At 36.7% G+C, this 70,759-nt stretch overlaps 6 protein-coding genes across 15 annotated transcripts in view; 3 read left to right on the forward strand and 3 right to left on the reverse strand.

Annotated features, from left to right (window-relative positions):
• Positions 1–5,981: 5,981 nt before the first annotated feature.
• Positions 5,982–8,968, forward strand: LOC110824192 (peptidase M1 family protein). Its single transcript, XM_088213008.1, has 4 exons — positions 5,982–7,113; positions 7,599–7,832; positions 7,920–8,246; positions 8,470–8,968. Exons 1-4 carry the CDS (start codon positions 6,100–6,102, stop codon positions 8,764–8,766), a joined length of 1,872 nt encoding a protein of 623 aa, XP_088069134.1. The 5' UTR covers positions 5,982–6,099; the 3' UTR covers positions 8,767–8,968.
• Positions 8,969–9,511: 543 nt separating this feature from the next.
• Positions 9,512–10,474, reverse strand: EMB3136 (Ribosomal protein L10 family protein). Its single transcript, XM_022054763.2, has one exon. The coding sequence runs from the start codon at positions 10,405–10,407 to the stop codon at positions 9,706–9,708; it is 702 nt and encodes a 233-aa protein (XP_021910455.1). The 5' UTR covers positions 10,408–10,474; the 3' UTR covers positions 9,512–9,705.
• Positions 10,475–23,641: 13,167 nt separating this feature from the next.
• Positions 23,642–28,080, reverse strand: LOC110807736 (mitochondrial hydrolase YKR070W-like). 10 transcript variants are annotated; one of them, XR_015816904.1, is made up of 13 exons: positions 27,866–28,077; positions 27,652–27,761; positions 27,433–27,468; positions 26,833–26,906; positions 26,670–26,732; positions 25,990–26,126; positions 25,703–25,880; positions 25,387–25,482; positions 25,168–25,235; positions 24,696–24,900; positions 24,425–24,508; positions 24,199–24,333; positions 23,642–23,929 (listed from the first exon to the last, which is right to left on the reverse strand). XR_015816904.1 is itself a non-coding variant. In XM_088213010.1 (12 exons), exons 1-12 carry the CDS (start codon positions 27,991–27,993, stop codon positions 24,274–24,276), a joined length of 1,236 nt encoding a protein of 411 aa, XP_088069136.1. In that variant the 5' UTR covers positions 27,994–28,077; the 3' UTR covers positions 23,642–24,273. The 10 variants fall into 10 exon arrangements, 6 of the variants coding, with proteins under 6 accessions (XP_088069136.1, XP_088069135.1, XP_088069138.1 ...); XR_015816903.1 differs by having other exon boundaries at positions 23,642–23,940; XR_015816902.1 differs by having other exon boundaries at positions 23,642–24,016.
• Positions 28,081–28,584: 504 nt separating this feature from the next.
• On the forward strand, positions 28,585–35,327 carry LOC110807745 (Zinc finger C-x8-C-x5-C-x3-H type family protein). Its single transcript, XM_022032969.2, has 8 exons — positions 28,585–28,946; positions 29,365–29,449; positions 29,539–29,679; positions 29,809–29,903; positions 32,826–33,014; positions 33,168–33,298; positions 33,369–33,471; positions 34,861–35,327. The coding sequence occupies exons 1-8, from the start codon at positions 28,776–28,778 to the stop codon at positions 35,047–35,049; spliced, it is 1,104 nt and encodes a 367-aa protein (XP_021888661.1). The 5' UTR covers positions 28,585–28,775; the 3' UTR covers positions 35,050–35,327.
• A 6,985-nt stretch (positions 35,328–42,312) lies between these two features.
• LOC148268712 (uncharacterized) lies at positions 42,313–45,856 on the reverse strand. The gene is made up of 2 exons (XM_088214639.1): positions 43,731–45,856; positions 42,313–43,295 (listed from the first exon to the last, which is right to left on the reverse strand). The coding sequence occupies exons 1-2, from the start codon at positions 44,977–44,979 to the stop codon at positions 42,313–42,315; spliced, it is 2,232 nt and encodes a 743-aa protein (XP_088070765.1). The 5' UTR covers positions 44,980–45,856.
• Positions 45,857–53,053: 7,197 nt separating this feature from the next.
• The window catches only part of LOC110824017 (regulator of nonsense transcripts UPF2), a 20,579-nt gene continuing 2,873 nt past the window's right edge, over positions 53,054–70,759 (forward strand). The window contains exons 1-16 of the mRNA XM_088213016.1: positions 53,054–53,212; positions 54,684–54,773; positions 55,038–55,125; positions 55,940–56,142; positions 56,975–57,313; positions 57,580–57,684; positions 57,876–58,003; positions 58,405–58,581; positions 58,851–58,932; positions 59,214–59,495; positions 59,623–59,820; positions 59,949–60,050; positions 60,437–60,688; positions 60,768–60,986; positions 62,480–62,650; positions 63,299–63,484. Of these exons, the coding sequence (XP_088069142.1) occupies positions 54,711–54,773; positions 55,038–55,125; positions 55,940–56,142; positions 56,975–57,313; positions 57,580–57,684; positions 57,876–58,003; positions 58,405–58,581; positions 58,851–58,932; positions 59,214–59,495; positions 59,623–59,820; positions 59,949–60,050; positions 60,437–60,688; positions 60,768–60,986; positions 62,480–62,650; positions 63,299–63,484 (2,595 nt within the window). The 5' untranslated portion in view covers positions 53,054–53,212; positions 54,684–54,710. The remainder of the gene's footprint in view (positions 53,213–54,683; positions 54,774–55,037; positions 55,126–55,939; positions 56,143–56,974; positions 57,314–57,579; positions 57,685–57,875; positions 58,004–58,404; positions 58,582–58,850; positions 58,933–59,213; positions 59,496–59,622; positions 59,821–59,948; positions 60,051–60,436; positions 60,689–60,767; positions 60,987–62,479; positions 62,651–63,298; positions 63,485–70,759) is intronic.

Raw genomic sequence — 70,759 nt, forward strand, 5'->3', positions numbered from 1 at the left:
TAACATAAACAGAAAAAAAAAAAAAAACTAAAATCCTATAAGGTTAACCTCCGTTAGACAACTCTGATGGGATGCAGTAGATAATTTTTAGTTGCAATCTTCTTACAGTTCAGGATCCAAATCTTAGTCTTCATAATCTGAAATAGTTAAATAAGATGGATGAGTTATATTATACTAGTAAGAATGTCAACACTTAACATCGATACGAAAAATTAAAGGTTGGTAAAAATCGTAAAACAATAAATAGAACAATTATCTTTTTTAAATAAATTCATTTAATATAAAAAAAATCGTTAGTTTCATACTCACCTTTTTAAGTTTTTAAAATAGGCATACGAAGGCAATAATTAGGATAGTAATTTATTACACATTTGAACGAACAGTAATAATAAATGTTACCTTTACCGGTACCTTTGAAGGTCCATAAGAGTTCCCCCCCTACGCGTGGGCCAAAATTTAATTTATCAATTAACCGATCGTCCCCATATCTCGTCTGGTAATGGGTACCAAATATACCACAGCCTCAATACCCCGTTTGGTGTGATGGTGAACTATACCCCACAACTCATTCTGGTATGGGACTTCTCATCCCCGTTCGACTAAGTCAATATCCATAGTAGGGTTTGCTCTATGTAGCAGGTCCGTACATCCTTTTTCATGATACCCGATAAACATTTTATGCACATATTTACATCATTAAACTAGTCACCAATTATATACAATTATTTTATATTTACATATCAATAGTACAACATGTAAATAGACAATACAAATAATTAAAAAAAAAGGGATTATGACATTTACTTCAAATCAATCAACAGGTGAGAAAAATAAATTAAATAATCAATAAGTGAGAAAATAATTAAAATCAATAAATAATAGCAATTTAGGCAGTATAGTAATAGATAGACAACACAGTTAGTGTAACGGCCCCGGAAATTCAAAGAAAATGTATATATATTTATTTCAAGTGCGGAAGCGAAATAAAATAGATTATGATTAACATCCCTTACACAATAACCAAAACGAATTAAAGTATGAAAGAATAAACTAACTTAAATGAAATATTATGAATGAATGCTGTAAGGAAAACTAATAAATTCTTTGGCTTCTGCTCGCCGTCTTCCTGCAGAACGGGTTTGGGAACCAAGTCCTCCTGATCTGAAGTGGTTAAGTAAGTAATGAGCTACACTAGCTCATTAAAGACATCACACTATCTCACTGTCACAGGAGTAAAGCTTGGTAGAAAACAAAAACGACCAATGGAGCATAATTTATAACAAACTCATTTATCAATAATAAAACCCTTTACAGTCCACCTGCCTCGGTAAGATTCATGAAAACAATTTATGAAAACAATTACATCATAAATATCATAATATCACGCATACTCTGCAACATAACACATATCATGCTTTTATATTTCAATCATCAGGCAACAATTACCCTTTTTTTTATCAGCCTACTAGTATCCATGGGTAATCCATAGGGGTTCCCGCTACACGTGAACCATCCATATTAATAACTTAATTCCAGAGCTGTCCCCATACCCCGTCCGGTATAGGCACCAAAATCATAAACCTCAATACCCCGTCCAGTATGAGGGTGAAACGGGTTATCCCCATACCCCGTCCGGTATAGGCGCCAAAACACATAAAGTCTCTATACCCCGTCCGATATGAGAGACCACGTTCCTGGTAGGGTTCCTTATGGACCCGATCCGTCCACCATCTCCCAGGATATCTAGTGAGGCTGTCGACATTATCCATTATCAATTCACATATATTTTTACCATTTTTCTTAATCTCAATTATCCAATCAAATACAAACACGTAAACCGGTAATTGACACCAAACAAAGTAACACAACATCGGGTTCACAATAATTCAAAGCATAATAAATGAAACCGTGATTCATGCATATGAAATCATAGAATAAACACATCAGGCGCCATACTGCATTCAAAACTGCAAAATACATCAAACAGGAACAGACCGACAAATACATCAGATTCAGGCTCCATTAGCAACCTTAATCAATTATACATATCTATTAATTCATAAAATACCGTTTTATCATTTATTAGCCTTTAATGTCGTGATAGAAAATAGGGTGAGAGATCCTTACTTATTTTCGAAATCCGAAATCAGGTCCTCACTACACCTACGGGCAGTCCCTATATTCCCTGAATTATTCTCCGAAAACTGAAACACACTTCCGGTACCTGCACATGTCCCCAAAAAATCCCAAATCACCTTTCGCCCAATTTCAGAATTCCAGCACGGTGTTGCCGCCCACGGCGACGATCCGCCTCGGGTTGGTTGTTTTCGGCCGAATTCGGCCAAACTTGCATTGGTTCCGGTGATAAAACACCCCTAGGGCCCTCGGTGGGCCAAAAAATTTTAGAAAATCGAAACTTACCGGCGGCGAAGATCTCGTGTACGACAGCTCCTCTGGTGCGAGTTGCGATTTGGTGTTTTGCTCCAGTCAACATGTAGAGAAAAGGACGGTGGTCATAGTGGTATAAAAATTACATCGAACGAGAAAAGGGAAGGGCCTCATTGGAGGCAAAAACTGAGGAAACCCGCAGCGGTGCCGCTGGACTTCAGCGGTGTTTTTCGGTCAATCGGCTGGTGGTTTGGCTCCGATTTAGCCACAGGGAGGTTCGACATCAAAAAATGAGCCAATAGGAAAAATTGTACCTCGTTTGGCGGCCGAAAAGTCATCCTGTTCAGCGGCGGGTGGCGACGGCCGGTTCCTCCGATGGTTGGATCGTCTTCTCCAGCGAGGGTTCTAGCAGCTAGGGTGTGGATGCGATTATTTATAATCATCCTCTTTTAATCTGAGCCGTCCATCATGATTTAATCTTAGTCGTCTGATCGCGATTAAATTAGAAATAAATCTGAGCCGTCTATCGCGATGCGATCTGGGCCGTCCGTGCGTGATCAAATCTGAACCGTCCGCACACGTGAGATCTGAGGCGTCCACGCGCGCCTTTGATCTGGGCCGTCGGTGCACGCGGGAACAGATCTGGGCCGTCCGATCGCGCGCACGCGGATCGCCAATGTGTCTCCGTCCCGCGTGGCTTCCCGCGTCAGCGTCCCTGCCACGCGGCGTGTCCTGGTTGGCTGGGGCTGCTGACCCGTACTGCTGTGGCTGCTGACGAGGCACTATTTTTCTAAATTACGTTTTGACCCCCGGTTTTCGATTTTTTTTTCAAAAACACCACAGAATCAAAATTTTCACTCTTTTTTTTTTAAATCAATTTCAGTTAAATTCAAAAAATAATTTTATCATATTTTATTATTATTTTTATTTTTATTTCTTTTAAATTAAATTAAATTAAATTAAAACCTTATAAATTAAAAATTAAAATAGAATAAAATTAAACAAAAATTCTAATAAAAATAAATAACAAAATAATAAAGGAAAATTTTGGGTGTTACAGTTAGGGCAATTACACATTGGTTGGTTACCAGCTCCCCTGGTGACCTGTATTCAATTAATTAGAGATTTTTAATAGTTTCAAAATACACTGTTATTAATTATTAAACTTTAATTTAATGTAATGAAAGAAAAATGTAAGAGATTCTTATCCTAGGTCGATGTTCGAAACACCGCATTTTTGACTGCATGTTTTGATGGTTCTCGGGTTTTCTGATTTTTTCTGCGAAAATAAAAAACACACATCACTTATTTTAAAATATCCCAAAAGACAAAAAATAAGCATTTTTAAATTTTTCGACCGATTTAAGGTTTCGGCACGGTGGCACCGCCAATCTCTAGCGCTGGCTCCACCGCCCACGGTGATGTCCCCTCTCAGTCTGACCGTTTTCAATTGGTTTTAGCCTGTTTTGCATGAAAACCTGCAAAAGAACGGGGTTAGGCAGTCTCTGTTTGCCGAAAAAGGAAAAATCACAACTTTACCGACTTGGAGTTTTTCAGGTACGGTGGCTCCATTGTTTCTCTCCCACGGTTGGGGGTTCTCTTTGGTTGACCTGCACCAGAAAAAAGATTAGGAACACAAGGGTCAAAACATCAAAGGGAACGAAAAATGGGAAAAGGTTCACTAGAGCGGTTTTTAGGTTGTGGTCCTGGCGCTCGGTTGAGCTCCGTTCTTATTTTTCGGCTTATCTTTTGGCTTTCTGGCTCCGATATGAATGTGATGAGGTTTGAAATCAAATTTCGAACGAAAGGGGAAAAAAAATTTACCTTTCCAGCATCGGCAGTGGCTCCGGTGTGGCGGTGATGACGGTCGATTTTCTTTCTGACCGTCCTTTTTCTTCTTCTCCAGCGAGGTCAGGTGCTGTTAGGGTTAGAATTTTGGGGATGTGATGCTTATATACCTTCTCTGCGTCGATCTAGACACGTCCGTACAGGGACACGTGGCCCACTCACCGTCGTTGGATCGCTCTCATTTAAGAAATTAATCTAGACCGCACGACATGATCAAATCTAGCCATTCGATTACGTCTGAAGAGAAAACATATCAGGGTCGTCCATGCGTGTGAGAGGAGATCTGGGTCATTGGTCAAAGTTTTGTTATTTTTATTTTTACTCTAATTTTTTAGATTTTTTTTCCAATTAAGTTCTCATTTATTTCTATTTTAACAATGATTTTTGAAAATATTTTCAAATACATGTAAAACACAATTTTCTTAAAAAATTCAACAAAAAGTTGAACTTCAAATTGTTTAAATTTATTTCATTATTATGATTAAATAATCTCATACCTAAATTTTCGAATTCGGATGTTATATTTTTTATAAGGTATGTATATTGCAGTGGTTGAAAAATAACAATACTTTCTTTGCCAATAAGGGATGGACATCTAATTATTATTTTTTGCTTTATATCACAAACAAGAAAGATTATGTGAAGAAGACAATTAGAATAGAGGAGAGGGAAGGGAATTTTTTCGTGATGGGCTCAAAGTAAAGTTTATATAGTACGGTAAAAAGCTTTTAAATGATGAATTCAAAAAATTTGACATGACATCTATGGGGATACTAACGCGAATGATTAATTAGTAAACCGAAAAATAATTTAATGTGACATGTCCATGACATATTTTATTTTAGTGCAATCAAACACCACTAAAAAAACTTAACATGAAATGAAAATTCTATTACCATTTTGAAAAGTACATAAATAATTTTGAAAAAAATGATATATAGTTAAAGAGATTTTGAATATTTTTGTATAATTCAATGATGCTTTAGTATCTTAGGTGTTTTTTATTTTTTATTTTTTTTTTAAAAAAAAGAAAAATCAAACTAGGAGGTTTTGGTGTAAATTATTATGATATATATATATATAAGTAGTTAATAAATATTTTATTTTAAATATACGAAATTTATTTTAATTATTTAGTATCTTTTATGAATAATTTATTTATTCATTACGTGTAAATTATTAAATTTTCTTTTATTAATTATTAAAAAGAGTATTTTTTCCATGTCCTAATAGTTCCGATTGATAGAGAGAACAAATAATTAGTAATACGAGGTAATTTAATAATTAAATATAATATAATATAAAATATTTTATTTTATTTTATTTTACTACGTACCAAGCATGCAATTATTTATACTTTGAACATATTCAAAAATAAAATAAAATTATTAAACAAACATATTAAAATATTAAAAAAACCGAGTGTGTGTGTATATATATATATATATAATTTCGTATAAACTCAAAATTTACTACGTTAAGCACGCAAGATTGCCATAATTTTATAATTTAAAAAGAAATATAAAATTACAAATAAAATTTACATAACTTTTGAATTATTCAAGAAATAGTCAAGACTTGTAAAATTCTCATCCAATATAATAACTTTTGACTTAGATAATGAAAAATTATGTGCTGATTTTATCCTTCAATTATATAATCTTTGATAATGTATGTATATATATATATATAATTCTCCCTCCAAATTTAAAACAATACCCAAACAGAACCAAATCCCTCATCTTAGATTCCTCAAATCCCCATCAAGATTTTCTTATTTATATCTCACTCACTCTCTTTCTATATATTTATATCACCTTCACTCCTCCATTTCTGCAACTCCAAAACCCTAGTCTACCTCCAATGGCACCCGTTGATCCCCATTCGTTTACCGATTCCGATCATCCCCTCACCAATCACATCGCGCTTTCCCTCTATTTGGACTTCCCGTCGTCTACCATCCATGGCTCTGCTCTCCTCACTCTTTCCTCACCTTTCACTGGTAATCTATCCCTCGACTCCCGCTCTCTTTTGATTCACAACGTTCTCGACCCCCAAACCCGGAATCCTATCCCTTTCTCCGTATCTTCTTCGCCTCCGGACCCAATCAGGGGTTCTCATATCACCGTCTCACTCTCTAACCAATCTTCCTTCATCATCGTCTATTCTACCTCTCCGTCTTCATCTGCTCTCCAGTGGCTCTCCCCTATCCAGACATTCTCCAAAACGCAGCCGTTCGTCTACACACAATGTCAGTCCATCCATGCTCGCTCGGTCTTTCCTTGCCAGGACACTCCGGCGGCGAGGATCAGATACGATGTTCTCATGAACGTTCCGCGCTCACTCTCCGCCGTGATGTCCGCTCGCCACGTGGAAAGGCGGCCCCCGATCCCTGGGGAGGTAAAGCTGCTTTCTCTTCCCGAGGGAAATGCGTTCTCCGATCTCGATTCGCTGTGGTGCGCGGATGGGCGGATGGTGGAGGTTTTCACGATGGACCAGCCCGTGCCGCCATACCTATTCGCGTTCGCCGTCGGGGAGCTTGGGTTTCGGGAGGTGGGTCCCAGGACGAAAGTGTTCGGGGAGGCTGCAGCCAGGGAGTTGCTGGACGCGGCGGCGTGTGAGTTTGCGGGGACAGAGGATATGATCAAACAAGGGGAGAAGTTGTTCGGGGAGTACGATTGGGAACGGTTCGATCTGCTGGTTTTGCCTCCGAGCTTTCCGTACGGAGGGATGGAGAATCCGAGGATGGTGTTCTTGACTCCCACTGTGATCAAGGGGGATGCTAGTGGAGCTCAGGTTGTGGCACACGAGCTAGCACATAGCTGGACTGGTAATTTAATCACCAACAAGAACAATGAGCATTTCTGGTTGAATGAGGTATGATCAGATTATGCAGAAACTGAAATTATGTGAAATTTCAGGTGACGTTATGAAATCTGGAATTCTTTATTTAAAAAAAAAATAAAAAGAGAAGTATTATTATGGAAAATGGTATCAAGGGGTGCCACCCTATACAAAATAGCTTTACATCTGGAATTCATTGTTTTAACTCCATATAGTCCTACAATGTTAATTTTTGTAAGAATTTTCCCAACGTTCTTGCTGAACCAAGTGTTTATTTGTTTGTTTTCTGGACACCTTTTTTCTAGGTGTCTTTAAGCCAAATGAATGTAACTATCAACCACGTATTTTCTGGGACCAAGGGCTGATGGAGGATTTGTGTTGACCGTCTTTTTCCTGTATTTTATGATCTAGGAAGCAGAGATTATTTTGGATGCGCGTATTGTTCGTGTAGAGACATGTTTGTCTGCTCTCTTTTATTGCGTTTGAAAGGTAGTTTAATTATTGTTGTACTATTCTAGGGTTTTACAACATATGCCGAGAGGAGGATTGTTGAAGCTGTGCAAGGGGAAGACAGAGCTGCATTGAATATTGGAATTGGTTGGAGGGGCTTAAATGATGAAATGGAGAGGTTTAAGGACAACATGGAGTTTACAAAACTCAAAACTAACCAGGAAGGAATAGACCCTGATGCTGTATATTCCCAAGTTCCATACGAAAAGGGTTTTCAATTCCTTTGGCGCATTGAGCGCGAGGTAGTGGAATTTTTCTTGGGTCCCTTTCGAGATAATCATTTTCTAACATGAGCTCTGATTTTCAGTGTTTCTCTTTGGACATTTTAGATCGGGAGGCCTGCTTTTGATGAATTCATCAAGAAATACATTGCCACTTTCAAGTTTAAATCAATTGATACTGACACATTTCTGGACTTTCTGAAATCTAATGTTCCCGGGATAGAGAAAGATATCGACTTGAAGTTGTGGACTGAGGGTACTGGTATTCCTCTGGATGCCCATGAGCCAGTTTCGAATTTATATACAAAAATTGTGTCACTAGCAAATGAGTTTAAGATCGGGAGGATGCCAAGGGAGGAAGAAGTTTCTGATTGGCAAGGACAAGAATGGGAGCTCTACTTGGAGAACCTGCCAAAATCGGTTGAAGCTTCTCAGGTAGCTTTATTTTCTTTGAGTTTCAAGCATATTTCTTTCAGGCATTTTCAAGATAAATTGGCATTGATTGTGGAGTGGACCTTTCATAAAACAAGATTTCACAAGATCAGTAGTAGAGATCAGTTAATCGAGCTGATAATTTAAGAAAAGATTTCCAATGTCAAAATAGTAGCTGGTGTCTAATGACCCGATGTCGCATTCTAAAATTTGATTTATTATACAGGTCTTAGCTTTGGATGCACGGTACAGGCTGTCGGAATCCAAGGATTATGAGGTTAAAGTAGGGTTTCTCCAACTAGCAATTTCATCGAAGTGCAGAGATTACTATGGTGAAGTGGAGAAGACACTAAAGGAAGTTGGGAGGATGAAGTATCTCCGCCCGCTCTACACTGCTCTTGCACAAGGAACCGAACGGGAAGAAGAGAAAATTCTTGCCAAACAAGTGTTTTCAGAGGCTTGCGAGTGTTACCACCCTATAGCGCAAGGTGTTGTCGAGTCAATCCTTGCCAAGCACCTGTAGTTACATAACAACATAAAATAATATGTAAAACCTAACCCTGATCTTTGCCATCGACAATTCTGGTCTTAGAAACCTTGTAGAATGATACGGTTGAATGGTAATTTGTGGATGGATGCGCCCCGCATATGCCATGTTACAATGGCATATGCTTATGTGATGCTTGTTGAAATATCTTAGTTGCATACCCCTGGCTTTCTGCTAACTAATCATCTCTCTTTCCATTTCCTAGCATGATGGGAGAATATAGTTATGGCCTATGATGTCTCACCCTTAAATTTATCCTGTCCCGGTTTCATCACACCAAAATCTTCAGGTACTTTTAGCTCTCTTGTTTCTGCTCTGGTGGCATTTTTTCAAATCTTTAGAATTCCTACTTAAGACTGATGCCTTAGGGGTTGACAAGAAGTTAAACTTGCTTTTAGTGCCTGGTATAGTGAATGGCACCAATATCAATGCGTTATATATGGTTCCATGCTGTCTGTCTTTTCAGTTTCAAGCAAGTTATATATGGTTTCATGGTATATAGGGAGAATTATATATCTTAATACCCATAACTCATTACCCTGCAATTCCACGACTGTTGTTGTTTCTGAGGAAAATACTTCCAATATCCAATTTAAGAAGAATTTGTTCCATATAGTTGAACAAAGGCTCTCCATATCATCAACTGTATAATTAAAGACAATTTATTGTGTTTAAGTCAAGAATTTTACAGAGTGAAGAAATTTAGGGAGATGAGGCATAGTTCAAATCCAACAAATTATGTTCTTCTAATGCATATTAAGAATCAATTTTCAACTTTACAACAATTCTACACCGTCCAAATCTCCCTCAACCTCAAAACCCCGCCTAAGAAAAAGGAAAAAACCCAGCTGCCAGAAGAACCAAAATCATTAAACAAAAAGGAAAATCAAGGCGGTTTTGAAATTACACTTACAGCTATTGCCCACCACCACTCTCCTCCTCCAGCTTCTTCACATACGCCTTCAACACCATCACCACTTCCCTCGCCGGCGCCTGTAAAGTCCCCACTAACCCAATCGCCGGCGACTGTAAAGCCCCCAACAGCTTGGCGTAAATCTCCGCTCTCGTTGGCATATTCTCCAGCTCCTTAAAATCACCCGGCTCGTAAAACTTGCCTTCGAAAACAGCACCGGTGAAGTCATTGTCCTCCAGCTTATTCTCCTTCTGGAAAGTCCTGTAGGGTTTGATTGCCGCCGGGATCTCCTCGCTGTGCACGAAGAGCCACGCATTCATACCCTTCATACACGGCTTTAGTGACTCCCATTGGGTTCCCTCAATAGCTTTGTAGACAAGCGTGTTCTTGGCGATTAACAGCTTGGAAGAATCGGGCAGCGATCTTCTCAGTTCTTGGAGTTGCTTGACTGTGAGTCCTTTGTACTTGATTGCTGCGAGAAGGAAGCAATCTTCGAGCTGGGCCTTGACAGTCTCGACTGTTTCTTCCTTCTTGGTGCGGGAAATGGCTGCTTTGATAGTGGGGAAGTGTGGGTGTCTGCGGGGATTTGGAGTGGTGGATTTGGTAGAGAAGGTGAGAGGGTTTGGAGGTTTTAGGGTTAGGGTTTGATGATGAGAGGGTGGAGGCTTGGAGGAAGGGAAGGAGGAGAGGAGGGTAGCTTTCATTGCTGAATTCTTTCTCTTTGGCTTTGAGGGATGGAGAGGTTCCGATGAAAGAAGATAATTGGCTTATCTCATTCGAATTGTCTTTTTATTTATTTATTTAAAAAATAGCTTCTTTTTTTTTTTTTTTTTTTTCCTTTATATTTCAGAAGTTTTTTAAGAGAAAATCCCCCTAATTTTCAAAGATAAGAGGAAAACAAGACTTCTTCTGTTTTTTTTTTTTTTTGAAAAAAAAAAAGAAAAAATTCTTCTATTTTTTAATATAAAAAAATAAAATAATCATATTCTGTTAATGATTAATATTTTATTTTTAAATATTTTAAATGATAAATAAATATATTTTAAATATTAATAATAAATATTATGAAACAATGAGAAAAATTAATAAAATCGTTAACAGAAACAAATTGTATAATATTTTGTAGACTAAAATATTTATATCTGATTTAAGAAAATAAATTTTCTATAATAGACTAGACCAAAAGATTTGCCCTTAAGAAAACCGTCATACATGATATATGAAATTATATTTTTTTCTCTTTCTTTTAATAAAAACTTACCTTACATTCCTCATTATTTCATTAAAAGTATATATATATATATGTATATTCGTTTTTTAGTTCGCCTAAATACCATAATTTTTTTCTTTATTTGGATTAAATAAATTCTAATAATCATGGTTTTTTAGCTTGATATTTGGTACCTTCATCAATACTCATAAGGATGTCGATTCAAAGAGGTTTATATTTTATTATGAAACTAATTGTATTATTATTAGTGTGTAAATTATGTTTTAGTCCAAGTAATGTCGATATTAATACAAAAAATTTCATTTTGCTAACTAATATATGTAAATTCATATAAAATAAAAATTCAAAACGAGTTCTTATTAACTATAATTTTATTTCTTTAGATCGTCATACACCAAAAATTAAATGAACTAAAAATTATTTAGAACAAGAAAATGAATATCTTTCACTTAATTTTCATTAAATTTCTTATTTTTAATCACTGAATTTATTAAAACGGAAGACTATCTTGAAAGTTAATGTCTGAATAAACAATTATGATGCTAACAATATTTTGATGCCTATACTTCTTAAAGCTTCAAACTCAACTATAAAACTCCATGTAAATTCTTGATATTAGAGGTTAAGTACTTTCACTGCCAGAGTTGTTCATTCATGATCAAAGATTCTTTTATATACAAATTTAAACTATATAAGTTGTTGGAAATGTTTGTGCATTGACTTTGACTACATTTGCAGTTGATTGATAAAAGTACATGTATTTTTCCTCCAAATTTAGTATGTAGTGAGAGGATCCCGAGCCACCCCGGTATGACCCTGCTCTTCACCAGTACCACCCGGCACCACCACAGTATGATCCGGTGACTCAGCCACAGTACCACCCGGCACCACCATAGTACAATCCGGTGCCCCCACCGTATCATCAAGTACCACCACAGGGCCATCCAGTCAATCCTCAATACAATCCAATCCCTCATTCACAGGACCCAACTCCTCCAATGATTGACCCAGGCTACATAGAAAGGTATAAAAGACTAAATCTATTTACTTTTGCAGGGGGATTCTCCTTTGAAGAGGCCGAGTACTGGTTAGCTGAAACAGAGAAGACCTTCAAGACCCTTGGGGTGATTCCCGAACAGAAAGTCATCCTTACTACCCACAATGTTAGTGGAAGAAGTAGACTGCTGGTGGCAACTCAAGCATGCCACCTTGCCCGTTATTGTCACTTAGTAACAGTTCCTGATGGCCTTTCATGCAAATTACCTTCCAAAGCATCTTTAACATCTGAAGGATATAGATTTTGCATACTTGGTCTAGGAGAACATAAATGTATCAGAATATACTCGCAAGTTCCTAGAGTCGGGTCGATATTCCCCTGAGAGCATGATGGATGAAGGCAGGAAGGCTAGAAGGTTCGGGTAGGGTCTTCGTCCTGAGATCAGACAGTAGTTGTTTGTGCTCGAACTCAGTACTTATTCGACTGTTCTGGCCAAGACACAGTTAGTGGAGAGAAGCCTTCACACCTTCTCTTAAGCAGTAGGGAACCTTAGGCCCTCAGCTCCACACCGCAGACTTGCACCTACTGCACTTGTTCAACAGAACAAGAAACCCAGACCGATGACTCAGGCTCCCCCTCAGGTTCCAGCAGCAGGACACGGTAAGATCTATCAGCATTATGGTAAGGATCATGTGGACTGACCATATTATCATCTCAACAACACCTGCTATATATGTGGTAGCACCCAACATTATGTAAGGGAGTGCCCGAGGAACCAGAACCAGGCTAGACCTCCTATCCAGGGCAGGACTTAAAATCTCACTCAGTAGGATGCAAAAGCCAACCTGGACGTGGTACAAAGTATGTACACTATCTGTAACCATTTTGCTCATGTTTTGATTGATACTAGTGCATCGCATTCATTTGTTTCACATATTTTTGCATTAAAATTAAATGTATTACCTGAAAATTTTAATTCTGTGTTGTTTGTGTCTACTCCTAGGAGTAGAACACTACTGGAGGAGGTTGTATACAGAGCTTATGTCATAGATATAACAGATAAAAAATTAAGTGTGGACTTAATAGAAATTGATACAGAGGACTTTGATGTAATTTTAGAAATGAACTGGTTAGCGGCGTATCACGCTGCCGTAGATTGTTTTAGTAAGAAAGTTGTATTCAATCCTCATAATGAGGAGTCTTTTATAAATTAATAAAATCGTTTAACATTTGTTCTCTCATGGCAAATTTTCTTATTATCAAGTACGTTAACCCAACTGTTGTCTCTAATTAGGCAAAACCAAGAAAAAAAATTGTATTCAAGAGATTCCGTAGTCCAAGACTTTCTAGATGTGTTTTCGGATGAACTACCTAGACTGTTAGTGGACAGAGAAGTCGAATTCACCATAGACCTTCAATTAGGCACCCAGCCTATTTCAGTTGCTCTTTACCGCATAAGTCGTATTGAGATGGAAGAACTAAGAAAACAAATCACTGAATTGCAGGACAATGAATTTATCCGACATAGTGTGTCTCCTTAGGCTGCCGAAGTCACATTTGCAAGAAAGAGAGATGGGATGTTGAGATTATATATTAACTACATAGGTCTGAACAGGGTCACGATTAAGAACAAGTACCCCCCCTTCCCAGGATCGATGACCTCTTTGATTAGTTACAGGGTGCCCAGATCTTCTCCAAGGTAGACCTGCGTTCAGGTTACCATCAAGTAAAGATTAGGGTAAAGGACATTCCCAAAACAGCCTTTTGAACTAGGTACGGACACTATGAGTTTCTGGTCATGCCATGTGAACTAACCAACGCCCCAGCCATCTTCATGGACTTGATGAACATGATTTTCAAACAATTCTTGGATCCGTTTGTCATTGTATTCATCGATAATATATTGGTTTATTTAAAAAACATAGGGAAACACGCTCACAATCTGACTCAGGTTTTGCAGGTTCTCAGAGAGAAGAAGCTGTATACAAAGTTGAGTAAGTGTGAGTTCTAACTTGAGCAGACTACCTTCATAGGGCACATGGTGTGTTAGTAAACCCCAAAAAAGTTAAAGTAGTGCTCAGCTGGAAAAAATTAACATCGGTTAAGGAGATTCGTAGCTTTCTGGGGATGACAGATTATTACCGCAGGTTTGTAGAAGGGTTTTCCAGTCTAGCTACTCCTCTGACTCGACTAATAAATAAGAACATCAAGTTTGAGTGGAATGAGAACTGTGAGAGAAATCTTTTAGAACTAAAGAAACGGTTGACTACCGTACATGTGTTGACCTTACCGAGCGGATCGGGTGGATATACAGTTTACAATGATGCCTCTTACCTAGGGTTGGGTTGTGCTTTGATGCAGCATGGGAAGGTCATAGCCTTTGGGTCCATACAGTTGAAGAGTCATGAGAAAAACTACCCCATTCATGACTTAGAACTTATCGTAATTATCCACGCTTTGAAGACTTGGCGCTATTATTTGTATGGAGAGACCTTTCAGATCTATACCGATCATAAGAACTTAAAACACATATTCACTCAAAAGGATCTCAACATGAGTCAAAAAATATAGATAGAACTCCTCAAGGATTATGATTGCGATATCTTGTATCACCCGGGTAAGGGTAACGTGGTAGCCGTCGCACTCAGCAAAAAAAGTGCAGATACATTAGCTCATTTGATGGTTTCAAAATGTAGAGATAGGGGCCGCACAACAGATACGACTTTAGGACCTGAAGAGAGTCACATGTTTGGACCACCTGATTGTTCAACCTGAGTTAATCCAGAGAATAAAGGAAGCTCAGTCTGCCGATTCCACCCTAGCAGCCCTCAAGAAAGATGCAGAACAGGAAGTTAACTCAGAATTTTGAGTATCTACCGATGGATTGCTCAGATTCCAGGATAGAGTGTGTGTTCTAGATAACAATGAGTTGAAAAGAAACATCATGACAGAGGCTTATAGCTCAAAGTTTGTCATGCATCTCGGAAGCACTAAGATGTATTAAAGCATACGACCCCGACTTTGGTAGAAGGGGATGAAAACAAATGTAGCTAACTTTGCTTCTAAGTATTTGGTATGTCAGTAGGTCAAGACAGAGTATTAACGCTCAGGTGGGCTACTTCAGCCATTACCAATTCTGAAGTGGAAGTGGGAACATATCACCATGGACTTCGTGACAAGATTGCCTAGGGCACGCTTAGGACATGATGCCCTCTAGGTAATTGTTGACCAGCTTACCAAGTCTTATAACTTCTTGGCCATCAGGATGACCGATCTCTCGGACAAGTTAGCAAGAATGTATATCTAAGAGATAGTCAGATTACATAGAGTGTCAGTGACAGTAGTATCCGACAGGGACACTAGGTTCACTTCTCAGTTCTTGTCTATCTTTCAGCAAGCCATGGGAATGAAATTGTCCCTTAGTACTGCATTCCACCCTCAGACCGATGGACAATTAGAAAAGATAATCCGCACACTTGAGGATATGCTTCGAGCTTGTGTTCTTGACTTTAGGGGCTATTAGGATGACCGTCTACCCCTGATAGAGTTTATCTACAATAATAACTACCAAACAAGTATTGACATGACTCTGTACGAGGTATTGTATGACCACCTATGTAGATCGTCGATCTGTTGGGAAGAAGTGGATGATAGAAAATTTTTTGACCCAGACCTTGTAGAGGAGACTACAGCCAAAATAGTTAAGATCAGGAAGAACATTCAGACGGCTCAGAGTAGGAAGAAGAGTTATGCAGACACCCGGAGGAGAAATTTAGAATTTGAGAAAGACGATCGGGTGTTTCTTAAGGTCACTCATTTTAAGAGAATCAATAGGTTTGACAAGAGAGAGAAACTAAATTTCCGCTTTATTGAGCCATTTAAAATCTTAGACAAAATTGGTACCGCCACCTACAAACTGGCATTGCCTTCAGAACTTTTTAAGATCCATAATATGTTTCATATGTCTATGCTACGCAAGTACAATACAGACCTCTCTCACATTTTGGCCCACGAGCCTCTTTCACTCAAGGAGAATCTGTCCTACGAGGAAGTACCGGTCGGTATTGTGGACTAAAAGAGCATATTACTCCATAATTAGCAAATTTTCTTTGTTAAGGTCATATGACAGAATCACACACCGAGAGAAGCCACATGGGAGCTAGAATCAGACTTCAGAGCCCAATATCCCCAATTATTTGATTGAAAGTGAGAGAGACAAATTTGAGAGACCAAATTTTTTTTGGGGAGGGGGGGAGAGAGTTGTAATGCCCAAATTAAATTTAATGTAAATTAAATTAATTTATAAATATATTTTTTAATTTTTTAATTTTAATTTAGTGTAAAAATAAATAAAAAAATTGATGGAGATGAAATTGAAAATAATTTTGAAAAAAATAGGTGAAAATTTAGGTTTTGAGGATATTTTTGAAAGAAAAATCAGAAATCGATGGTCAAAATACAATTTTAAAAAAATTTACCATGTACGATGCCCGGTAAGTAGCCCTAACGAACCAGAACGTACCGCATGATAATGGACACTAACGTAGTACCAAGTGGGAGGCCACACGGGTGATTAGCGTACCCGCGATCGAACAGTCCAGATTCGTTCCCGCGTGCACAGACGGCCCAAATGAATTCTCTCCCCAAACACGATCGGACAATCAGATTTAAACACGATTAACGGTACAGATCCACTTCATATTTAAATATGATCAGATGGTCCAGATTAGATCGCGATGGACGGTCCAGATCAAACATGATGGACGGTCCAGATTAAATGGGACGGATATAAATAACCCTCTTCACACCAAACCTTAACCCTAGCCGCCAGACTCCCCTCCACTGGAGAAGAAGACTCACCCGTCAGGAAGGAAGTCGTCGCTACCCGCCGCCACGTCGGAGCTACTTCCGACCGCCAAAAGAGATATAAAATTTTTTTTTGCTCAGAATTCAATTTTAAACACATCCATGACCAAATTAGAGCAAAAAAACCGGCGAATTGGCCGAAAACTGCGGGAAAAGCCCAGCAACGCTGCTGCAAAAAATTTAAAAAATCGCATCCGATGAGGCCCTTCTCGATTCCTGTTCTGTGAAATTTTTCCACCGTTGTAACCACTATTTCATTCTCTACAGGTTGACCGAAGTAAAATACCTAACCGCAAAAGTGAGCTGGCGGAGCCGCCGCACCAAAGAGCTCCGCCACCGGTGAGTTTCAGTTTTTTATTTTTTTTGGCCAACCAAGTCCCCTTAACGTGTTTTATCATAGAGATTGATGCAAAACTGGTCGAATTTGGCTGAAAATTATCGAAAACAACCAACCCGAGGTGGATCGTCGCCGCGGACGGCGATATTGTCGCCGGAGCAGGATGGAGCCGCCGTGACAGAATTTTAAAATTGGCCAAAACGGGGTCCTGACACTGTTTTTGAGTTTTTTGGGATATTTGTAGGTGCTTATATCGTATTTTAATCCCTAAAGAAATATTTAGGGAACCCGATGACCGCTAGTAGATGCAGTCAACAAGTATAGCTTTTCGGACATCTAATTCAATGAGAATCTGTCACCCTATTCTCTGTTATGGAATTGAAGTCTAAATAAATAATAATACGATATTTTGTGTAATTTAAAAAATATTCATAATTAATTACGGAGTACTAATAGAGCAAAAATCGAAAATTATCTACTTTTGTTTCAGTTGATTTATTTTATAGTTTAAATGCATAATAGTATTTGATTGATCGATTTTATAGTTTGGAATACATGTATTGTTTGTTTTGTGTGGTTATAGTTGAATTGGAAAACTAGAGGTTAAAGGTAAACGAAAAATTGTGTGATTAAGTGAATGAATGAAATGGCGGCCTTACTGGATATTTTGGGAGTTGGTGGACGGATCGGGTACAATAGAAAACTCTACCGTGAACGTTGTCTCATACTTGACAGGGTATTGAGATTTGGTAATTTGGCACTCATACCGAACGAGGTATAGGGACGACCCGTTTCACCCTCATACTGGACAAGGTATTGAGGTTTACTAATTTGACACTAATACCGGATGGGGTATGTGGACAACTCGTTAATTGAGAATGTTAAAGGAAAGGGTTCACACATAGTGGGGACATCCCTATGAACCCTCATAGATACCAGCAGGCTGATGAAAAGAGATAGTTGTTGTTTGATTTATTGAATTTGAAATTATAATATGTGCATGTTATTGATTGTATATGAAATCATGATAAGTGCTATGTTATTGTCTCTGGAGGATGTTTTTATAAATATCGCTACGGTAAGTGGACGGTAAATGGTTTTATTATTGATAAATGAATTTGCTTAATTAAGTGCTCCATTAGTTATTTTAATTTTTTTCAACCTTCATTTATGTATCGGTGAGTAGTGTGATATCCTTATTGGGCTAGTGTAGTTCATCCCTTATTTAACCATTTTAGATCAAGAGGAACAAGATCCAGAACCCGATTCATAAAAGGGTTGCCAGTAGGATGCTAGTTTTATTTATTTTGCATTTATTTCCTTAATTTTTTTGTATTTCTTCCAAAAGGGTATTTCTCGTAGTACTATTTGGTACTTTAAGTTATTGTGTAAGGAACATAAATCCTAACTATTTATTTCGCTTCCACACTTAATTTATAATTTATTTCTTTTGGAATTCCGGGGTCGTAACATAGTATGTTCATAAGGGTAGTGGATTTAACTACAATTGCAAACAGTTAATTTGTGTATCTAACTATTTTCATAAACACAGATTATAAGGTAGTCAATTTTTTACCTGAAACTATATCATGGTTAAATGATTTTCTTCCTTTTTTCTTGATTTCTCTGTTTTTTTAGAACATTATTAGTGTAGATAACAATATATGTAACCATTTAAACTTGAATATATTGATTTTAAAAGCAAATTCAAATGCATACAGAAAATTAGATTATTGCTATGACAACATAAATAAAACCATGAAAATTAGACAAGAAAATAGATATTAAATGATAATTTCATTTAAAACATTCCTTCAACTGAGCAATCTCCTTCCTCAAAATCTCCCTCTCCTCCTTTAAAATTCTAACTTCATCTCTCAACTGGCCAACAATGTCTTCCTTTGATTACAATTTTGTGGATTTTAGCAGAGATTCTACCTTTGATTACATCGAGTAGGGATTCGAGGAGGAGGATGAGAGAAAAAGCCTTGAAGATGAAGACTCTGATACAAGGAAGAAGCGAGAAAGTGTGAAATGTTTACCTTGAAGAATGAGTTGTATGAGTATCCAAGCCATAACACAACAAAAAGATTAATAGAAAAGCATCCATAAATGAGCAAAGAAGATATTATGCTTTTATTGACGAGTTTATAGTTACTACATACATATATATATATATATCTTGTGTAAAATATATGGGCTTGGAACCCAGCACAAGATTACGAGAAAAACATCAATAAACCGACGAAGAAGACAAATTAAATTAAGGAAATGTGTGTTGCTATTGCTGAATGTTTAGCTATACACACATACTTATCTTATATAATATAGATGAATCTTGTATCTTTTTACTGTTCCCCAAAAGCTCTACTGCGTATTTTGATATTATTAAGCACTAGATACCTAATATATTTTTCTATATACAAAATACAGTTTTTATAATTATACAAAGAATAATATATAATTTACTTTAATTTTTGGTAAAAGATCTGTAAGATAAATAAAATGTATGAAAAAAATAGATAATAAAAAGTTTATATAGTGCATTATGTAAACAAAAATTGTAATACCCTTGATTTATTAATTTTAATGTAATTAAAATTAGTGTATAAATATAGTTTTTTAATTTTTTAATTCTTATTTAATGTAAAAATGAAGAAAATTAAAAGGAGAATGAAACTGAAAATAATTTTAGAAAGAAGGGGTGAAAATTTGGGTTCTGAAAGTATTTTTAAAAGAAAATTCGAAAACTGAGGGATCAAAACGTAATTTAAAAAAATTGTGCCATGTAGGACGCCCAGTCAGCAGCCCCAATGAACTAGAGTGCGTTGCATGGGAAGGGACACTGATGCGAGAGGCCACACTGGCGATCCGCGTGCCCGCGATCGAACGGTTCAGATTTGTTCCTGCACGCACGGACGTTCCGGATCCGTTCCCTCCTTAGACGCGATCGGACGGTCAGATTTAAACGTAATGAACAGTCCAAATCCACTTCCTATTTAAACACGATCGGACGGTTCATATCAAATCGCGATGAACGGTCCAGATTTACTCCTATTTAATCGTGATCGGACAGTTCAGATAAAACGCGATAGAGGACCTAGATTAAAAAGGAACATATATAAATAACCATCTTCACATCAAACCCTAACCTAGCCAGAGAAGAAGACCTAGTCACCGGGAAGGAAGCTGACCGTCGCCGCCACTGCACCAGAGTCACTTCTACAGCCAAAAGAGGTAAAAAAAAAATTATTTACTCGAAATTCAATTTTAAACACTATCGTGGCCAAATTATAGCAAAAGGATTGACAGATTGATAGAAAACTGCGGGCAAAACCCAGCAGCTGCCGTAGGAAAAAATAAAAACCACCTCCGATGAGACCCTTTCCGATTCCCGTTTCATGTAATTTTTTCACAATTATAATCACTATTTCTTTCTCTACAGGTTGGTCGAAATAAAACACACAACCGCAAAGGTGAGCCGACAGAACTGTCGCACCAGAGAACCCTGCCGCCGGTAAGCTTCAGTTTTTCAATTTTTTTTGGCCAACTGAGGCCCCTTAACGTATTTTCTTGCAGAGATATGTACAAAACTGGCCGAAAACTGCCAACCTGAGACAAATCACTACCGTGGGCGGCGGTGCCGTCGCTGGAGCACGGCAGAGCCGCCGTGCTGGAATTTTGAAATTGACCAAAAAGGGTTTCTAACACTGATTTTGGATTTTTTGGGAGTATTTCTAGGTACTTGATGCGTGTTCTAATCCCTAAAGAAAAATTCAGGGAACTTGGGGACCGCCAGTAGAGGTATTTGTATACCAATTCGAGTAAGAACCTCTCACCCTATTTCTTGTTATGGAATTAAAGTTTAATTATAAATAATATGGTATTTTATGTAATTTAAAAATATCTATAATTAATTAAAGGTCACTAATTGAGCTGGAATCAATTATTTAGTTTAGTTTGCCGTGTTTAGCTTATTAGTTGATTTTACCGTTTTGAATGTATGATAATACACTGGAATTGGTATGATGATTTGATTAGATTTCTTTGATGTATGTATTGCTTGTTTTATGTGATTACAGTTAAATCATAAAATTAGAAATTAAAGATAAACGGAAAATTATTTGATTAAATGAATGGATGAACGACAGCCTTAGTGGATATTTTGGGAGATGGTGGACGGACCGGGTACATAAAGAACTCTACTGTGAACGTTGCCTCATATCGGATGGAGTATCGAAAATTGGTAATTTGGCGCTCATACCGGACGAGGTATGGGGACGACCAATTTCACCTTCATACCGGACGGGGTATTGATGGATGATATCTTTTGGCACTCATACCGGACGGAGTATGGGGACAACCCGTTATTTGAAATGTTGAATAAATATTTACATATAGTGGGAACATTTCTATGGACCCTAACCTTCATTTCTGTGTCAGCAAGTAGCGTGATATTCTTATTAGGTTAGTGTAACTTATTCTTTTATTAACCATTTCAGATCAAGATAACCAGAATTCAGAATCCAATCCATAAGAGGGTTGCGAGTAGGATGCCTAGTTTTATTTATTTTTTGTTTATTTTTTTAATTTTTCGTAATTTTTTTTAAAAAGAGTCATTCTCATATCTCTATTTTGTAATTTAAGTTATTATATAAGGAATGTAAATCCTAACTATTTATTTCGCTTCTGTACTTAATTTACAATTTATCTCATTTGAAGCTTTCGAGATCATTACAAAAATTATACATAAATAATATATATATATAATATAAATATAAAATACTAGTTTACATTAAATTTTTATGAAAGATGTGCACGATGAATGAAGTGTGGGAAAAAACAAACAGGTGATCAAAAGTTTATATAGGTTATAATTTCAGAATTTGTAACCAACTAAATTTTAATTGTATGACAATAATATTATACTCACATTCTATTTTTATGTTTAAAATATTTAAATAGATAACTATTATATCATCATATTAAATATAAAATAATTTTAAAAATGAAGAATTGATGTGTATATATGAATGTAGGTATAGATAAAGTGCCTAATTTTCATTATTTTAAATATTATTTTTAATATTACAAGTAACTAACTTTTTTTTTAATAATTCCATAAATATACGAAGAAGATAATTTTAGGATAAATATATATATATATATATATGATGTAATTTATGAGTTCATAGCTTCTATACACGTATGTATATGTATTATATATAATGTCATAGAGCATGTTTTGTATACATTTGAAGACACCTTTGTTATAAACTGTCTACTAGTCTGAGTTGTTCTATAAACTTGCCAGTTATGTTTACTGTGCATTGGTTGTGACTTGGTGACAGGTTGTATTTCGGCCAATTTATCAACTTAATCTGGTCATATTGAGCCTAAATCTAACGGGATGTATTGGGTCCAAATCTAGGTAGTCTATTATAATATAAACTGTTCTGTAGATCAAATTTATAAGAAGTTTGAAAAATAATATTAATTTGATGACACAACTTCTTCATATTTCTACAAGTGCTTATACTTGGGAAAACATAGTACTAGACTACATTATGGTGATTTATTTTATAATTATATAATATGATACGCTAATAAAAACTACTCGTATTTTAAACAACTAATAGAATACTATTTGGTGATCCATTATTTACTTAAAATAACTTTAAAGTATTATACACATTTCTCTTATAGAATATTTAATTATTAAAAAAAAAACATAATGATTATTAGATTATTATTATTTTTTTAAAATAAAAAGTATAAAGTATTATATTAGCAGAATACCCATGTATAAAAGATTTACAAAAGAATTAAAGCTTTAATGATATTTTCAAAATCTACATCACTAATAATGTCATAACTTAACAATATGGTTCCAAAAAAATGCAACCATTTATCTCTAATGCTATATGGACTGCTAATTTTACCCTCAAAAGCTCTCAAGTCCCATTCTTTCCGGATAACCCATAAAACAATTGATGAAATAATGTTTACAATGTTTCTTTTTACATATATAACCCATCCTAAGTCCAAATTTCCTCATGGACCGAATCCATCATCACTCATTGAATCCCTAACAACTCATAGATCACACACCAACGGTCCTAAGCCACGGGACACCAAAGCAGCAGATGATTGTTAGATTATTAAAAGTAAACTATTTGTTAATCCTTAAATTTCTTCCTCTCATGCATTACAACTCTAGTTCAATTTTTGGTCAACACTAATTGTCAAAATCCCAACAAGAATCTAGATTAATGGACTTCTGTACAAGTAGAAACCTCAAAGGTTCAAATCCTTATAGGTTTCAAACTTCACTATCTTCTTGCAAGCAAACAAACCTCAATGAAACTCATAAGCATAGTCTTATTATTATTATTACTAGATTTTCAGACCATGATACATACAAAATATAATTTTAGAAAAATTATATATGAGATGACATAAATGTTATTTAACATAAATAGAAGAAAAGAATTTCTACTAAAAATATAAAAAATTATCACATCTTATTTTTTGGTAGAAGATTTGATACATCATGTGAAAAACAAATAGATAAATAAAAATTTATATAATGTATAATATCAAAGAAAAGGCAAGATTCTTTATCTATTTTGTCGAAAGATGAGCAAGAGGTTCTCCCCCTGCATTGTTGGACAAGATTATCTTCTTTCTTGGGTCAATGCCAATGACTAGATTATTTTTTCCTCTCATGTGGCTAAGATCCATTCCTCTATAGCAAGAGACTGTTCCCTATCCAGGTCACGAGGTTGCCATCTTCTTTGAATTATCTCAACATGAGTTAAAATATATGTATGGAAGTTACTACTCTCGAGAAGTATTAATGTCCCGTAACTTTTCTATGTTCTGGGACGAAGGAATCAATTGTCATAAAAAATAATAGAAGGTTTGAATTGAAATAAGGCCACACCATATGTGATCAGACTGTAAATTTTCTCAAAATGTTTGAATTCAATAAGAACATCTCTGAAATCTAGATTTGTTTTAATTAATTTACCAGTAAACATTATGAAAATAAGGATACTTACTTCAACAACCAGTCAGATATTTCTACATCAAGTGCTGAATGAATATAAAAGGAGCATGCATGGGCGGAGTGAGCACTAGGAGATGGATTCCCTTTCAAGAATGTACTCCACTGCCTCTTCAACTGTATTCACAACCTGCATGTAAAAAAATGGCAAAAGCACTCCATGAGATAGGTGACAGAAACTTCATGCATTCTGAATACTGATCAACCAACTTAAAACTTGCCAGATCTGCTGGAAACTCAGCATGATTGTCTTCTCCCTGGAAGACGCCTGTCCTCGTCAAGATGGAAAACCAAGGATGCCCAGCCTGAAAATTGGAAGTTGGAAAGAGATGTTTGTTATCCTGAATAAACTAGGATCAATTCTTTGTACAAGATACTCTCTACTATATCTAAATACTATATATATATATATATGTATATGTACATATATATATATGGACAAGTAGATAGATAGCAATTGAGAAGGTATGAAAAAGTGTAGATCAAACCAACCTGTTTTGCACCTTTGATGTCAACTGCTGGATTGTCACCAATAATGTAAAGAGTCTTGAATGAATTTGACATGGAACTTCTATCATCATCAAGATGATTAACGTAACAGGACGCCTGAAGTTTGCTCAGAATTGCTTCAGCATTTTTGAACACAAATGGATTTGGCTTCCCAAAAGTTACATACTCTAGAGCTTTGTGGTTAATTCTGCAAATCGATCAATTTTGAAATGATAATTTTTTGGGGGGGGGGTTTAATACAGAGAGACATCTTTCATTTACATTGGTCATAAATGATAAAGAATATTCAAGAAAAAAGATATTTGGCCTCAATTTGGTTTCAACTCAGAATACAATATCCAAAAGGTGGTAATAAAATAACTGCACTCTCACTCTCATGAAAAGAATATGATATGATACAATTCTAACATGTTATAAAATTATATTTTAAACTGACAAAGGGCACTACTCTTACCTGTTGAAGATGCTTTCCAATGCAATTCTAAAAGCACCCATGCCAAGACGCTTGGAAGGAAATGCAGCCTGTATGATGTTGATGTATGTCAGTATTATGAAGTACCGGTGAAAATTAAGTAATAAGGACTAAAGAAATAACTAGATTACATAAGAAGAAAAATTAGCAAAAGGTCAATTTAACAAAATTCTAACTTCTTAACTTAGTATGCTAACCAACCTGATATTCAAGATCATCAGCGGCAAAATACAATGGTGGTTGTTGCCCATTTGCTTGTCCTGGAAGTCCTCCAGATCTTAAAATGTCACATAGAACCTGATGCAATTCATGGATAGATAAGTAAATAAACTTTGTAAAGAGACATATGATGTGCATAAGAAAAAACGATGCAATATGGTACACAAATTATTACCATAATCTGACACAAGTTGGACTATTTGCAATACCATTTAACTTTCATTTATTTTCAATCTCGGTCGCACGTATGTATATGCGTATATATATCACAGCAAAATGAAACTGAAATGGGAAATACCTGGATGTCTCTTCCCCAATCTACAGGATCACTTACAACAAATGCTGCCTTAACCCTTTCAGCTGAACCTGAATGACTATTCCCATGTAATACCAACTTGGTTTTCCATGTCTTGTACTGAGACACAGGATCAATTTTTTCAAAGTAAGATGCATACTCATCCAAGGAGACCACTTTCCTAGCACAAAAATTTACTTGGACAATTATAATTTCTACATAATCAGAAAGTCTGTCCACACATAAGAGCTAATACTTCCATTTTAAGGAATGAAAAGCTAAGAGCTTACTTGAAACCATATTCAGACATCACCAAAGCAGGATCCCCCTTTCCAGTGGCAACAATAAGTTCATTCTCAAATCTGAAGATCATAACAATGGCAGTTGATGGTAAAAAACCTTCAGCAGAATACTGACAAGTAAATAACTGAAATGGAAAAATGGCTTATTAGTAATCGCATGGAGAAATTTCTTATAACAAGCCTAGAAAAGTTCACAACATTTGACTAGTGGATCTCCATGAAGCCAATTGAAAAGTATGAATTAGTGATTTATTAGAGACAGGGACTTAAAAAGTGAGATCTGCAAGATTGATCTCATCTTAGATACAACCAACTAAACTACAGTTTCTAGCTAAGATGCATATATATAAAATAAATGGAAATCTCAGGACCTATTGTTTCAAACATAATGAACTTATTTCCAGATTCAGGCATTCACCAGCTTAAGCCAACAAATTGTGTCAGTTGCCAAATACTTGATGATTAGGTCTAAGTGATTTATGCATAAGGTTATTCTAGCAAATCATGTTCAACAGTATCATATATAGCAGCCAGGAACTAAAGTGATGAAGATTAACAAAGAAAAAAGAAAGCCAGTTGATTCTAAATAATTGGATATTACTTTTTGTAAGATAAGTTTTCATTTGGAACATACTGAACTCGACATCAATGTCAACACAGTAACTCACCTCTTCAACAAGTTTTTGAAAGGTGAATGACCTTGCACAACCTACATCAGGAAAAGGAAGAAGCTATTCCAATTTGTTTCAGTCAAAATGATAGTTGCATATGATAGTGGCCAAAGGAATCAGTCTTCTAACAGTGCATTAAGAATAAGTCTTTAAATACTACCTGAGCAGGTCTAATTTCTACATTTAGCAGCTCAGTTAACTCTATAGCTCGTCTAGATTCAGGGATGCCGCCACCTATTTAAGTGGAGTTATATTAGAATATATCACTAGAATGCAACCACTCTGTACCTCATGATCATATTCATTCATAAAAGTTGCATAGTACAACATATCCCTCTAGATTAGTCATGTAGCCTATTAGTCACATTGTAACACAACATGGACAAATTATGTAGGCCTCCACCAGTAAACTAGGAAAAGCTGAAATAACAATGGTCTTCAAACTACTCTCGTACTTTTAGGTAGATGGAAGGTTTAAGAAGGATCTTGGTCCTTTATTAATAACATTTTTGCTCACTTGATACCACCATTGGCTGCTAAAGATGGCAAGTTTAGCACTAATTACAATTGACACCCAAAAGAAATTGGGCTATGCTCCCATGTTGAGTACATGATATGACAGTTTGTCCATGAACAAATCCCACGTACATGATAAATCCAATATATCTAAACAAGAAGCGGCAGCTATTTATATTTTCATATTACTTTTCCAAGTCTATTGATGATTCAGAATAAAAAAGAAATATGATAAACCACTTACCATTTGTCAGAAACAGAAAGGGAACCTCCAAATTCCCTGCAAAGAAGCTATCCGTCAGCTATGCTAAGATGCAGTAACATTAGACCAAGCAAATCAGTGCCCATTCGCCGTAAATCAATGCGCTCTTTTAAAGCCCAGTCACTCCAATTAAATTGTTACATATATATATGTATACGTATAAACGCATAGTAAACAGGATGTTGTAAAATGGTGTAATACTACTAGCAGAATCTCCATATAATCTTCTCAGAGCTTGCGGAGAGCCTCCAATTGGAAGACGGCCACGGAGAATGACTCCATCGATGTCAAATGCAATTCCAAAAGAAGGCCTGAAAATCACTAGATACTCAATTAACGTGCTTCTGACAATAAAACACAACTGTGAAATGTTAGTCGTGGCGATAGTGGAGTGAGAATGAGATTAATAGCGAACCGTTTCCGGTGATTTGACAATTGCGGCTTACGGGAAAAGGAGCGCGAAGAAGATGTACTCAGTTGAACCATAAACAGAGCTCTACTTTTAATTTGAGAAACCCTAAAAGCTGCTGCGTGAAATCCCATTTCTCTCTCTCTGCGGGTTGCTTTGATTGATAGAACTTCGGTGCTTCTCGTGGTCGTTATGCAACGGCTCTTTTCTCAAAATTCATATCTTTTTTTTTTTTTTTACTAAAAATTTGACGAATTACCAATCTATTATTGTAATTTAGTTAATGAAATTATTTTAAAGACTATTTTTTAATAATTTTTTAGATGCTAAAAAATAATTTATTTATTTAGTATTAAGAATTTAAAAAATAATTTTTACAGATTTCTTTTTCTCTTTATATATGTTATTAAATAAGGTAAATGAATTTATATATCTTATTATGTTTAGATCAAATTTAAATAATTTTTTATATAATTATAAAAAATTATATTGCAAGGATAGGCAGATAATGAATGTAGTTTATATTTAAAAAGTTTCTACTGTTATCGAAATTCAGATTTATTTACCAAAAAAAGCCTCATAAATTAGGAAAAATAGAAAGATTAAAATTACTTATTTATCCAATTCTCTTTCAAATTTTTGTCCGACAGAAACATGCCTATGGAAGGAGAAATTCGTCATTTCATCCGAACCAAAAACAACATTCCCACTGCACTTCTCCTATTTCGTCTAATCATCGGAACTTCACGGACCATAGAAAACCCTCTTCCTGCCATAAGACCAACTTTGGACCTTCAATTGAATTCACTCTTTGCTATAATCGAAAACGCTAATTTCTTTTCATCTTCGATCAGTATAATACTGTTATTTGTCCGGATTTTTTGAAACTTTTGGCTAATAAACCGAACGAGCAATAATGCCGCCGAAGGTGCAATCGAAGGCTGATTTAGCGAAGAAGCAAAAGATCGTTGAAGACAAAACATTTGGGCTCAAGAATAAGAACAAGAGCAAGAATGTGCAGAAATATGTCCAAAACCTCAAGCAATCGGTGCAACCCAAACCGGACTCGACTAAAGTTGCCGTTAAGGTTTATTTCGTTTTTGAATATTTTGCCAATATTAACTTTCGTCCTTTTCTGATTGTTTCTGTAGAAGGATTACTGTTCTATAGAGAAATTGAGAAGATCGAGTATTCTGGGTGTGCTTAGGAATACTAAAAATAGGGAAGTAGTACGTATCTCGAAAAAAAAAAGGGAAGTACTGGAGCTTGTATGGTTGATTGGTTGAAGGATTGATTTGGGTTAAGAGAAATTAGTTTTTAGTGATTTTTTTTGGGCGAATCAACTTTTGGTAAACTCTACCGATTTAGAACTGAATTATATTCTGGTTGCTTATGGAGTGATTTCAAAACAAGGGAGAAACTAAATTTGCGTTTTAGTTATTGAGTGAATTTTTTATAGGAATCAAGTAAGTGAGAGTGAGCAAAAAAATGCTTTTCGTGAACAGAAAAAGAAAGAGGAAGAGAAGGCAAGAGAGAAGGAGCTGAATGACTTGTTCAAGGTAGCCATTAGTCAGCCAAAAGTGCCTGTGGGTATGTATTGTATATTTCACATGCTTTTATAAGTTTATTAGTGATGTGTATGAATTGTTATATTTCTGATGGAGGAATCTTTTTAATAGGTGTTGATCCCAAGTCTATCGTGTGTGAATTTTACAAAGCGGGTCAGTGCACTAAGGGCTTCAAATGCAAGTTCTCACATGATTTGAATGTCCAGAGGAAGGGTGAGAAGATTGATATTTACAGTGATAAGCGTGATCAAGGTAGTCAAACAGAGATATGTTTGTGTTATAGATCTTATGCTTCCTAACTGCTTGATGTTCTTTCCTTGTTCTTCCTTTTTTCTCCACTGTATCAAAGTTTTATTTTTGACGATTGTCTTGTTTGTTAAGACAAAGAAACAATGGAAGACTGGGATCAAGAGACACTTGAGAAGGTCGTCGAGTCAAAGAAAACGGAGTATAACCAGAACAGACCAACAGATATTGTATGCTTTTCTTTCTCCTTTTAGCTATATTACTCTTATTGTGTTCTCCTTTTATATGATTCTAATGCTTATTTCTTTCATCATAAAATTAGCATTTCGAGATGTTAGTTTCTGGTCCATTTCTTAATAGCCCATGAATGGAATCTTTTTATGCCAAAAGGTCTAACATTCATTTCAGTATGTCATCATAAAGTGTTTTTTTTTTGTTCTTCTGTAAGCAATGACAACTTCTACTCGAGAAAATACAGTACCTCTACTAATTCCCAAGCATCACATGAAAGAGAAAAAAGAATGAAATAAAGAAGAAAGAGAGGCTGCATGAGCTAGAAAATGATTCTTAGCATGAGAGAGCTAAACAATGAAAGCAGTGATCTAAGTTTTGGCAGAAAAACATGGTTATTTAGGAGTCCACCACCATATTTTCGTTATGTTCCTGCCTTGTATATATCATGGAATTATTTGAAAAGATTAGGAAATAAAGGTCTTCTAACAATGATTGGGGAATAAAATCAGATACATCAAATCATGTATTCAGCTAATTACATATAAACTAATTGAAAATTTTAAGACATGAATTTGATATTTGAGTAAAGGTTTGCATCCATGCATATTCCAGTCATGTTAAATTGTTTGGGTACTCATTCAATTTGATACCATTTACTATGTACTCTTAGGATGTATTTGTTCACGCCTTACTTGAAAGTTGCCATCTTTCCTGTCAGTTGTAATACCTGTGTCTAAATGTACTTGATAATTTTAGGAGGATTTCATTGCTTTTTTGGTAGATGATCATTTTGTTCCCAAAGAAACAAAGTGGGATCATTTTGATTCTGATATAGGGAGATGGGATATTTAAGACAGACAAATAGGGAATGAAATAGCTCACAAAAAGAGTTATTTCATGGGTCGTATGGAAGGAAAAAGTAGAAGAGCTCTTGAGGGCATTTGCTATTCTAATGCTAGGATTAGATTGAATTGTTGAGGTACTCATTTGATTTAGTACTCTATACTCTGTACTTTTAGGGTGTATTCATTCACGCCTTAATAGAAGGTTGTCGTCTTTCCGGTCAGTGGTAGTTCCCATGTTCTAAATGTACTTGTTACTTTTAGGATAATCTCATTGCTATTTTGGTAGATGATTACTTTGTTTCGAGAGAAAGACAGAATGAGATCATTTTGATAACATATGGGAAGAAATAATAGAAGAGTTTTTGAGTACTTTTGCTATTCCTGTGCTAGGATTTGATATCATTGGTTCCAAATGTTTTGTTCAAGGGTCATCCTCTCCGTGATGGCGATTACTTAATGAACTTCATAGATATATTTTCTGAATCTATCTTGCAAAACTGAAACATGCTGTTCACATGGGCAGCACTTGAATGAAATTTCATTTCTATTAACAAAAAGAAAAGAAAAAAAGAAATCACCAAATTGGGTGGATAAATTCTTTTACAGCCAAAAAAATTGAGAGGGAAAAAATTTTCTTGAATAAATCTGAATGTCAATCAAAACATACATAAAAAGAGACTATATAGTATTTATAGGATCCTACAAATATTTCTCCTGATAGGATTTTCACCCACTAAAATTAGTCCTAAAGATAGATAATTCTTTTAGGAAAAGAAGAACTTTTTCCTGCATCACATTTTTATACAAATAGCTCTTCATCACCCCTCTAGACATTTTCTTGCTCTATTTTTGTTTTTTTTTTTAAAATCTTTTTCATGAGCATTGTCATATTTTCATCAATACTTGCATACCTTTTAAAGACATTCATTGTTTTCGTTTTTGTTTGTTGTGTTCACCATTTTTGCACCGTACGATGACACCATTTTGTGCACCTGCAACACTCACCTAGCTCCAATTTTCCTCTGCATATATTATCTGTTTCTCTTCTCTGAATGCCTGGTATATTACATAATAGCTGCAGGCCGATGTCGGAGGACTTGTTACCACCCAACTGCTTAGGCAATGGTGGTAGTGACTGCCCATTGTCAACAGTTACAGGGATGTGTTTTTGGCAGTTGTAATGATACTAAAGCGGAACAGCCAAATTGGTGGAATTGTGAGAGAGGAGGAATTCGAAGCGGAAGGTGGTAGGGGGGGAGGGCTTTTTTGAGTTTTTAATGAAAGGGACCTGGCCTTCGCCTCCTAAGGGGATTTACTGTCATGACCTTTCTCAGCAAGGAAATGAGGATTCATCAAATGAATCTTTTATTTGGATCATTTTCTCGAATAGTCTGGATTGCATTTCCTATCAACTTAGCTATCGTTGCAACCTTGACCATCATTTTAAAATGTTAATGTGATCGTTTAAACAGCTATTTTTTCTTTTTAAAATGAGAAATAGACCTATCTGATCTGCTAACTTTTTCTAATTTCTATTTTTTTTTTACAGAAACATTATAGGCTTTGAATTGTCAAGAGATTTCTTTTAAATATGTGAAGTACGAAAAACTAAAAACATAACTTTGAATGGGATGAAACAAGGACGGTAGAGGTGCTCTTTTTGGATCCTTGTAGGCAATTATCTTATTGGAAAACAAGATCAATTTTGGTCTATGGTTCATTGGCTGGTATTTTTTGGTCTTCTCCAAAAAGTGATACAATCTCCTTTGTTATAGTGCCAGGAATTACATCCAGGATATTAGATGTATTGGTTTTCGCTTCTATGACAAGATTTGGGTAGTTTAGCAGGATGCCAAGTAGGACCTTCAAGGAGATTTTTAGGAAAATTGACACCTATCTGGAGGACATTTTTAGTTGATGATTCCTCCTAAGATACAACATGTTCTTATAAAGTGAATATTCATTTCTGTTATTTTCGTGATAACTGGGGTTTAATGTTTTAATGACCTGATTGATGCTCAAGTAGACACTGTATCTTTGTGGATAGTTTATTTTTTTCTGTATCTATTATAGGTATGCAAATACTTTCTGGAAGCAGTGGAGAAGAAACAATATGGTTGGTTTTGGGATTGCCCAAATGGTGGAAAAGATTGTCACTACAGACATGCTCTTCCTCCAGGATATGTGTTAAAATCTCAAATGAAGGCCCTTCTAGAAGAGGAGGCTGAGAAGGTTCCTGTTGAAGAAGAGATCGAAAATCAGGTTATAGCTATTTTCAATTCTGTTCCACATGACCCCGTCTGGTTGCCTGTGTTACAATTGATTCATCTTCTTCATAATTATTAACAATATCTTTTTTTTTCTTTGCTAATCTTTTAACTGTTAATACTTATAATTATTCATCTATTTGTTCAGCGTGCTAAATTGACAAAGTCAACTCCAATGACTCCTCAATTGTTTATGGAATGGAAGAAGAAAAAGATGGAAGAAAGAGAAGCAGGCTTGGCTGCTCAACAAGCAGAGAGGGCTAAGAATGACCGCATGAGGTATTATCCTCTTACATTTCACACAATCAGTTAATTGAGCAATCTCATGATTTTATTTCCATCTTTTCAGTGGCCGCGAGTTGTTTCTGTCGGATGCCAGCTTATTTGTGGATGATGCTGAGGCATATGAACAGTACCAGAGACAAGAAGAACCTGAGGCTGTGGATCAAAAGGTATTCTTTTTTTTTTTAATATGTCAATCATGTGAATTCTTGATTCAGGTTGATAAATTTTTTTTAATCAGCTTTTCAACTAAGAAGTTCCTATTCATTGAAAGATATTTCAAATGATGTAGGACAAATTAGCATTTGTTTGTTTACATTATTGTGAAGGTAAAAACCTACATATTACATCTAGGGTTTCTTAAATATCAAATATAAGATTTCTCAAGCATAACAATTTGATTGCATCAAGTAATCAGAAAATTGAGAAACCTTCAAAATGAATAAATGAAGTCTGTCGTAAGTAACCTTTCTTGAATAGGATTAAATTAAAAAAATACTAATACTAATAGGATTAAGAAATAATACTAGTATAAGGAAACTAAATACTAAAATTACTAAAACTATAACAACATACTCCTAAATAGTGCTATAGTTTTATATTTAAAAGGATTGATTTCTTGTATAAGTAATTTTAACTGAAGTTATTCTGCATCATCAAAAATACCGACTCACTCTTCAATGCTATTTGCAAACAGCAGAGGAAAGCACTTTTATATATTCTGGTAATTGATTGAGGGCAGCACTTTACATATTTCTGCTGATTTGATTGTTGGCAGTAATCTTTATCCTTAAGTAATTGACTAGAGGCTTGCTGTCCTCAAACAGAAAATCCTTACTCAGGTGTCATGTTGGAGAATCAATGGTTTTATAACCAAAATTAGTATGTATACTTCCTTTGTCAACTCACTTAACAGAAGAGGTGCAATAACATAAGTTTTTGGTTCTTCTAATATTGGCTTCTAATACAAGGGTTGTTAGAAAGGCTAGGGACAAATAAATTATTTTCTGAGGTTCAAGGGCGAGAGCTTTGTTTGGCTGGGTGGAAAATGTTCTAAATAGATATCTGGTTCTACTTGTTGAAACAAAATTTTGCAAATAAGATGTATGGTGCTACTGTAAAAAGTTCGTGAATTATTTTCTGAGGTTCAAGGGTGAGAGCTTTGTTTGGCTGGGTGGAAAATGTTCTAAATAGATATCTGGTTCTACTTGTTGAAACAAAATTTTGCAAATAAGATGTATGGTGCTACTGTAAAAAGTACTTGGAACATTTACAAGTTTATGAAATTCAAATTGCAGATGGATTCCTTCCGGGGGCCGGGGGAAGTAGTGTCTAACCTGTTTTGCCTAGTTGACTGCATCTATAATTGCTTCATTGAACTCCTTGAAGAGCTCCAGGATGTTAAAGTACATGATAACGATTATTGATTATACTTTATGCATGAATATAAGAAATAGGGTCTTGAACTTTGTAAAACACTTGGCATAGAAACACTAATTAGGCTTGCGATAATGCTTTGGTCCTTTTGTGTGTGTCTGTTTGACATTGTTCTGTTTCAGGTCAAGAATGAGCCAGCAGCAGAGGGACCAAGCTGTTCTACAAATGATGGTTCTGATCCCAAACAGGATGTTCTTGAAGACGACGACGACGACGACGAACTAGACATGGACGAGCTAAATGAGCTTGAAGCAAGTTTGTCAAGAACATCGATTCAAATTCAGGAACCTGGTATTGGAGCTTCATCTTGAGAGACAGAGATGGCATTTTTGCTGGTAACCAGCCATAGATTTAGAGAGGGATTGAACATATTTATGTACTATTATGCTAGGCAGCTCTATATGGAAATAATTTTGGTCTCTGAACTGGAAAATTTTCTGCAGTTTGCACCTTTTGTGCTTGATAAAATGGATTTTCTTTTACCTTATGGAGCAATCTGTGCTATGTAATAGTAATTTGATGAAATGGATTTTCTTTTGAAAGATAATCACCAATTGTTTTCATGATTTAATAAACTGTTTTTTGATTACTTATCTGGAGTTCACAATCTTTGTTTTTTTGTTTCCTTGTTGCTTTTTCTTATTATGTAAACTACATTAAAAAAAAAAAAAAATTAATGTACAAAAGAAAAATCACAAATACTGAATCTGTTATAAATAATCTTATAAATTGAATCTTTAAAAAAAATCCAAACTATAGATATGAAACGGTTTGCTGTTAAATAAATATAAGTTTAATTTACATTAAGATTTTTAAACTTTATATATAATTGCTACAATTGGGTATATATAACTTTTTATTCTTTAAATATACGAGCTTAAGATCATAATATTTTTATGTTTTTTCAATCGTAATTACTTATTGTATTTTTATTGTCTTTTATCGTATAATATATGTTAAGTTGTTATTTAATAATAATTAAAAAAAATAAGTTTAGATTTTACAGATACAGTAGTTTAGCAGTACAAATTAAATATATTTAAGAACAACAAACAGTTCATTATTTACATGTGTGCTATAAATTAACAGTAATTAATGTGTACCATTTGATTTAATAAAGTCAATCGTTAAATTCATTAGTGTATTACAGTTATTAAATTGAATTTAATTCCAACCAGTCACAAAGTATTCAAATGAAAAGAACATTTAATACTAACTCTTTTTTTTTTTCTTTTAATTGAAGTAAGAAATTTCATTCATTCATTTGAAAAACAACATAAATGTAAAGATATATTTAATTTAAAATTTACATATGATGTATTACGTGGTCCAACTCAATTTGACTATAAAGTGATTGAATTGTCTCCATCATATGCCCAAGTTGGTGTACCAAATCAGATTAAAATAAAAACGGAAGCAATGTATGGTATGACTTAGCAGTTTGAAATTCCCAACTTCAAATATTCTTTTCACCAAATACGTCGCATCCTTTACATTTCTGATGACCACGTGGTACCAAGGAGAACACAATCAACCTTTGAGGACCCATAAATAAAATAAACACAATTCATGTAAAATTATTTTGTCAAAATATTAAAAATTATATAGTTAGGAAAAGTTATCTAATTTTTAAAGTAAAAAACTTTAATTACTAATTTGAGAATCTCTTAGAGATTTAATTAAGCCGTCCATCGTCTTATGAGATTGTCCAAATTTTGTTCAGTGAGAAGTTCTCCAGATTGTGACGAGAATTGGGTCGTGGCTATTTAATTTGACTCGTTTAATTATAAATTCATGCACTGCTACTAAAATCATAGTCGTATACACCCAAGATAGTGATGGCTCTTCATCATTATGGGTTTGGAATAAATTTAGTCATTCTATATAAATTTATTTGTAAATTTATCTATAAATATATATTAAACTTTTAATTATTTTTTTCTTGCAATTAGATTAGGAAAAATAAATAAATTAACTTTGTAAATATTAAAAAATTATGAGATAATATGTTTAAGAATTAAAAAACCAGATGGGTAACCAAAACCTAGATTTTTCAACCGTAATAAAAACCTCTTTGACCAAAACCAGCCGTTCAATTCGGATGCCCAATTATGAAGCAGTCAAAACAGAAAAGAGATTTGGGAAGTTTATTGAAGACCCACTAAATCTCTATAATTGATTAAATTAACCAAACTGTATATTTAATTTTATGAATGGCTGAAATTAATTAAAACACCGTGAGAAAAAAATATATATATATATATTCTATTTGCAGCTTTTTGTCATGCCCATTTTAGTATGTGGAGACCATTATGTCATCTTGATGATGTCATCAATGATAAATAAATAAATAAATAAATAAAAATAAAAGAAATGCACTATCATCACTCATGTCCATTATCACAATAAAACAGCTAAAAATATATATATTTTTAATTTCTTAAAGATTAATGTGATATATGCTGGTAGAAAAAATTTAAAATAATTTATATTTTTAATGACGTAATTTACGTATAAAATTTTTATTTATTTTTAAAGATATAAAAATTAAAATTAAATATAAAGTTTATTCTACTGAAAGTATATTTAATCATTCACCAAAAATTATAAGAGTTTGACATATTTTTAAAATTTGTGATTCTAAATTACGAAAATGAATATTGCTGCTATATAACTAGGTTTTTCAAACAATATTAAACCTAAAACTCTATAATTCAAATCTTTGATTGTTACTAAATTTTAGCATATGCAATATATAAAATATTTTCATACGAGAAAATAAGTGGATGTAAAAAATAAATTTATGAATAATATTTGATCGACTAATAAGTTATTAATTTTTAAAATTTTTTACTCGAAACCGACCAATGCATATTCCCAATTCTTCCTTTTTTTTTGTTATGGAAAAGTATGCACTTAGTTATTTGGGAATTAATTATTTTTTATTATACATTCACTTGAATTAAGATTTATAACAAATAAGGTTATAATTAGAAGTTTCAAACTTCATAGCTATAAAGCAAAAAATAAGCACACTATGAAGAATTTTTATTACTTCATATGAAAATTTACATTTATAAATTTAAAGCAAAATTATAAGGAAAGAAAGCATAATTACAAAGGAATTAAATTTATTATTTACTTTACTTTTATTAGTAACTTCACATGGGAAAGTAATTGTATAAGAATAATTTTTATAAATTTATATAGCGGCACGAATGATCAATTCAAGTAGTCTGATTATTTTTTGATAAGTTATAACATAAATTTCTAAAAACATTTATAATATTTAGGAGAAAATGGCTACCTACTTTCTTTTTGGATTAAAATTTTCTCTGTTAATTTCCTCAAAACATAAAATTTAAACAGTAAATGTAACAGCCCCGGTAATTCAAAATGGAAATTATATTATAAATATTAAATGCGGAAGTGAGATCAAAATTTCGGTTAACATCCCTTACACGGAAACAAAAAACGTACTTAAAATATAAAAGATTAAACTAACTAAGAGAGAAACTCGAAAATAAAACTATGAGTATGACTACAGAGTCTCTAGGCATCCCCTTCGTCGTCCTCCTGCGGAACGGGCTCGGGAACCATGTCTTCCTGATCTGAAATGGTTAAATAAGGAGTGAGCTACACTACCCCAGTAAGAACATCACGATATCTCACCGTCACGGAGGTAAAGGTGGGTAGAAAAACACAAAAGACCAATGGAGCATGATTTGCAACAAATCCTTTTATTTATGATAAAACCTTTACCATCCACTTACCTCGGTGGAATTCATGAAACAATATAAGAAAACAATAACATTATCACAATCATGGAATAATATAAGCTGTAAAACATAGCACTTATCACGCCTTTTGTAATTCAATCATTATACAACATATCCTTTTCTCATTTACCAGTCTACTAGTATCCATGGGGGTCCATAGGGGTCCCGCTACCCGTTAACCTTTAACATTCATAATCAGTTTCCAGGGCCGTCCCCATACCCCGTCCGGTATGGGCGCCAAAACCATAAACCTCAATACCCCGTCCGGTATGGGCGCCAAAATCATAAACCTCAATACCCCGTCCGGTATGAGGGTGAAACGGGCCGTCCCCATACCCCGTCCGGTATGGGCGCCAAAACCATAAGATCTCCACACCCCGTCCGGCATGTGAGGCCACAATCTCGGTAGGGTTCCCTACGAACCCGGTCCGTCCACCATCTCCCAGGATATCTAGTCAGGCTGACCCCATCATACAATTATCAGTCTACACAATCTTTCATTTTCATTTTCCTCAATAAGCATCATCAATTCATTTTTAAACAAGCAAATCGTAATTCATGCCAAACAGACAACATACAGTGTCAGTTCTTCAGTCTTTCAACCCATAATTAATAAAACAGTAATATATGCACTCGAAACTATAAAATGAACACATCAAACCCCATAATGCATTTAAAGCTGTAAAACAGGCCAAATAACAGTAAATCATCAATCACACTATACTCGGGCTCCATTAGCAACCTTAAGCAATTTCACACATGCGTTAATTCAAGAAATACTGTTTTATCATTTTGAACTTTAATACCGTGATAAGAAATAGGGTGAGGGGTCCTTACTTGTTTTCGGGATCCGAATACGATTCACAGTGCGCCTACAGGCCGTCCCTAATTTTCCCTGAATTTTTCTCGGGGAACTGAAACACACTAACGGTACCTGCACGTGTTCCAAAAAAAATCCAAATTAGGCACAGGGCCTCTTTCGGCCCAAATCGCAACTCCGGCACGGCGGCTCCACCGTGCTCCGGTGACGGCGCCGCCGCTGGCGGCGGCGAGTCGCCTCGGGTTGGCTGTTTTTGGCCGTTTTCGGCCGAATTCGGCCACACTCGCATCAGTCCCTGTGAGAAAACAACCCTAGGGCCCTCGGGGGGCCAAAAAATCACGGAAAAACGGAGCTTACCGGCGGCGGCGCTCTCGGGTGCGGCGGCTCTCCGGCGAGGTTCGTGTTTTGGTGATTCGGCTCCGGTCAACCTGTAGAGAAAAGAATGGTGATCACGGTGATATAAAAATTGCATCAAACGGAGGCCGGGAAGGGCCTCGTCGGAGGCAAAAACCGAGAGGGGGCGTGGCGGCACCGCTGGTCTTCGGCCGCGTATTTCGGCCGTTTGGCCGGGATTTTGGCTTCGATTTGGCCATAGGAGGAATCAGCGTGGAAAAACGAGTCGGGGGTATGAAATTTACCTCGATCGGCGGTCGGAAATTTCCCCGGTGCGGTGGCGGGTGGCGGCGGTCGGCCTCTGGTTCGTCTTCTCCGGCGAGCGGCAGCGGCTAGGGTTTGTGGTCTGGTGTGGGGGTTCTATTTATAACCCCTTGCCCTTTGATCTCAGCCGTCCATTTTATTTTAATCTGGGCCGTCCGTGCGATTGTATCTGGGCCGTCCGATCGCGCCCACGTGGATCGCCAACGTGACCCGTTCAGGAGCGATGTGGTCTTGCCACGTGGCAGGCCCTGGTTGGCCGGGACTGCTGACCGGGCCTGCTGACGTGGCTGCCGACGTGGCTTTTTTTTTTCCTCGGTCCGGGCGCTACAACTCTCCCCCCCATAAAGAAATTTGGTCCCCAAATTTGCCTCATTACTCATGATCAAACAGATGGGGATATTGGGCCCTAAATTCTGATTCCAGTTCCCAAGTCGCCTCCCTGGGCGTGTGGTTCTGCCACATGACTTTTACAAATGATATTTCCCGGTTGCGGAGTATTCTGCTTTCTCGGTCCGTGATACTGACCGGTACTTCTTCATAAGACAAGTCCTCTCGCAGTGGAAGCGGTTCGTGAGCCAAGACATGAGAAGGGTCCGGATTGTACTTACGTAGCATAGATACATGAAACACATTATGAACCCGGGAGAGCTCAGGAGGCAGTGCAAGTCTGTAGGCAGTGGTACCAATCTTGTCTAAGATTTCAAAGGGTCCAATATATCTGGGGTTTAATTTTCCCCTCCTGCCGAACCTACTAATTCCCTTGAAGGGGGTGACTTTAAGGAACACCCGGTCGCCTTTCTCAAAGGCCAGGTCCCTTCTCCGGGTATCGGCATAACTCTTCTGCCTACTCTGAGCTGTCTGGATGTTCTTCTTGATCTTAACTATCTTGGACGTGGTTTCTTCTACCAAATCCGGGCCAAACAATCTTATATCGCCCACTTCCTCCCAACAGATCGGCGACCTGCACGGACGCCCGTATAGCGCCTCGTATGGGGCCATGCCGATGCTTGCTTGGTAGCTGTTGTTGTAAGCAAACTCTATCAGGGGTAGGTGGTCGTCCTAATGGCCCCAGGAGTCAAGGACACAAGCTCGGAGCATATCCTCCAGCGTACGAATTGTCCTCTCTGATTGTCCATCGGTTTGGGGGTGGAAGGCAGTACTAAGAGACAGTTTTGTTCCCATAGCTTGCTGGAAACTATTCCAAAACCGAGAAGTGAATCTGGGATCCCTGTCGGATACCACTGTTACTGGAACTCCATGTAGTCTGACTACCTCCCGGATGTACATCCTTGCCAACTTGTCCAAGGGATCAGTCATTTTGATGGCCAGGGAGTGGGAAGACTTAGTGAGTCGGTCAACAATTACCCATATAGCATCATGTCCCGATCGTGCCTTGGGTAGTCCCGATACGAAGTCCATGGTGATATGTTCCCACTTCCACTCCGGAATCGGTAAAGGCTGAAGTAACCCGCCCGGGCGTTGATGTTCTGCTTTGACCTGCTGACATACCAAACATTTAGATACAAAGTCGGCTATATCTCTCTTCATCCCATTCCACCAGAACCGAGGTCGCATAGTTTGGTACATTTTCGTACTTCCTGGATGCATGGCGAACCTTGAACTATGGGATTCTGTCATGATGTCTCTTCTTAACTCACTGTCGTCTGGGACACACACTCTGTCCCTGAAACGAATCAATCCGTCGGCAGAGATCTGAAATTCTGAGTTCACTCCCTGTTCTGCATCCTTCTTGCGGGTTACTAGGGCGGGGTCGATTGACTGGGCTTCCTTTATTCTTTGGATTAACTCAGGTTGGACTGCTAGGTGGCTCAAACATGTGGCCCTCTTCAGATCTCGCAGTCGAACCTGCTGCGTGGCCCCAATGGACCTGCATTCTGAAACCATCAGATGGGCCAGGGTGTCTGCACTTTTCCTGCTGAGGGCATCGGCTACTACGTTGCCCTTACCTGGATGGTATAGGATGTCACAATCATAGTCCTTGAGGAGTTCCATCCACCTTCTCTGACGCATGTTGAGATCCTTCTGAGTGAAGATGTGCTTCAAACTCTTATGATCGGTGTAGATCTGAAAGGTCTCTCCATACAAATAATGGCACCAGATTTTCAGGGCGTGTATGATTGCGGCAAGCTCCAAGTCATGGGTAGGATAGTTCTTCTCATGATTCTTTAGCTGTCTAGACCCATATGCTATAACCTTTCCATGCTGCATCAGGACACAACCCAGACCTAGATAGGAGGCATCGCTATAAACTGTATACCCTCCTGATCCACTCGGTAGAGCCAGCACGGGTGCAGTAGTCAGTCCTTCTTCAATTCTGAAAAACTCCTCTCGCAGTTCTCATTCCATTCAAACCTTGCATTCTTCTTTGTGAGTCGGGTTAGAGGAGCTGCTAGACTAGAGAACCCTTCAACAAATCGGCGGTAATAACCTGCCATCCCTAGGAAACTGCGAATTTCCTTAACTGTTGTCAGCCTTTCCCAACCAAGTACCGCTTCAACCTTTTCGGGGTTCACCGACACCCCTTCCTTCGATATAACATGTCCTAGGAAGGCGGTTTGCTCGAGCCAAAATCCACACTTGCTCAACTTTGCATACAACTTCTTTTCCCTGAGTACCTGTAGGACTTGGGCAAGATGACGAGCATGTTCTTCTCTACTTTTTGAGTAGACTAAGATATCATCGATGAACACGATGACAAATTGATCGAAGAACTCTCTGAAGATTCTGTTCATTAGATCCATAAAGATGGTCGGGGCGTTGGTTAGCCCAAACGGCATAACCAGGAACTCGTAGTGTCCGTACCTGGTTCGGAATGCCGTCTTGGGGATATCCTCCGCTCTTACCTTTACCTGATGGTAACCTGATCGTAGATCTATTTTAGAAAAGATCTGTGCACCCTGCAACTGATCGAAAAGGTCATCAATCCGAGGAAGAGGATATTTGTTCTTGATTGTTACCTTGTTTATCCTTCTGTAATCAATGCACAGTCTCAACGTTCCATCTCCCTTCCTTGCAAAAGTAACCCCGGCACCCCATGGGGAAACATTGTGCCTAATGAAGCCACTGTCTTGTAGCTCAGTGATCTGTTTCCTTAGTTCTTCCATCTCGATGCGACTCATTCGGTAAGGAGCTACTGAGATGGGCTGGGTACCTGGCTGTAAGTCTATGGTGAACTCGACCTCTCTGTCCCTTGGTAGACCGGGCAGTTCATCCGGAAATACGTCTGGAAAGTCTCGGACTACTGGAATCTCTTGGATACAAACTTCTTTCTTGGGTTTACCTAGTTAGAGAAAATACAAGATTAAGGCACTGGAAATCAAGAAAAAACTTACCATTCGGGAAATCAGTACTGGATAATTTTATTAACTTGTAAAAGGCTCCTCGTTGGGAGGATTAAATACAATCTTTTTATTAAAGCAGTCTATGGTGGCGTGATACGCCGCTAGCCAATCCATTCCTAGGATTACATCAAAATCCCCTGTGTCTAACCCTATAAGGTCTACCCTCAATTTCCTATCTGCTATCTCCACGGTACATGCCCTGTAGACAACCTCTCCTAGCAATGTCTCCCCCCCAGCGGTAGATACAAGCAATAATGAATCAAGTCTATCAGGTGATACACAAATTTTGGAAGCAAGAACATGTGAAATAAAAGAATGTGATGCACCAGTATCAAACAAAATATGAGCAATGTGGCCAGAGATAGTATACATACCATGTACCACGTCCGGGTCTGCGTCGGCATCCTTCTGGGTAAGATTGTAAACTCTGCCCTGGATTGGAGGCCTCCCTTGATTCTGGTTTCTAGGGCACTCCCTCGCATAGTGCTGGGCACTGCCGCATATGCGACAGGTGTTGTTGAGGCGGTAGCAGGGTCGGTCCCCATGATCCCTGCCGCAGTACTGGCAGATCTTCCCACGTGCTGCCCCCATAGCCTGAGGAGGGGCCTGAACGGCAGGCCTGAGCCTCTTACTGGGTTGGACAGGCATGGTAGGCGCTGGCCTGCGGAGCGGGGCTGAGGGTCGGGAACTTCCCGCTAGCTGAGGGCGGGTGTCGAAGCTCCTTTCTATGATCTGCGCCTTTGCCAGGACTGTCGAATATGTCTCGAGCTCCATCACCAATAAGTGCTGTCTGATCGCCGGGCGGAGGCCCCACTGGAATTTCCTGGCCTTTCGGCCCTCATCCAACAATGTCTCCGGGGCATGTCGGCCCAGCTCTAGGAACTTGTGGGCATACTCCGACACTGTCATATTACCCTGGACCAATTGAGCAAATTCTAATTCCTTTAAATGTTGGATGTGTTTAGGGAGATACTCCGCATGGAAGGCCGCTAGGAACTGCTCCCAAGTAACTGGTACAGGCAGGGTGGCCCGCTTGAGCTCCCACCAGGGTACCGCTTCCCCTACCAGCATGTAGGAGGCAATGGCAGTCCTCTGCTCAGGAATTACTCCCAAGGTCTCGAAAGCTCTCTCAGTCTCTGCCAGCCAGTATTGGGCTTCTTCGAACGAGGATCCCCCTGAGAAGGTAGAAGGGTTCAGTCTCCTGTACCTCTCTATGAAGCCGGGGTCGATCAAGGAAGGAGCAGGGTCCCGGGGCAGAGGGACTGGGACCGGCTGAGGGTGAACTGGGGGACCCTGTGGTGGAACCTGCTGATGTGGTGGGGGCACTGGAAAGTGCTGTGGCGGCGCCTGCTGGTACTGTGGCTGTGGTACCGGGTCGTACCGCGGCTGTGGTGCCGGTTGGTACTGTGGAGGAACAGGCTCCTGCCGGGGTGGTACGGGATCAGCCTGCTGTAGCGGGGGCTCAACCTGCGCTAGCGGAGGAGGTCCCGGTAACTCCCTTCTCTCCTCTTGCCTTCGCTGGGCAGCTACGAGAGCCTCCACCATCTCATACAGTCTGTCAAGATCCTCCCGAAGCGAATTATCCTGAGCCGCTCGGTTTAGTGGGGGCCTTCCTCTCCTCATTCCCGTGTACCTGCATTCACAAGGAATGATTGAGTAACGATATATCGGTGAGTATTTATCTAAGGCACTATCGTGTAAGGGATGGGTCCGAGGAAATGCGGCTCTGATACCAACTGTAACAGCCCCGGTAATTCAAAATGGAAATTATATTATAAATATTAAATGCGGAAGCGATATCAAAATTTCGGTTAACATCCCTTACACGGAAACCAAAAACGTACTTAAAATATAAAAGATTAAACTAACTAAGAGAGAAACTCGAAAATAAAACTATGAGTATGACTACAGAGTCTCTAGGCATCCCCTTCGTCGTCCTCCTGCGGAACGGGCTCGGGAACCATGTCTTCCTGATCTGAAATGGTTAAATAAGGAGTGAGCTACACTACCCCAGTAAGAACATCACGATATCTCACCGTCACGGAGGTAAAGGTGGGTAGAAAAACACAAAAGACCAATGGAGCATGATTTGCAACAAATCCTTTTATTTATGATAAAACCTTTACCATCCACTTACCTCGGTGGAATTCATGAAACAATATAAGAAAACAATAACATTATCACAATCATGGAATAATATAAGCTGTAAAACATAGCACTTATCACGCCTTTTGTAATTCAATCATTATACAACATATCCTTTTCTCATTTACCAGCCTACTAGTATCCATGGGGGTCCATAGGGGTCCCGCTACCCGTTAACCTTTAACATTCATAATCAGTTTCCAGGGCCGTCCCCATACCTCGTCCGGTATGGGCGCCAAAACTATAAACCTCAATACCCCGTCCGGTATGAGGGTGAAACGGACCGTCCCCATACCCCGTCCGGTATGGGCGCCAAAACCATAAACCTCAATACCCCGTCCGGTATGAGGGTGAAACGGGCCGTTCCCATACCCCGTCCGGTATGGGCGCCAAAACCATAAACCTCAATACCCCGTCTGGTATGAGGGTGAAACGGGCCGTCCCCATACCCCGTCCGGTATGGGCGCCAAAACCATAAGATCTCCACACCCCGTCCGGCATGTGAGACCACAATCCCGGTAGGGTTCCCTACGAACCCGGTCCGTCCACCATCTCCCAGGATATCTAGTCAGGCTGACCCCATCATACAATTATCAGTCTACACAATCTTTCTTTTTCCTTTTCCTCAATAAGCATCATCAATTCATTTTTAAACAAGCAAATCGTAATTCATGCCAAACAGACAACATACAGTGTCAGTTCTTCAATCTTTCAACCCATAATTAATAAAACAGTAATATATGCACTCGAAACTATAAAATGAACACATCAAACCCCATAATGCATTTAAAGCTGTAAAACAGGCCAAATAACAGTAAATCATCAATCACACTATACTCGGGCTCCATTAGCAACTTTAAACAATTTCACACATGCGTTAATTCAAGAAATACCGTTTTATCATTTTGAACTTTAATACCGTGATAAGAAATAGGGTGAGGGGTCCTTACTTGTTTTCGGGATCCGAATACGATTCACAGTGCGCCTACAGGCCGTCCCTAATTTTCCCTGAATTTTTCCCGGGGAACTGAAACACACTAACGGTACCTGCACGTGTTCCAAAAAAAACCCAAATTAGGCCCAGGGCCTCTTTCGGCCCAAATCGCAACTCCGGCACGGCGGCTCCGCCGTGCTCCGGCGACGGCGCTGCCGCTGGCGGCGGCGAGTCGCCTCGAGTTGGCTGTTTTTGGCCGTTTTCAGCCGAATTCGGCCACACTCGCATCGGTCCCTGTGAGAAAACAACCCTAGGGCCCTCGGGGGGCCAAAAAATCACGGAAAAACGGAGCTTACCGGCGGCGGCGCTCTCGGGTGCGGCGGCTCTCCGGCGAGGTTCGTGTTTTGGTGATTCGGCTCCGGTCAACCTGTAGAGAAAAGAATGGTGATCACGGTGATATAAAAATTGCATCAAACGGAGGCCGGGAAGGGCCTCGTCGGAGGCAAAAATCGAGAGGGGGGGCGGCGGCGCCGCTGGTCTTCGGCCGCGTATTCCGACCGTTTGGCTGGGATTTTGGCTTCGATTTGGCCATAGGAGGAATCAGCGTGGAAAAACGAGTCGGGGGTATGAAATTTACCTCAATCGGCGGTCGGAAATTTCCCCGGTGCGGCGGCGGGTGGCGGCGGTCGGCCTCTGGTTCGTCTTCTCCGGCGAGCGGCAGGCGGCTAGGGTTTGTGGTCTGGTGTGGGGGTTCTATTTATAACCCCTTGCCCTTTGATCTCAGCCGTACATTTTGTTTTAATCTGGGCCGTCCGTTTTTTATTAAATCTGGGCCGTCCGTGCGATTGTATCTGGGCCGTCCGATCGCACCCACGCGGATCGCCAACGTGGCCCGTTCAGGAGCGACGTGGTCTTGCCACGTGGCAGGCCCCGGTTGGCCGGGACTGCTGACCGGGCCTGCTGACGTGGCTGCCGACGTGACTTTTTTTTTTCCTCGGTCCGGGCGCTACAGTAAAAATATTATCTAATCCTCAAATTATATTGCTTGAATTAATTCATAATCCTATAAATTGTTGATTGAGAAATTGTTATGAAATTATGATTTAGACTGGTGGTGAGAATTTTCAAAAGCAAAGAATCCAAGTGGGTCATGGCCGTCCCTTTTTTTTTTTTTTTTGGGAGGAGGGGAGTAATTTGACCATCAGTAACCAATGACCATCATCATGGTCAAAACTATGGAAATCTCCATTATCACTTGGATAAATTAATCCAAGATAAAGTCATATTAATGAATTAATTAGTGAATATGTATAGATATATTGCTGGAGAAATCTTGTCCACTGGACTTAATTTATACTCTTAGAACCATGCTTAATTAGTACTAGTGATAAAGTACACTAACAATTTGGGTATTGCTTTGTTTTTCTATTTGAATTATATATATAATTGTTTTATCAGTAAACATTTATTAAAACTGGGTGGGTAATTAAGATAATAATAACCCTAATTGTTAAAAATAAATTTATTCATTATTATTATTATTATTTCTATTTAATTAAATTAAACTAATTTAAAAACATATATTATTACATAATAAATTACAATAAAATTTAAAATATAATAAAATAATAATAATAATAATTTGTGGTGTTACAAAAATGCCCTTTGACCAACACAAATTGCTCAATCTCAATTTCCCAAAATTCAAACTAATCTAGAAGAAGAATAAATACATTTGTGTGTGTGTGTGTTTGAGTGTCTTTTTTATCATTAATAGGTTCAAGCCCCCATCTCTCTTTTATCTTGTTACTTTTGAGATTTGGAAATGTCAATGAATTTATTGAGGATCTTTATGTAAATTAAAATGACTCAGAGATATATATTTTACCAAATACACTTAAAAAATATTTAACATTTCTAAATGAACATGCTTTAGTTAAATAGTTATTTTATTTATTTTTAAAGTTAAAGAATTAATTTTAAACTCTTGTTATTTATATTGAAAAATATATTTATGAGATATTTTTATTTAAATAAAAAATTTAAAAGGCCTACTTAAAAAAAAAGAATCTTTACCTATTTGAGTATAAAAGATGATTTTATATTATACTCCGTCTAGCGTTATGTTTGATTGAGATTTTTATATTTTAAAAATACTTTTTACAATAAAAAAAAAATAAAATATAAAGTGTTTTTAGTAGTAGATATATTCAAAATTTAATAGATTTAAAATTAAAAATTATAATATATGACTTTTTAAAAATAAATTTGACTTTTACTGAAAATTTATATTTAAAAATTTAAAAGTTAATTTTACTAAACACAAAATTTTTATTTTTTTAAAGTAGTATTTCTTTCTACACGTATTTTTATTAAATATTAAATAAATTCTGATTAAAAATATTTTTAATTAATAACTATTTTAATAACACTTTGCCTAAATGCCTACTTAGTAAAATTATCGATTGTTATTAGTTAGATTTTTTTTATATATAAAAAAAGTAAATGAATTAATAATAATAATAACAGTAAAATTTTAAATATTTATCTAACATTCCGGTCCAAAATGACACATTTCTTTAATAAATACACAAACAATTTGTTGTGCCCCATGATGCAGCCCTATTACATATTATTTTTCTATATTTACTATTAATTAGTACAAAAATATTACAAGTGACTATTGAATTATTGATTAAATTAATTATTTTAAAATTTTAAATTGATAAAAAAATACTAATCAATTTTTTTTTTAATTCTAGCACGTCCATCATACATTGCGTAAAGTTTAATAAAAATATATAACTATATTATCGCATTAAATAATTAATTAAACTTATTCTGACATTTTAAAACGACGATCTCTTAAAATTTAACAATAACAGTGTCATACTTGCAGTTCAAGAAAATAATTATTATATTATAGGCTTCAATTCACATATTATATATTATTGCCTATTCTTAAACTTCATTTAATTTAATCATCTATATTTTCATAATTACTAATAAAGACGTATTAAAAATACAATATACAAGAGCTCATTTTGTTGGGTGAACAAAAATAATTTTTTTTCTCAAACCTTATTTGATGGTGATTAATAAGGAGTCGTAACTCCAAAATTCAGGTGTTTCGAGTGACTTTCATTGTGTGCGAAAATTCAGGAATTCGACGAATGTCGCTGGTAGATATATTGAGATTGTATGTTCTAATGTAGATGAGAGTGTCGATTGAGGATACTAGTTAGCAATTAGCTTGTTTAAACTTGTTAATTATTCTGGTGTCTACATAATTCAAGACTTGGAAAATATAATTTTGAGTCCGGACGCTTTTCCATTTTGGTTTCAAGCAGATGTTTAACAAGTTGGGTGACGTCATCCCTGTGATGTAGTACTGTAGCACGTGAAAGATTCAATGGTGGCTCTGGACAATCTTTTGTTTCTTTTTAAATGTTAAACTCCACTTGCCGTCACATAAAATCCCTTTCCTTCATTGGCCACCACTTTTTGTCTTTGCTCGCCCTCAAATTTTTAACATTATCGTGATTATTTTTAATTAAATAAATTAATTGTTAAAATTATTTATTTAGTTAAAAAATATAATAAATTGGTTGAAATTTGTTGATGCAATTTAAATTCCGAAAAGATCATATTTAATTATGAAAATATTTCTGTAATTCTAACAAGATTTAATCTTACTTTGATTACTATAATTTTTTATCGTTGCCTGTAATATATCTAAAATGTAGAATAATGTGTATGTAGAGATTGAATTTTAATTTAATATTATATTTATATGCATATATATAAAGTAACCCAATTAATTAAAAGATTGGTGGTCAAAGTTCAAAACTAACAAAATCTAATGATCTTTGAGAATTTATAATATTATATATATATATATATATATATATATATATATATACACATATATGATTTAGACATGGCCCTTATCGTCACCTCCTGGGTCCAACTAAGAAGTCCATCTTTTTGACATGCTGCTCTCAGCACTTCAGAGAGCATATGTGACTGTATATCCATATCTTTATATATTGACTGATTCTTGTTTAATGACAATTACTGATAAAATCAATTCTGACTCTTTTGGAATGAATCAAGAATCATGCAAATCATTTTCTATTTGTCTGAAAATGTCACTATCTAATTGAGATTAAGAACAATGAAGATATTTTCTGGAATACTGATTAACTACGAGGATTTATATATTGTAGTTTATAATGAGTAATTATCTTATCCATTTCTCTTAGTTTTGATTCAAAACAAACTAAACCCGATATGACTTGGTAAGGAATAATAAAAGAAAAATAAAATGAAACAAAGATGATAACAAGAGAAGGATTAAGGTGATTGATAAGGAGGACGATGTTATTGATTAATGAGATCATAAGTTGCTGATGAAGAAAGCTGAGATTTGGCATAAACTGCTTGCCAAACATTAATTGTTCACATGCTAGCTATATATATATATATATATATATATATATATATATAGTCACACACACATATTATGTATACACGTACATTATATCTAGGTAATGATAACCTGCATTCGTCTCCCAGCGACATGAGCAGTGTTTGGAAATCTGTTCAAAGTGGGTTGATCTTTTGAGATTTGTAGGTGTTGATGAGGTTTTTACCTCCAGGTTTCATGGCGGCACTGCCGGAGATCATCACCTTTTCAAAACTAGTGTTGTCACCTTCTTCTTCTTCGTTTTGTTCTCGATCAATTTTAGTGAGATTGATGTTGGAGGTCTGATCGCCAGTTCCTGCAACTTTGGAAGTGACGGTGGAGACAGCAGTCTCAACCATGTCCGCCAAGTTCTCGAATATCTTTTTCTTTATCTGACCTCTCTTTGGCGGGAACCAGTTGTAGGATGTCTCATTTTTCATCTTCTTCACTGCAGCCTTCTCTTTGATCTTCTCCATTAGCGATGCTTTCTGCTCACAACGACAAAATTCAAGAAATGGTCTTCTGATGTCGGAAGAAGAAGAAGAAGAAGAAGTGGGTACTGAAGAAAAGAGCCGAAGTAGGGAAGGCTATTTATAAAGAAAATCTCATGAATTTTTCCAACAGTGTGAACGTAGAAAAGTAGAATGTCCTTTCTTAGTCTGTGGGGCTCTGTCGTCTCCATCATTTTTAGTAATGTTAAATTAGCAAATTATTCTTGTCTATTTGTTACTTACTGAATTTTGTTAATATTAAATTAATTAATTACTTTTAATTTAGATCTTCCACTTTATGCATCCCTTTTGCCATCCATGTTTCGCTCTACTGCCCATATTCGTAGTCTCTTAGTTTTGTTTGGATTCTGGGACAAATTTATCAGTTTCGATTTCCAGAACTCTCCCATTTAATCTATCAATATATAGGTCTTACTATCTCCTTAAAAAGAACATGCCAATGTACATACATATATATATATGTGTGTGTGTACACGTGTGTGTACGTCTGAAACCTATTCAAAATTACCAGCTCCCAGTTTTAGTATCTATCGTTTATGTGTTGAATTTTTTGTCCAGAAAGTGTTTGATGACGGTAACCGGATTCCAATATTAAATTATAAAATTTTGCAAAAAAGTTGGTTTGAAAAGGACGCTTTTCATGCAATCAATTTTGGTTCCAGATGCATGTGTGTCAATACATATATATATATATATATCTCTTATGCATATACATGTGCTAGTCATGCATTTTGTCGGATATCATGCAGTATATAAAAGACTTCACTGAGATTTAAGGATTACCCACCCTGTAACCAACTCACAATATATATACATAACTATATATTCTAAATTACCTATTATAAATATATATGTCATTTTCATTAAATTAAAAAAATATATAAAAGTCATTAAAAAAAAAAACCCTTAACTCTTCAAACTCCCAAAACATCTCCGCCCAATCATTCTTCTACGCCATGGATCTTCCTCTTCACTTTGCCGTCTATATATAATTAAAACATGAAAAACCTTATTATAACTCGTAGGAACCAATTTTGAACCACTCTTTATTACAAAATAGCAAATATACATTTTTCTTATTATTTTCAAAGTATAAATTGTTTGTGTTTAAGTTTTATTTTTAATTTTTACTTCTAAATAGGTAGAACTTCTAATATCATAAAACATATAAATTATTCAAAAAAAATAAACAAAAAATATAATATTAACATACTTTTATTTAATTTAAACAACATATGTTTGATAAAATAATATATATAAATTAAAAATTTTACAAAATAAGTAAGTTGACGCAACAACAAAACATTTATAATCTTTAATAGAAAGATTATCAAAACAAACATAAAAAAAAAGTATAAAATTTTTTTATATAGATTTAAATCAATGACTTTATGCCGCAAAGTATAAAAAGTAGTGTAATCTTGTAACAAAAAATCATGTTATAACAATTATTTATTATATAACAAAAAGATTATGTTATAAATATATTTTTAACATTTGACCGGGCTTTAAAGGCCGATCATGGATTTAACTTGAAAACGGGCTTAAAGTGGGCCTTCCCTCTCCCCCAAATTTCAAACCAATATCCCAAGCCCAAAGCCGTGACCCGGAATTCATGCACGATTCGGTTCCGAGATGCTCTTTTCAGACTCGGTTCTCCACTTCTCTCATCCCCCTCTCTCTCTCTCTCTCTCTCTCTCTCTCTCTCGTTCGTTCGTATGTACCCACTGCGTTGCAGGCGAGCAAGTCATCTTCAGTTCGCTTTTCCGCGTAGACTCTGGCGTAATCCGTAACCAGGTAATCCTAACTATCCGTCCTCCTCTCTCTCTCTCTCTCTATATATATATACACACTCACATGTTGCGAATTTTTACCTGCTTACTTTTTGCAATACCAAGGAAATATTATTAACTACATGATTAGGTTTGTTGTTTTAATGTTATAGTTTTTTGAAGAAATTATAGCTGTGTGGTTTTTATTTGGTTAAATTATTTGAATCCAATCGGGAGTCACTTGGCATTTGACTCAGGTTTATGTAGATAATTTGGTTGAAATAAATTTCGATTATGAGTTACAGTGTTTTGCTGCTGATTTACTTGTGGTGTGTTTAATTCGAACTATCTTAATTTGATTTTTACTCCAGTTTTATAAATAAAGTTTCTTTAATAATTTTAAGCTATAATTCCAATTTGGTTTAGCTTAGTTATCACTGCTCGATGTCTCTTGTTTCTCGTGCATTATCATTTTTATGAGTTCAGATCCTTTTTGTTTATCAGTCTTGTATTATACTGTGTAAAAATTTAGCTAGTTAGGGCGCAGGTGATGCTTTAAAAATTTAGAAGGAGCATTAAGGGATACAATAATAGAGGAAATCTTTCTTCTGTTTCTGATTTGATTGCTATTTTTCGCAGTGGAATTATAAACTAATGGGGTGGATCTCAATACTTTTTCTAGTAATTATTTTATTGGTTATACATAGGTTAATGTTTTATTATACATAGGTTAATGTTTTACTTTTTTTGAGAGGAAGAGATTAGAATGTCATAAACAAGGTACAAGGCGGTATCACTCATATAGAGAAGCCATTTACAAGGTCTTGAACTCATGATTTCCACGTCTAACAAAATGAGAGCAAATTTTCGATAAAATTCTTCTATTTCCTTCTTTCTTTCCATATGGCCCAGAAATAGCCAATGAAATAAGGTGGAGAGGCTTCTTCTTAGCTTTATGAATTATGGCCATGACTGATCTACAACCATACCAGAAACAACTCTACTAAGTTGAGGAGGTTGAAAGATGCATTGCACAACTTCATTGCCTCTATAAGACCAAAGGAGAAGATAGTTGGGGATTCATTATTTACAAACGCATAGGGTAGCCATTAACTAGGATTCTCCCCCTCTTCCCACACAGGAAATCCATTTTTGGCGTATCCACCATGCAGTTGCACCCAGCCAGGAGGGTGAACAAGGCTAACAAATTAACAAGAGTTATAACATTGCCTTGTATACAGGGTCATCGGGCATTTTGACAAGTTTGAAGATTAACTTTGTTGTTCTTTTGATTTTAATTTAATGTGCAATGGTAATGGCTGCAATATTTATAGTTTTTTAGCTTTGGATTAATTTTTGACGTTAGAAGGGTATATATGGTTCTTTTATTACAATGGTTCCACAAATTGATTCAAGAATGCTTTATATTGCCCACATTGCCTTTCATTCTTTGGTTCTTGTTTTTGCTAATAAAATCTTTGATCCGTCCTGGGCAGTCTTATAACGGAGAATACAACTGGAAGATGGATCAGCAGGAGGAGGAATGCCATCTTGGAAGTGGACTTAGTGGCAAGCAAGATGCTGAGGTGAATTTAATGTATCTATCAATATGAGCGTTTATACGAGTTGGCCCTAGAACTGACTCATTAATATGCTTTAAGAATTCAGCAGTAATTCTTTACTACAAAGAGTTCCTATTGGTAAAAAAGAGTTGTTATGACTTCTGGTTTGTTGTTATATTGTTCCCAATTAGTATCTACTATAAAACAAGTCTGTGCTCATTTTTGGAATGGCCCTAATTCTTTCGTTAATAAATCATTGAATAGTTCTCTTTAAATTCTGATCTGCAGGAAGCTGTTGCTCGTCTGGAGGAAATTAAGAAGTCAATTGAGGCAAAGATGGCTCTTCGTCAAAGCAATTTGAATCCTGAAAGGCCTGGTTAGTTAAACTAGTTAATACATGAGTTTACCCCCCTCTTTTTAAAAATGTAACTGAACAATGATTGACTAGTTGTTGAAATAAGAAACCTTTAATGGTACTTGTACATATCCCAATTGGAATAGAAAAACGCTTCATAGGGGATACAGTGAGAGGGACTTTAGTTATGAGGAATGTCGAGAAGATGTTTTGATGGTAAGAAAGATGAACTTTTCTGGTGGTTTGATTGCTGTAGTAATTTCATTGGAGGCGTAGTTCAGATTTGACAAAGAAATTGTCCCTGATGAAGGGACAAGCATTTGGCTATCCAAAGACTATATTCCTTTCTAAGAACCTTTTTTTTTTGGGTGAAAGTATGTCTATTTGACTGTGGGTCTTAAAGTAGTTATCCTGAATCCCATCGAAAGGGGTGATTTCTCCTCCAAATGCTCTTCAGTTTCTCTGTTTGTTTTAATCAAACATTGTCATCAATTGACCCAGCCACTAACCATTTCATTCTCATTATTGCTAGGACTTCTTCCCACCGGTTCCTTGTCCATGTGGACCACAATTGACTTGGGAATGTCTTATTTTTTATTTGAAAAAAAAACAATTGACAATGAATGTGTTTAGCTATTTCTGCTTATAAGAAAGCATTGATTCAACCAGTTGATAGTATTTATAGTATTTATAGCTATGTCTTAATTGGTTCTACCTTGTTATGCCATGTTGAACGGACATATAGTTTCAAATAATTTTCTGAAGGACTGTATCTTTCAATACTTTGACGCTAATCACTGCTTCATTTTTATTTGTGTTTTACTCTTGGTTCCAGACTCAGGCTTCCTTAGGACATTGGATTCTAGCATCAAGCGGAACACAGCAGTAATTAAGAAATTAAAGCAGATAAATGAAGAACAGCGAGAAGTGCTGATGGATGAGCTGCGAAATGTCAACCTTAGCAAATTTGTTAGTGAGGCTGTGACGGCTATTTGTGATGCGAAGCTTAAAAGTTCAGACATTCAAGCAGCAGTTCAGGTTGGCTTTGTTGGATATTCATTCAGCTTTTTGTCTGTTTAATGGGGCTTAGACATCCATCTTATTTATATGTTTTCTTTATTTATAAGTTTCTTAAAAAACCTTATTTTTTAGTTTACCTCGCCCACTTAAATTGGCTTATTAGGTTTTAAAATACTTAATGGAATTTTACATTTTTTTTAAAAAAAAAACTTCATGGAATTTACATTCTTCTTTGTTAGGTTTAAATTAAATTTGATATAACTTTTTCTGTTTGATGTAGACTGCTAAAATAGAAAAGAAACCAAAACTAGATTGTGTTTATTTGAGGAATCAAAACAAGGTGTTAGTAAGGCAATATGTTGTAAATTAAGAATTCAAATTCTTTTGAAAAAGACCTTTCTTGAGGATATATACACCAGAAGGCTTTGAATACTATTGATTTTGGAAGGAAGTTATCCGTGTAGTTTTCTGGTCAATCTAATAACTTAACCGTGTTTAGTTTTCAGTCTATGAGAGTCTTGTTTTACTTTTTTTTTTTGTGTGGTTGTTGTCAGTCTCCTTTGTTGATCTATATTTGAGAAGTCTGTCAGCATTCAGCTAGTTTAATAGTTTGGAAGCCATTGATTGATTAATACTCATGAAGTGCACCTGTGTTTTGTTGATCAGCAAACAGAAGGAATTCAATGTGGTTTGTTTGTTTTAGCATGCATATTAACGGGATGCAGGCTTTATGTTAGATACTATTATACGGTGCATTTACTAGATAATATCAAAGCATACTGGATAATGTTTATTGAGGAAGTTACATGTTTTCTTTGTGCTGTATCTGATACTTGTTTATTTTCCAAAGATCTGCTCTTTACTTCACCAAAGGTACAAAGACTTCTCGCCAAGTCTGGTGCAAGGACTCTTAAAAGTTTTCTTTCCTGGAAAATCTGGAGATGATTTGGATGCAGACAGGAATTTGAAGGCCATGAAAAAGCGAAGTACTCTGAGACTCCTTGTGGAGCTTTACTTTGTTGGAGTGATAGAAGATAGTGGCATCTTCACCAATATTATTAAGGACCTTACTAGTGTTGAACACTTGAAGGACCGAGATACTACTCAGACAAATTTGACTCTCCTGGCTAGTTTTGCTAAACAAGGAAGAGTTTTCCTAGGGCTTCCCCTCTCTGGCCAAGATGAAGAGGTCTGGCATTCTTTTTGGTCTTTTAAGCCAGTATTTCTTTTTTGTTTTAACATGCTTTCTTTATTGTTTGGTGAACTTTTGCAATTTATATGTGCCTTCTTATGGTTAGAAGTGTTACATATTGTGTTTGTAAGTATCAGTCACTTCTTTGACCTATATTTTGATGAGAATTATAATGCCCTTGCATTTCCATGTTGTCCTCAGCTAGTTCATCTTTATTGCTGATCTTATTATAGATTGTCTTCTCTGATTATATTTTGTCTCAGTATTCTAAGGGCCTAAACATCACAACAGATCAGAAGAAAATTTTCAGGAAGGCTTTTCATGCATATTCTGATGCTGTTGCGGAACTTCTTCAGTCTGAACATTCTGTGAGACTTTTACTGCTTTCATTGCAGCTGATACCCTTTCCTTCCAATCTTATATGTTTCCTATCTTTGAAGTCTCCCAGTTACAAATTTTTTTAGTTTTCTAATTCTTTTTCTTGTCTATACATATTTTTACAAGAAAGTTTATTTCCTCATATAATTTTGCTAATTGCTGACTTGTAAATTTCCAACAGTTACTGCGGCAAATGGAGCATGAGAATGCAAAGATTATAAATGCTAAAGGGGAGCTTAATGAGGAAAATGCCTCTTCATATGAGAAGCTCCGAAAATCTTATGACCATTTGTATCGCAATATCTCATCGTAAGTTTCTTTATGATTTCAATTTCATGGTTGTTCTGGTGCTGGTTGCACATAGTTGAATAGGGACATATCAATATATCTAATATTCATGGATTCTTATGTTTACATCTCATGTCTGAAAAGAGTAGTACATTAGCCGTTCTGCTTGATTAGTACTATCTTCTTTTCGTAGCTAAATTATGACAGGGTAACTCCCCAACCCCCCACCCAAAAAAAAAAAACTTTCCATGTGGTCAGCAAATGATTGAACATTGGTATTTGGTGGAGTTAAATTTAGTAGTCTGTTTAATTATTCACACATTTTTCATGTACATTGAAAACATTTGTCAAGCACAGTGGTTGGAAACTAATCCACTTTTTGCACATTGAGTTAATCTACATATCTTGTAAACTCTTAACAGGTTGGCTGAAGCACTTGATATGCAGCCTCCGGTGATGCCTGAGGATGGTCACACAACTAGGGTTACTACTGGAGAGGATGCTTCATCTCCTGCTGCTGGAAAAGATTCTTCTCTTGTTGAAGCGATTTGGGATGATGAAGATACCAGGACTTTCTATGAATGCTTACCAGATCTTAGGTTCGTTTTAACATAGTACAGATAAATAAGGAATGAGTAATGACAAGAAAATTTTATCCCAAAAAAGGACAAGGATCTGCTGCCAGATTATGCTCGGTTTAATTTTGATTGAATTTGCTAACCAGGGTGTGGTTCCTTCACAAGATTTCTATTTTGTGAAGAATACTTTGGACAATCTGGATTTTCTAAGAGATTTTATGATATATTTATTTTATTTTCATTTTCTTTATAATGAATGCTATTAAGGTACAATCTATATGATCCTGTAGGGCATTTGTTCCTGCTGTATTATTAGGGGAAGCAGAGCCTAAAACAACTGAACAATCTGGAAAGATGCAAGAGAAACCTACTGTAAGTAAGCTAAAATCTGGATGTTCCTAGTATCGTGTAGTTCCTGACTTCGCTTTTGCTGTGTTTGAAGTCAGTATCATTTTTCCTCAGAGATCTCTAATTGGAGATATCCCTTAAAGTGGTCTTGACTATATGTATTCCGTGCCCAACATTTCTCTTTGCTCAGTGATTGTTTTTATTGTGTATAGATTTTTTTTTTACCATAATGAGTTTTTTTTTTTCCTGAACTCTCTATACATCTAGGCACTTAATGGTTATTGTTCGTCTTTTTGTATGTTAAGGAATCTGCTTCTGAATCATTTCAAAGTCAACTGCCTGCACAAGATACTATAGATACTTCTCTAGATTCAGGAAGTTTGGCAGAGGGGAAAAGCATTGAGAAAGCAAAAGACAAGGAAGAAAAAGTTAAGGAGCCTGAGAAGGAGAAGGGCAAGGAAAGGGATACAGACAAGAAAGGAGAAAATGGGAAGGAGAAACTTAAAAATCTTGAAGGGGCAAATTTGGATGCTCTATTGCAGAGACTTCCTGGCTGCGTTAGTCGTGACCTTATTGATCAACTAACTGTAATAATGACTTTGTTCCTCCAGTGTGGCATTATTTTTTGCTTGCTCTTTCAGCTTCTGTTTCTTGATGTATATACATCAGGATTGTGTTCTTAATTATCTATTCTTTTTGAAATTCTATTTTTAGGTGGAGTTTTGTTATTTAAATTCTAAGTCAAATCGGAAAAGGCTTGTGAGGGCATTGTTTAATGTCCCTAGGACATCTCTGGAGCTATTGCCATACTATTCACGCTTGGTTGCCACACTCTCAACTTGTATGAAGGATATCTCTACCATGCTGTTGCAGATGTTGGAAGAGGAGTTTAGCTCCTTAGTAAATAAGAAGGTTAGTTTCAAAGCATATGTTGCCTGATTTTGAGTGGTTAGTATCTTCTTATTGTTCTTGTTCTAGGTAAAATCTTTTTAGTCCTATCAAGTATACATGATTTGAGTCTAAAGTTAAATATGCCACAGGATCAAATGAATATTGAAACAAAGATCCGGAATATTAGGTTTATTGGAGAACTCTGCAAGTTCAAAATAGCCCCAGCTGGTCTTGTTTTCAGTTGTTTAAAGGTATGTTCCATACAAATAATCAGCACTTAGACTATTCTGACTTCCTAAGTTGCTTGGTTATGGTTCTTAGAGTATTCCTCGACTACGAGTCTCTCAGGAAGAGTCAGGTAGCAAATGCAGTGTTCTATCTTGTTATCAGCTTCATTCTTTGCTTATTCCATCTGTGTGATTGATGGAACATTAGGAGCTTAGTCTTTGTGGTCTTCCTCATCTGGTTAGATATTAGAATTGCTCATAAAAAGAATATGTATCTTTAATCAGAATTGAGATATAGAGGGTGGGACTCGTTTGTGCCTTGTGATTGAATTTTATATCCTTAGAAAAGGGGAATATATTTAGCTATAGGGTTCATAGCAGATGTTTACTCATTTTTCACTTTTCACCAGGCTTGTTTAGATGATTTTACTCATCACAACATTGATGTTGCTTGCAATCTTCTTGAGACATGTGGTCGTTTCCTGTATCGATCTCCTGAAACTACTATACGGATGGCTAACATGTTAGAGATATTGATGCGCCTGAAAAATGTGAAAAATCTGGATCCTCGACACAGCACTTTAGTCGAAAATGCTTACTACCTGTGCAAGCCACCCGAAAGATCAGCACGAGTCTCTAAAGTCCGTCCTCCACTACATCAGGTAGAAATCCTTTTTCAAGTTCAATTTTTCTCTGTCAATTATGATATTTGTTAACTCCTTAATCTATTTCATCTTATAGTACATTAGAAAATTGCTGTTCTCGGATCTTGATAAGTCTTCTATTGAGCATGTGCTGAGGCAACTTCGTAAATTGCCATGGAGTGAATGCGAGCAATACCTTCTAAAGTGCTTTTTGAAGGTCCACAAAGGAAAGTATGGTCAAATTCACTTGATTGCTTCTCTGACTGCTGGTTTGAGCCGCTATCATGATGAATTTGCAGTAGCTGTTGTAGATGAGGTTGGTTTCTGTTCTTCCAGATCTTTCTGCTCTTGTATACATTGATTTGATATTTAAGTCATTCCTGGATAAAAATGTAACCTCTTTTGAATAAGACCCTTGGTTTTGGTGAGTCCATAACTAATAACCACGTCCCCTTTTGTGAACTTATGAAAAGCCAATGTAAAATTATTAATGCTTGACAAACAAAGGTTTGCTTAGGATATCATGGTCCATTATATCCCACTCTCTACAAAGATGAAATACAGTTGCTTAAATAAAATATGAGATAAAGTTCCAATAAACAAAAGAAAATGATAAGCACTTGAATGTGTGGAGCGATGAGAAATCTGCAGTTTTCATGTGAATGGAACCAACTTTATTTGTGGACCCTTTTGAGAGAAAAAAAATATGTTAAAAGGCACCAAGAGGGTGCCACAACTCAACTATGTAAGGGAAGAAGAATCTTGGGTGATGGCTGGCATGATCAAATCTGAATTATTGGCATGGGAAGGTATCAACAGCAGGAAAAAAGCTATTCGCATCATAATCCTTACTTTATTTTGGGCTATTTGGAAAGAGCGCAATAACTGCGCTTTTGTAAATTTATGTACATGGGTGGTACCCCCGTTCTTGGTACTATGCTAATACACACTTGATACTTTTTATTTAAAAAAAAAAAAATTGCGCTTTTGAAAGGAAAGAAGCGGATTTAAATACTATTAAGGACAATTGGTTTTACTATTTTGGCTCTAGTGTTCTAGGGCATAACCTTGATTGTATGGATGATTTTGCCTACATTGTGGATATGCTAATAAACATGTAAAAACTTTTGTACATGGGCGGTGCTTCATTGGCACCACATTAATACAAACTCTTCCTACTTTCATTTCAAAAAAAAAAAAAAACTAAGGGAAGAAAAAAAATAGAATTTATATTCTTCTAGTGGAGATTAAATCAAAAAGATCCAAGATTAGTCACATTATAGAGAGATGCTCGTTGAGCAAAATAAAAAGGGGTGCCGTTGATATCTAATCTTGTGAGAAGGAGAGGTGGAATTGCCCAAGGCTCTTCTACCTTGAAATATAGAAGAGCCTATCTCGTTTGTGGATCCTAGCTACCTTGAGATGTAGGGAGTTGGGAATTAGATGACGTATTATTGTTTAAGTCAGCTGCTTTAAGGGCCACGTTAGATAGGTTTTTCTTGGTCATACTGGTGAGCTGTTCTTTTCCCTGTATGTAAAGATGGCATCACAGAATTTTTTCTATTTACGGATAGGCATTTGCATGGGCTAACTGATTCATCTGAGAAAACATGGATTTGAAAATGCTATTCTAGCATTAAGACCATAGATATTTTGTTTGGATATGGAGAAAAAAGTGAAAAAGGTCCTTATCTTGTTAGGGCTTTGCTTGTTTTGAAGTTTTTGCATATAAAGAATGTATACATGAAGCTTGTTTTCTGCTTCTTATCAAGCTATCTTGGAACCATTTTTATTGTTTTATACTTCCAGGTTTTGGAAGAGATTAGACTTGGGCTGGAGTTGAATGACTATGGAATGCAGCAAAAACGCATTGCTCATATGCGATTTTTAGGAGAATTATACAACTATGAGCATGTGGATTCATCTGTTATTTTTGAGACACTTTACTTGATTCTTATCTTCGGCCATGGTACTCCAGAGGTATGGATGTATAAATCTATTTTCAGCCCAAGGCATGGTGATGGAGTTAACTCAATATTTGCCACATAGTCATTAATAATTTTGTAGTATTCATTTCTTTCTCTGCACTCCTGAATTATAATTCGTCTTATTAACATCGGTAGTATTCTGATCGAAATTTTATGCCGGGAACTTTGTTTCCCTAGTCTTCTTCTATCAGGCACCTGAAAGAGGTTGGAGTTCTGAATTTGTAGGCATATTTTGGACTTCGAAAGTTAGGAGCTACCAGTTTATGTGTGAAATTATTAAAGACATTGCTGCCTTGTGTATGTGGGAAATCCATTATGCACAAGTATATGAAATCTGTACTGTCTCATGAGTTAATTTTTTGCTTGTAGAAGATTTGACTAGATAATATATTAAATAATATTTTATTATTTATAATAATGTTGCATCTAGTGTTTTTGATGCTGATGAAACATATATATATATATTGAAAGCGCTGCTGGTGAACAGTTATTGTTTCTTCTGCTCTTTTCTATGTACCGGACTTTACCATTGGGCGAGAGCCGATTGGCTTTTCTGCTCCTTTTTAGCAATTTGTTTTGCTAGTTCATTTTTTCTGTTCCCATAGATAGTAATACATTTTTATTTTATTCCTGCTATTAGCAAGAGGTGCTCGATCCACAAGAAGATTGTTTCCGTATTAGGATGGTAATCACTCTTCTTGAGACATGTGGACACTACTTTGACCGAGGTTCCTCCAAGAGAAAACTTGATCGGTTCTTGATACACTTCCAGAGATATATACTCAGTAAAGGTTCCCTACCACTTGATGTTGAATTTGACTTGCAGGTCAGTTATGCTGTTTTTTCCTTTGGTTTTAGCAATAGGAATTACAAGCTTTAAAGCTTGAGAAGTTGTTTGATTTGATATCCTTACTAGAAATTGTAAATTCAATATCATACATATTTGTAGGTGTATGTGTATATATAATACTTGATCAATTTTTGATACACTGCCAGGGATATATTATCAGTAAAGGTGCACTACCACTTTTATTGAATTTGACTTGCAGGGCAGTTATACCATTATTCTTTGGTTTTAGTAATAGGAAGAACAAGTTTTAAGGTAGGCTTGATTGGATCAAGGGGTAAAAGATTAAGACTTTCATCTCTTGTGAATTGAGTGATAAGGATTCTAGTTTAAAATGGTGGTTTATAGGAGTGTATGGAAAAGGTGAAGGAGACGAGAGGAGTATGTTGTGGATGATCTCAAGTAGGCTTATTGGTTCTCTGACAACTTCTAGATCATTGGCGGTGATTTCAATGTGCTCCTTTCTCCTATAGAGAGGTCTAGTGGATGAGCATCAACAAATTGTTTGGAGGAATTGAGGGATATTATGATTGATTTGATCCATGTAGTAAGAGGAACTGGTCCAACTGCAAGGATAATCCCTCCTTTTCATGTTGTTGATAGATTTTTGGCCTCTTTGGTCATGGAGGAATATTTCCTTGGGATGTTGTAGTCTAGACTCCCCCGGACCATCTTTGACCATTTTCTTATCTGTTTGACCTTAAGAGGGTCAACCCTTTTAGATTTGGGAATATGTGGTTTAAGGTAGATGGCTTCACATATTTGGTTAAAAAGGTATGGGAAGAGGTTAACGTGTGGGTTTTGCCAACTTTAAGGTCTTCTCTAAGGCAGCTCATGCCAAAGTAGGGTGAACATTTGGAGCAGAGAGAGTGTTTGCTTCTGTATTTTTTTTTTGCTCAGATGGATTGTTAACACCTATAGATGACCTGGACAAACATAAGAGGTTAGAGGCCTTCAAGGCATTGAGATTGAAAAAAGGAATTATGCCAAACTCAAGCTTGCTGAATTGCTTAATATGGAAGAGATTAGATGGAGGCAACATTCTTGGATATGTGCTTTAAGAAAAGGTGGTTCAAGGAAAGGGACATAATACAAAATTTTTTCACGTGATGTCTAAGGCCAAGATGAGAAGCAACTTTTTTTTCCAAAAATTGTGGTGAAGGGTAATACTATTGATTCCAATGATGGGATGCGGCAAACACAAAGTCTCTCATGTGAATTTGCTGCATGAAACCAAGGGATGGAGACTAAAGCTTGATGGCCCTTCTTTTGGTGAGTTTGGACGATCAAGAATCTACTGAGACTCCCTTTTTGCGGAGGATGAGATCTTTGGAGCTCTTCGCTCTTGGAACAGGGATAAGGTTTTTGGGGCTAGATGGATTTAGCACGGTGTTCATCCTTCATAATTGTGCTTTTTTGAAGAGTGAGATTGTAGACTTGTTTTTTGAGTTTGCTGACTTGAGTTGTTAGTTTCCAACTTGGATGCTTACTTCTTTTTTTTTTTTTTTTTTTTTGTGAAATAAAAAGTATACCAAGATTAAGCACCAAGGCGGCGCCACTTATGTACAAAATTATTTACATGTTAGTGGTTATGTCTATAACATTTCCTAAATTCTCTTTGTTATAAATAGGCTGCCCTAACATCAAAGATCCCAAGTAATGTAGCAATCTATCCCTAAGTTTAGTACATTGTTCTTTTACCCCCCTCAAAAGCTCTATCATTTCTCTTTTTCCAAATCACCGAAAATATAGTAAGTGGAAGCCCTTAGCAAGATCATAGAGAGGGTCGGGGGGAGGGGGAGCTTTTGAGAGGTGTCTGGGTGGGGAGGAGGAATGTGAGGTGGAGGCGTCACATCTTTTCTTCGCTGACAATACACTTATTTTCTGCCAACCAGATAAGGAATGGTGTTGAATCTTCGAGGAATTTTCCTGTGTTTCCGAGCTGTATCGGGCCTATATATTAATCTTGAAAAATCGGAAATGGTAAGTGTGGGGAAGGAGTGTGAGCTGGTATTTTATGCTGGTTTGATGGGAACCAGAAAAGTGAATCTCTTTAAAATATTTGAGAGTTTCGTTGGGTGCTAGAGTTAAGGATAGTGCTTTGTGGGATCTGGTGATTGAGATGTATGATAAAAGATTGGCCAATTGGAAGAGAAATTTTCTATCTAAGGGGGCTCGACTTATTTTCGGAAAAAGTAGTTTATTCAATATCCCCATATACTATCTTACGACTCTTCTATTATCAGTGAAGGTGGCGAGAAAACTAGAGAGGATACAATGCCGTTTCTTTTGGGTGATGATGATGAGAGGAGACGATACCACCATGTGAATTGAAAGGAGGTTAAAAAACCGAATCAGGTTGGGGGTTTGGGCATTAGATCTTTGTTGGAAATGAATAAAGCCTTACATGGTAAATGGTTGTCGCGTTATCTTGATGAGGAAGGAAGGCTGTGGAAGAGAATAGTGGAGGTGAGATGGGGTAGATGGAAGGGCAGAGCAGGCTGGAATGTTGCTGTTGGAAAACATGGAAGTGGACTTTGGAGGAGTATTTGTGCGGGAGGTGAGAAATGGAGTTCGTGTATTAAATGGAAGTTGGGCAGGGGCAATAAAATCATTTTTTGGGAAGATGTGTGGACTGATGGGGGCTGTCTTAAGGAGAGGTTTCCTCGAATTTATGCTTTAGCGCAGAATAAAAATATGACAGTGGAGGCGGCTTCGGCTGGTGAGAGAAGTGGGGGAGATTGGGAGGTGGCGGTTACTAGGAATCTTAACGATTGGGAAGTTGAGGAATATGAGAGTCTTCTATTAATTCAATCAAATCTATGGGTATTGAGAGATGAGGACAAGCTGATTTGGAAACCCAAAAAGAATGGAGTGTTCTTGGTCAAATCATATTATGAAATCCTGTTGGGTTTAGATGATGACTAATGCTCCACCTAAGATTGCTTTCTTTGTGTGGGAAGCCAGTAGGAGTGCCATTTTAGCTATTGATTGCTTGATGAAAAGAGGTCAAATGCTCGTTAATTGTTGCTATATGTGTAAAAGCCAGGCCGAGACTTGTAATCATCTACTACTGCATTGCCCGGCTGTTCAACATATTTGGTTTATGATCTATGGATTGTTGGGGGTACAGTGGGTCTGGGTCTGTTGGGGAGGAAATTTGGGCATGGCAGGGGATTGGTAGGGAGGGTAAATTCTTTGGTCTAATTCTGTTGACTATTTTTTGCATTATTTGGAAAGAAAAAAAATAGGAGGGTCTTTGATGGTGTAGAAAGTGTTATGGATAGAATTAGGGATAGATGGTTTCACTTGTTTGAGGCTTTAATTTTGGGGCATGACATGTACAAGGTGGAAAATTTTGGGTACATGATTGATTGCCTAACAAACATGTAATTTTTTTGTACATGGGTTGCACTCCCTAGGTGCTTTGTTAATAGATTTACACTTTATTTAAAAAAAATAGTGAGTGGAATGAGACTTATTTTTTCCTCCCCCTACTTAATCCTTCCCATGTCCAAATCTCCTCTCTAACCGACCCAACAATAACCCACTTAATCCCCTACAAACCATAAATTATAGTCTGTAGTTTATAAACCGCAGGGCACCATAAAAGAAGATAATTGCAGGACTCTACTTCTCTCTTACACATGTAATATCCATTCATCATAATTTTTCCCTTACTAATTTCTCAATAGTCAATATGCACTTTCTTCCTGCTTCCCATGCCAAAAAAAAAAAAAAAAAAAGAAATCTTGGAAGAGCATTCACTTTCCATCTCTACTTGAATGGAAACCTGACTTCACCTGCACCTTCATTCTTACCAAATGGTTAAGTAAGACTTGACCGAGAACTCTTCCTTCTTCTCAAGTTTCCACACTGGCTGATCTCTATTACCATTAAGATTAACCAAAGAAAGTAGATGGAGCAATGCCTCATATTTCTCAATCTCCCAATTATTAAGGTTTTTGATCAAATTGACATCCTATACCCTAGTCCCATCACCTCCTCTGTAAGCCTCCGCAACTGTAATATTTTTGAATTGTACAATGACAAAAACCAGGGGGAATTGACTTTGAAGATCTCCCCCACCCACCCAATCATCCCTCCAGAACAAAATGTTATTATCTCTTCCCACTTTCCAACTAACACACTCCTGGAATTTCTATCTGTTTGTCCTGGAATTTCTAATATTTACTCTTGTGAACCATCCTCTATCCATAGACCCAAATTTAGCATCAATCACTCTTCTCCAAAGCCTCCCATTCTCCTTCATGTATCTCCATAGCTTCTTTCCTTGTAAAGCCAGATTCATGTCTATAAAGGATCTTAGCCCTAATCCCCCTTGAACCATAAGCTTCTTGATTTCGCTTCACTTCACCAAATAATACTTTCTCCCATCCTTCGCAACTTTCCAAAGAAACCTGCACTGAATTGTCTTTAAATTCTTTGCCACTTTCACTGGATTATCAAAATAGGCAAATAATATAGAGAAAGATTAGCCAACGTACTTTTTATAAGTGTCAATCTACCACTTTTAGATAAGAGATTTCTCTTCCAACATGCTAATCTTCTTTCAAATAATTCAATCACCGGATCCTATATTCTCTCATCTTTGTAGTTGGACCCCAATGGTATCCCCTGATAATTGATTGGTAATACCTGTGTCTTGCATCCCAACACCCTTGCCAATCTCGATTCATCACTTCCATCACTCAATCTCACCAACTCAGATTTAGTCAAATTTATATTAAACCCTGTAAACCGCTTGAAAACAAAGTAGAACACATCTCAAATTAAGCATCATCTTCTTATTTGGCTCACAGAAAATCAGGGTATCATCTGCAAAGAAAAGATAGATTACCTCCTCCATATGATCGTTTCCGCTTGATTTTTGGTCGATGAGTTTGGTGGGTTCTATTTGTAAATTGCTTCCTAAAGTTCTGGGATCATAATTGAGTAAAGTGGTGATATCCGCTTTTAAGGAAGATCAACAAGCTTTTGTTGGTAGTAGATGGATTCTTGACTTACAAGTATATGGATCTGATGAGGAGGAAAGATGATCAAGTGTGCCTTTTGGAGTTGACAGTGAAAAAGCCTATGACCATGCTTCTTGGTCTTTTCTCATTTATACAGTGGAAGGATGGGCTTCAGTGAGAAATAGAGTAAACACGTACCCCAATGCATCTCAACTCTCTTCTCTGGGTCATTATCTATGTGGGTCATCAAGTTTCTTCCAATCATCTAGGGACCAACATCTAGGAGATCCACTTTCACTCTCTTTGTTCATTCTGGCGATTGACGCTTTAAACCACCTTATCCTTAAAGCTAAGGAGTTGGGTCTTATCAAGGGTTTTTTGGCAGTGATGAACATCATTTGGTGGTTTAATCCATTTTTATGGTTGCAGATGACACTACTTTTTTTTAAGCTTCAAAAGGAACTTACCAACTTCAGATGCGTTTTACTATATTTTCAGGCTGTGTTGGGTTTAAAGATAAACTATGGTAAATTAAAGGTGGTTAGTATCAGTGCTAGTGCTATGTTGCTTGTATGGCTCATGGTCTGGGTTGCAAAGCCAGTGCCTTCCATTAAGTACTTGCTGCTCCCCCAATGCCAATATCAAGGATTTGTCTTTATGGGATCCTATCATGCCTAAAATAGAAAAGAGGCTGGTTGGGGTGGAAGAAGAACTATTTGTCAACTGGAGACAGGCTCATGCTCATCAAAGGTTCCTAGTCTAACCTCCTTATTTATTTACTTTGACAATTCTCCATCCCTGCAGTGGTTGCAAAAAGGATTTAAGCGATTCAATGCCTAACTTGTGTGGCAATTCTGATGGGCATAGGAATTTCCATTCAGTCACTTGGGATTAGCTGAAGAAACCTTTGAGGTTTGGCAGCCTTGGGATTGGGCTGTTGGTCTCTGTCAAGAAAGCTTTTCTGGCGAATGCCAACATAGATATTTGTTCTAATAATGGCACATTTTTTTCTGGGAAGGGCACCTTCTGGTGGAGGTTTCTGAGTGCCAAATTCGGTTTGCACCTGACAGCTGGCAATCTAAGGTAGGCAAAGGTGCTGTTGGTCAGAGTCGTTGGAGGCATATTTTCCATAATTGGCATGTGGTTATTGGGCACACTCAGTTTAGAGTTAGTGAGATATACTAGTATTAGACTTTGGCATGATCCATGGTGCATTCCTTTGAAAGACTCCTTTCTTTTATTTCTAAGTTGCACGCTTCAAGGAGGGTAAAGTGAGGGGATTGTTTTATGGTGGACAATGGTGGAATCACAATGGGTTCTCCTTCTCAGTGGGAACAACTGCATTGCTTGGCATCTTGATATAACTTATCCTTCTCTCTAAAAAAAAATAACTATTTTAGGTCGTTACTCAATGTTGTAGGTTCAAATCCTATCGAGCACGACAAGTACCAAAGAGGTGCAAACTTATGTACAAAATTATTTACATATCAATTAGTGTATTAATTAGTTTTCCTTAATTCTCCATAGAATAATTAAGTTGACCCATAACCAAAACACTAAAGGTTTGGAACCATCTCTCTCTAATTCTACCAATACCTTCCTCCAGCTCCACAAAAACTCTCATATTTATTTCTTTCCACACAACCCAAAAAATTGCCAATTGGATTAGCCCCAAAGGTTTTTTCGGCTCATGATATCCTTCCGAGCCCATATCTCTTCCTTAATAGTGCCAGCCATGACCCAATTATATCCGAGAATCCGAAAAGCCTTAAACCATAAGCTATATGCAATGGGGCACTGAAGCAAAATATGGTCGCAAGTCTCCTCCCTCTCACATAAGCATAACCAATTAACCAGAATCTTCCCTCTTCTTATTAGTTAATCAATGGTCAATACACACCCATGAACTAATTTCCAAGCAAAAAAAATATCTTTGGAGTGGTGTTCACCTTCTAGATATACCTGAACGGAAAATTGCCCTTGATTGGTTCTTTCTTGTCCAAATATTTGTAGGAAGTCCCCATAGTGAACTTCCTAGTTCCACTAACAGTCCATACCAGTTGGTCATAATCCTCATTCAGCAAAACTGATGTCAAAGAGCTCAAAAGAGGTTCATATTCATTTACTTCTTATTCAGTGAGATTCTGCACGACCTCCACATGCCACTCCCTGAGTACCCCCGCCATTTCTGAGTGCCTCTTTAATAGAAATATCCTTATACCGCGCAATAGCAAAAATTCGTGGAAACAGATCTCTTAATGCCCCCGCCTTCAAGCCA

This window comes from Carica papaya, chromosome 2, assembly GCF_054855325.1.
Source record: "Carica papaya isolate Zhongbai chromosome 2, ASM5485532v1, whole genome shotgun sequence".
NCBI lineage: Eukaryota > Viridiplantae > Streptophyta > Magnoliopsida > Brassicales > Caricaceae > Carica > Carica papaya.

What these genes read in the sequence shown, in the direction of transcription:
- LOC110807745 (XM_022032969.2), top strand. Translation starts at nt 28,776, where the DNA reads ATGCCGCCGAAGGTGCAATCGAAGGCTGATTTAGCGAAGAAGCAAAAG. An exon ending in CAGTGATAAGCGTGATCAAG is followed by an intron (nt 29,680 to 29,808) that starts GTAGTCAAACAG and finishes TTGTTTGTTAAG; the next exon opens with ACAAAGAAACAATGGAAGAC. An exon ending in GCTAAGAATGACCGCATGAG is followed by an intron (nt 33,299 to 33,368) that starts GTATTATCCTCT and finishes CCATCTTTTCAG; the next exon opens with TGGCCGCGAGTTGTTTCTGT.
- LOC110807736 (XM_088213009.1), bottom strand. Translation starts at nt 27,993, where the DNA reads ATGGGATTTCACGCAGCAGCTTTTAGGGTTTCTCAAATTAAAAGTAGA. An exon ending in ATTGGGGAAGAGACATCCAG is followed by an intron (nt 25,483 to 25,702) that starts GTATTTCCCATT and finishes GAATTGCATCAG; the next exon opens with GTTCTATGTGACATTTTAAG. An exon ending in CTGAGTTTCCAGCAGATCTG is followed by an intron (nt 24,334 to 24,424) that starts GCAAGTTTTAAG and finishes TTTTACATGCAG; the next exon opens with GTTGTGAATACAGTTGAAGA.
- LOC148268712 (XM_088214639.1), bottom strand. Translation starts at nt 44,979, where the DNA reads ATGAGGAGAGGAAGGCCCCCACTAAACCGAGCGGCTCAGGATAATTCG. An exon ending in AGACCCGGACGTGGTACATG is followed by an intron (nt 43,296 to 43,730) that starts GTATGTATACTA and finishes TTCTCTAACTAG; the next exon opens with GTAAACCCAAGAAAGAAGTT.
- EMB3136 (XM_022054763.2), bottom strand. Translation starts at nt 10,407, where the DNA reads ATGAAAGCTACCCTCCTCTCCTCCTTCCCTTCCTCCAAGCCTCCACCC.
- LOC110824192 (XM_088213008.1), top strand. Translation starts at nt 6,100, where the DNA reads ATGGCACCCGTTGATCCCCATTCGTTTACCGATTCCGATCATCCCCTC. An exon ending in AGCATTTCTGGTTGAATGAG is followed by an intron (nt 7,114 to 7,598) that starts GTATGATCAGAT and finishes GTACTATTCTAG; the next exon opens with GGTTTTACAACATATGCCGA. An exon ending in AATCGGTTGAAGCTTCTCAG is followed by an intron (nt 8,247 to 8,469) that starts GTAGCTTTATTT and finishes TTTATTATACAG; the next exon opens with GTCTTAGCTTTGGATGCACG.